The sequence below is a fragment of the Lactuca sativa genome, chromosome 4 (assembly GCF_002870075.4).
Source record: "Lactuca sativa cultivar Salinas chromosome 4, Lsat_Salinas_v11, whole genome shotgun sequence".
In the NCBI taxonomy this organism is placed as follows: Eukaryota; Viridiplantae; Streptophyta; class Magnoliopsida; order Asterales; family Asteraceae; genus Lactuca; species Lactuca sativa.
The window spans coordinates 342,125,947-342,198,035 of record NC_056626.2 but is presented as its reverse complement, the minus strand read 5'-3'; positions in this window follow the sequence as shown (position 1 = coordinate 342,198,035).

Genomic DNA, 72,089 nt, shown 5'->3' with positions numbered 1-72,089 from the left:
AATGAGAGTTCCTACCCTACAACGGTTGGAATCAAACATGACCTGCGAAATAGGGCTAGACCTAACCTTCTGAAATTATTTAGTCCTCGCAATATGTACCTTAATGTTTTCGTTTACTAGTTAGTTAAAGATAACTAGAACTCCTAAAACCACAAAGCAAGCAGCATGGGAGCATTGAGTAACAAAAAAATCATATCCTATCCAGGCCATCATATCATTGACTAATCAGTTCTAGCATGAAATTCAATAAGCACATATAGCAGGAACATAACGCATCTTCCTAGATCCTTAGCCCTGATCTAGCATGCAGTTCTCATTCATATAACATATATATAAGGCATCCTTCCAAGATCATCAACCCTAATCTAGCATGCAGTTCTCATAATCATATCATATATCATAACAAACATGTATGGGTATCTTGGGGAAAACCTACTTGAGGTCGGCCGATTGCACGCATCACACACCTTGTTCTTTCTCAAAACTCTTTATTTTAAGTTTTAGAAAAACTATTTTCTTGTAAAAAACTTTCAAACCCTCGATTTGAGTCCAGAAACCCCCGGAGGGGTTTCCGAATCCTTCAAACCAAGGCTCTGATACCAACTTGTAACATCCTAAAATTCTAGACCAAAAATTTCATTTTTGATATAAAGATTCATAAAAAAATTTATATTAAACATCATCAAGTTATTTCATTTCATAAAACCATTGATCATATGTCTCAAAAGCATGTCATAAGATACTAATAATGTCAGAGTACAAATCCCAAGAATCTCATATGCCAAAAATTGTGCGTGTGATGCACTACTATCATGACGACTGCTTTCCCTTCGAAGAAGAAGGACCTGAAACAAAAAATTAAAATCGTAAGCACATAGATTAGTGTGTTCCCCCGTCATACCACATACCATACAACATATATATTGTCTAACATATCCGGATCCTGGACTACCCCTTCGGGCTCTTTCAATTGGTAACTGCCTAGCATATCAGGGTGTTGGCCTAACCCTTCGGTCCTATCGACCGGTACCTAGCCTAGCATATCAGTGTGCTGGCCTACCCCTTCAGTCCTTTCGATCGGTACCTCGCCTAGCATATCAGGGTGCTGTCCTAACCCTTCGGTCCTTTCAACTGGTACCGGGGACTATTTCACCCCTACTCTACCACATAGCATCCTAGTGCATACACATAGAAATCATATACTGCCTAGCTTATCCGGGTGCTAGCATACCCCTTTGGCCCTATCGATCTGTAGTAGGGTCTATCCTAGCCCTCCTACCACTATCACATAACATCTAAGCATACTAGAACATAAAGCATAACAAATAGTGACATACCAGATAATTATCACCAAGACAATCATCACTACTATAACTCTTACTAGTGGGTCAACATTGGTGCCTTCGACCCACTTATACTGGAAGGTAACTCACCTCAATGACGCTCACTAGCTGAACTGTCCTCAACTCTAGTTTCAACTCCTCTCAAACTCCTACACATAACAATCTCCTTTAATTACTCTTTCATACTCATAACCCTATTAATTGTCAACTCTAGTCAAACGTAATAGTCAAAGTCAACATCCTGGTTGACTCAACTCGTCGAGTTGGTCCACCAACTCGTTGAGTTCCATGATCCATAAAACCCTAAAATCTCGATCCCACTTGCCGAGTTTCATTATTCATAAAACTTTGGAAACCTCAATCCTACTCGTCGAGTTCTTTCATGAACTCGTCGAGTTCTTCCTCGTAACGTAGTCGGGACCTTTTACTTACAACTTGCACAGTTCCTCCTTGAACTCGTCGAGTTCTCCTTCATACATAATCAGGACATTTTGCTCAATATTCTCCGAGTTCTTCCTTGAACTCGTCGATTTCTTTAATCTTCATAACATAGTCAGGACCTTTCACTCACAACTTGTCGAGTCCTTCCTTGGACTCGTCGAGCTCCTCAATTTTCATAACCAAAAACCATGGCCAACTCGTCGAGTCATCTCCTAGACTCAACTAGTTTACTCTGTAACAAAAAAGGTTGGGGGACCACGACCCAACTCGCCGAGTCGTATGAAGAACTCATTGACTCCCCCATAGCCTATATCTATTAAGTTACTTTCTGTTGGGCTTAATGCATCCAAGTCATAGATATGGTTCCCTAGGGTCGATATATCACGTAAAGTTTCTAACTTTACGTCCATGCATGGGTTTTTTTAGCTCAAAAGGCCCTAAAAACTGGTTCACAAGTTGTATGGGACTCCCATGACCATAAAGTTGGCACCTATATGCCATGGAGTCGCTCAAGGGCTCTAAAAAAACATGCTTGCATCCATGAATGATTCCATAATAGGCTCCTTAAGGCCCTAAACTGCTCCATAAAGAGATCTAGTAAATGAATAGTCAAGGTATAGACTTTATACCTCAATAAGGCTGCTTTGACAACGAAATCTCAACATCCAAGGCTTCTTCCTTCAGCCAAGCACTTCTAGCTTCCACTCCTTGAAGGAAATACCAAAGAATCACTCACTTTTCACTCTCACACACTCAAAAGGCTCAAGATCACAAATTAGGGTTTTGCTGGATTAAGGGAGGCGATGAGGGAGGCCACAATGAAGTGTTAAGTTGCTTAAATAGGCTGGAAATCTTGAAAATTGAGTTGAGGCTTCTTAACTCGTCGAGTAGTTGATATGTGCATAGTTAGCTATATATTTCGATTATAGTTTTATCATTTTCTAGCTAATTTATTGCAAGTTATGGACAAAAGGTACTTAGTTATGTTTAAATTGTATTTTGAGTCTAAAAGATGAGATTGGAAGCAAAAGGAAGCAGGAAATGCAATCGGGAACTTGGGAATTGAAGAAAGAAGAAAAAAAGAAGAAAAGATTCAAAATCCTGAAGGACACAACAAGTTGCATCGACTACTTGACGAGTCCCGATGAATGTTCGCGAAGCAAAATACAAAGTCCTTGCCTTATACGGATTCTTAAAGGGGACTCAGCGAGTTGGTTATCTACTAGGCGAGTAGCCCCTATTTTCTGTAGACTATAAATAGAAGCCAAATTGTCGAATTAAAACCTCTCTCTCGAACCCTTGGGGATTACTCTATGATTAAGTTGCTGCTGGAGCTTTGGAGTTTGTGAAGACAACCCTTCAGTTTTAAGGAGATTAAAGGCAAATTTAGTGTACTCTTTACTTTATCTTTTATTTGAACCATGTTAGAGCTATTAGACATTGTTTGTGAGCTATTATTTGCTGTGATTATGAGCTAAACTTTTCATCTTCTGTTTAGGGTAGATAAATTTACAACTATGGATTGATTTATGGTTGGATTAATTGTTTATTGGTGAATTATTTGTTATTAAGCTTGTTAAAGAACCTTATGCATTAACCACAACCATTTTCTGTTAATTAGCAAGTAATTAAGCTGCATGAACATCTCTTAATTGCTTATCTCATATGATTTGTGTGAAAACATTGTTATGTGCCTAGGAATAGTGAATGTGAAACTAGGATTAACTATAAAATGGGTAAATTAATGTATGAGCTTGTGTGATAAACCATCAACAAGAACTTAATTGAATTAGTAATTTGATTAGCTAATTACAAGTCTTATTTAACCCGAACAAATTAACTAGGAAATTCATTAGCTTAATCAGTTGATCACTACTTAAATTAATTTGTTTTCTAAGGATTTTGTAATAGCGAATGTGAACCAAATCACTTTAATCGGTAGCCAATAACAATTAATCCATTGCACTTGCCATAAAATCAACCATAGGAGTAAATGAATCGAACCTAAATAGAAGTCTTCTTATCATTAAATTTAGTTGGTCTTTACTTGCTTGAGCTGTTAGTTATTTAATTAGCATATTAGTTAGTTGTGTAAGTTTCTAGTCTTGAAAAACTAGAGAAAACCTTTACTTTTATTACTTGTTTTAGTTAATTCTAGTTATTAGTTTAATTACCGTTCCCTATGTTCGATACGCTGCTTATTCAACTAAACCACCAATTAACAGGTCCACTGTATTTGTGTGTCTAAATTATATCTTAAAAGTAGGAATAAAACTAGTGCATTTATATACACATTAGTAGAATTCAAGTCCCGCGTCTAAATATCCGTTTCTACTCGATGAGTTTGGGGCTTCTAACTCATCGAGTCCCTTTGCAAAAATGAATAGTTTGGGTTAAAATACATACCAGGATCCGAGCATTACAGGCATACTCGATGAATCCATATCGTGACCAAAAGTAGGTACGTTGGGCGTATGTCCAGTTACGCGGGGCGTAACCTGGCTTATTCTAAAACTTATTTTCTGGATAAACCACTTAAGTACTTTACACCTAAACTTCATAGAACCTTAAAATGAAGCTATTAATGCATAAAGTCAGCACCTTTATGCATTTTCATGACTTAATGGGACCCAACAACCATCTTAATCCATTAAGACACATTCTAACCCAACTAAAACATGCATGGACTAAAAGCAATGATCAAGATACCATTTTTTACGAACTTATAAACTCAGAAAGGGGAAGATCTAGCAATCTTAGCTCCTGGAGTGGCTCAAACTCACAACGAGGACTCAATACTCATAAATAATCAAAAATCTATCCCTAAACCCATAAAACATAACAAGAAGCCAATGTATGAACTTGATACCTTAAATGAGCTGGAAATGAAGCCAATAGTCTGGATCTATAAGTTTTCCTTTGAACCCCAAGCTAGCACCAAACACCTTTTCCTTGAAAATGAGCAAATGCATACCAAAATGCACACTTAGATCTCTCAAACACTCAATGAGAGGTTAGGGTTTCCGAAATGAGGCTAGAAGTCGATGGAGGCCGATAAATGAAAGAGCCCTGAGCTTATAAGGATGCTTAAATAGTGCCTAAACCCTAAAAATTAGGGTTTGGTACTATGCTCATTACAATGGGTGTACTCAGCCAGGCATGTACCACTTACCATGCATACGTGGGAATGATTTGCCATTCTTTTCCATTAGGGGTCATTTCTGCCAATAATTTCAAATTGCCATAACTTCCTCATCTTAGGTCTGTTTCCAATGAACCTTATATCCACGGAAAGGTGACAAGAAGCCCTACGATTCTAACAACTCACCATCACCTTAAAACTTCCCGAACTAAAACCCAAAATTCATAAAATATATAGTTATCAAATTACAATTATACCCTTGGCCTCCGAAGGTACCATCAAACACTTGGATCACCTAAACCATAACATCGACATCTGAAAAGGGCCAAATCCTTTCTTCCCCAAGGCCCTAATCCTCATGACAACTGATGATTGGGTCGCAACTCCGAATAATGAAGCAAATCCAAAACTAAGTGTTAAAACTCTCCCCCACTTAAATTAGATTTTGTCCTCGAAATCGCTCCTTACTAACACTCAAATCATACCAAACAACCCGAGGAACGCAACTAAAAATTATACCCATAAAACGACCTTCCTAAGACAACCGAACCCAAAAAAAACTTCCAACCTGAAGAAGAATAAACCCTTAGCCCCTGTAGAAAACCACTTCTACCTTTCCGAAACCGAAAATCTACATTGGTCTAACTCCCCGACTGACCGCCCATGCTGAATCATCACCATGCCAATTCCTCTTCGAATAATAGACCAAACAAAACACTTCCAACACAAATTATCTTGATGCGACAAATGGAAACAAAGTCACTGACCATAAACAACTGTAGAATACTTATGCTTCAAAGAAGGCTTAGATAATCCTTCGAGTAGAAGATTCATCCCTGGAACGGTTAGACTCAAATGAGAGCTGTGCAACAGGGTCAAATCACTTACTCTGAGATTATTTAATCCAAACTGCATGTGACTTAGCATTTCCCGAACAACAAGCTACTCTGCACACACGAATCCCAAATCACTAATACTGCCCAAAACATCATGCTACCTCCTAGCTGCTTTCCAAAAGCAGCCGAGACCTCCTTAGTCCCAACTTGTTTACCAAATAACTGAGATACCGGATTCCTGCCCAGTTGCTGAGCCAAAGGACACTCACACAGTCGCCCCACGTGACTTCAGAAAGAAAGCCTCAACTGGAAATAATTACCCGAACCATGTCATCACCAAACCCAATGCTAAACTGAACACTACAAGACCAACTGCAATCTTACATCATACTTGGTCTCCCATGACCTACCATTTCTTGATTTCAAACATGTTGTGGCCCTCCCACAGCCTTGCGAACAGACCCACCCTGGCCTAAACCATCTGAAGAAATCAGTGAGCAAATCATAGATGTGCGACAATCTCATTGCTATACATGGATAGGTGAATGCTACAGGCCACCTCGCAGTCTTACAACACTTCCACACTAAATGCCCACTAGTGAATGCTACGGGCCACCCCACAATTTTACAACACTTCTACACAATTTGCTAACTACTAAATCCTATGAGCAACCCCACAGTCTTACAACACTTCCACTTTGCCACACCGCCGCCCATTGTCTTACCGCTAATCTATCAATCCAAACACATCTAGAGTCGAGCATGCACTTGACCAAACGCCCAAGCTGAACTCAGGTCATGACTGGAAGTGCATTTTAGGTGCACCAAGGCCTTTTATCTGGCACCAAGAAGGCACAAACCAAATGCTGGGAAGTTTTCCGAACTCCCAACTCACATAATCCTCAATCTAGACGGCTATTAGGGTCGCGTTCCTCCCCGATGGGGATGCGAAGCTCATCCTATTTTCACACCTGCTTCTGTTCCTAAATACCCGAATAATTCTCCCCCACTTTGATTCGAATCAACTCTTACAACACACCAGATTTGAAGGATTCCCAATCCTTCTTACCCTCTAATGATCGAACTGCTGACAACCTGTTTACCAATTCTAGTGATCCATTAGTAGCCAAACCCAAAAGACTGCACAACCCTTGAAGACCAGATTAAAACTTCCCAAATCCTAGCCAAACTAATAACCCCAAAAGTTATAATTGATACAACAATCAAATCTTGAAGTCGAAATATCAGATGCTTAGACCAAAACCTCAACAATAGACCACTTCCCTTGGCACCCCCAAGAGCCAACCAAGCACCATTGCTAAAACCACCGGATCCTGACGATACAAGAGCACTAACTCGATGAATCCTAACTATAAACCTTCCATACAATTCCCCTGAAATGGTCTCGACCAAAAACCAGAATAGCAACCGAACACTTTGGAATCCACTACACAAGATACAACCCCTTAGTAACCCACTAACTATTCATGGCATGAAAATGACATATAACAATTCTTGAAGATATAACCTAATCATAAACAGAGAATTAAACCAGAGATAACTCTTACCCAAAATGATGCAAGATTCTAAACAACATAAATATAGATAAAAGCCAAAAAGAAAGCAAAAGATAACATACCCGCAATGTCGCCTGTTGGAGTCCTGACCTCCCCTGTTTGAAACTACAATGCTCGGCTCCTCTCTGCTGGGGCTCCTGACCTAACCTCTCATCCATCAGTGATCCTCAATGTAGCCGGAGTAGGCGCACTCAATGTTCTTCCCCTCAACATCAGACAATCGGCCTTCTTGTTGGCCACCTGGTCGCAATGAAAACATAACGGGCCTGACTCCTGAGGACAATCCCTGCTGACGTGACCAACCCTTCTACACTTGTAGCAACCCATACCCCTAGTTCGACAAACTCCAATTTGCAATTTTCCACACATGATGCACTAACTCCGGCCCTGTTGGCCTCTCAAACGTTGATCAGAAGTCTTCGGTCTCTTCCTGGGACCCTCCATTATATACACCTGACCTGGCCCCCTCTTCCCAAGGTGCTCCAAATCGACCTCCTGCTCTCGGGCTCTAGAAATCATAACATTAAGTGTCTTGCACACTGAAATACTCATAAGCTCCCTAATATCATCCTGTATCATATCATGATATCTCACCTTCTTCATTTCCTCATATGATGCATACTCTAAAACCAATAAAGCCCTCACCTAGATCTTGGCAGTGATCTCTGCCACAGTCTTAGTAGTCTGGCGGAGACCTAGAAACTCTCACGCCAACTGTTGGACCTCAATCACCGGTGCAAACTCAGCTTGGAACCTAATCGAGAAGTAATCCCATACATAGCATTAGCAACATCATCACCCATCTCACTACCAACCTCTTTCCACTAATCTCGTGCCCTATCCCTTAATAGGTAGGAAGCATATCGCTTCCTTAGGGCAGAAGCTCGTCCTGAATGCGATATCCATATCCACTAACCACCTCCTACTAGAAATGAGGTCCCTCTTTCCATAGAACGCAGGAGCTCTACATGCACGAAACTCGCGGAAAGAAAGAGTGCGAGCTCCAATGATAGCCATAACCTCATCACAGAACGCACCCAGGTGCTCATCCAAGATCTCCAATATCCCCTCCTTGACCAAACCAAAGATCACAGGAGTCTGCTCCAAAATACCATGAGTAATCTCCAATGAGATGAAATCCTGCATCTGCTCGCTAATCGGCTCAATACCTGCACCTGATTCGGAACAAGAAACAAAAACAAAACCAAAACCTCCTCCCTGAGTGCTGATCACCAAAATTAAATACAACATGTCAAAGATCAGGACATACCCAAAAATCCTCCTTCCTCAAGCTTCTTAGATTCTCCAAGACTCTCCCTGATTTAAGTATGCCCAATACTACCTTCTACACCTATCCATACTTTCCTCAAGGATCATCCCGAATCCTCCAAATCACCTACTCAACTGATGCACAAAAGACTCGCTAAACCGCACCACCAAACCCACTGCAACATATCTGAGGCTCTCCTGGGTTCCCTACCTCACCCAACCCTCAACTACTGAAAGACTCCCACCAATGTCAAATAGCTTCCTCATGAATATAGTCACATGAAACAGAGATCAGATAATCCTTCGAGTGAAATACTCAACCCTAGAACGGTTGGACTCAAACAAGAGCTGCGCAATAGGGTTAAATTCATTACTCTAAGATTATTCAACCTGTGTCAGATGTGACTTACCATATTCACTTAGCAGTCAATTCACATCACTAAGATTCCCATAAAGCACAAAGCAAGCAACATTCAGGCAACATAAAATCTAACCAACATACACTAATCAAGCCATTCTATCCACTTATCTGGAATCTGTACTAGCATGCAATTCTAAAGCTCATACAATCAGACATATAAAGGCATCTCTCCTACCATATAATACTAAACAGATCCTTAGCCCTAATCTAGCATGCAATTCTCATAATCATATCATATATGATAATAAACATGTATTGGTATTCTGGGAGCCACTTACTTGAGCTCGATCGATTGCATGCATCACACTCTTTTCTTTGATTAGAAATTCCTTTTTAATTAAATTTATATTTTATAAAAAATTTCACCAAACCCTCAGTTTGAGTTCAGGAACACTCGAGAGTATGCCCGAATCCCTCAAACCACGGCTCTGATACCAACTTGTTGTTGGATTAGTGTCTAAGCCGGTAACTATATTTGGTAAGTACTTGATCCGGTTGTGCATGGTCCTTTTGGGTTGCCTTTACCAAAGCAACATGATAGGATGATTTATAAAGTGAGATGTTATTATGGTTTATTAATATATTATATGAATAATATATTAAAGGAGAAATCATATAGTTTAATTAATATTAGGCAAGAATTAATTAAGAATTAATTATGTGGCTAAAAGACATTAATTAAATAAAGGGGACTTAAACCGTCAAATGTGTGATAGTTGAGTATTGGGCTGGGCAGGCTTATGAACTAGGCTTGGACGAAATTAGGGATATGTCCATCCTAATTTTGGCCAAGAGGCCCTATTCCAGAAGCTTCCTTGGACTGCTTAAGGGCTAAGTTGTCCATTAGGGTTTTGATTGAAACCCTTGCATCACCAGTATAAATAGGACCCTATGGCATCCAATTTTCGGCCACTTGAACCCTAAGAGTCTTTAGGACCCAAAATTGTGCCATCCACTCTCTCTTAATTAGCATCCTCTTGTTTGTGGTGTTTGTAAGCCATTAGAGTGACACTGGTGACTCTAAGCTCCAAGGACAAGAAGATTCAAGCTTTGAAGAAGAGGTAATCATCCATATCTGATTTCTTATATTAATTTCGAAATATCTACACTAGATCTAGGGTTTGTAAGTCTTGGATGAATTGCATGTACAATAGAGAAACCTAGATCTAAGCATTAGGGTTTAAATGAGCACATAGGATGTTCTTTTGGCTAAAACTCATCAGTGGTATCAGACCCTTGTTTGGTTTCAATTGTATTGATGCTTTGTATGTTCATTCATGCTTTAAAATTCCTTTTTGGGCTCTCTGTCTGATTAACTCGACGAGTTCCACTAAGAACTCGACGAGTTGGTTGAACTTGACGAGTTTAGCTGTCAGACAGAGGATGTCTCAGGATTTCTTGTTGTTTTGCTGAAGGATAGTTACCAAAACTGTTTTTGACTAATAAAATTGGATTTTTATTGTTTTTTTGTGATTATCCTTTACCAAAACAAAAGATAATTACCATTTAATTGAATAATAAATTCCTTATGTGATAAAATTTGATTATTTGATTTAATTGATGTATTATCTTGAAATTAAAATAGAAGAGATCAAATCTAGATAATCATTAAATTAAATGTTTAATTTAAATTATTTTCTATTTGATCTTATGTGTTTTGAAAAGTTCAAAACTTGCCCTCATGTTTTGAAATTTAAATTTTTGCTTAAAAGTTTAATTTGAACAATTTAAATTTCAAACCCTAGAATTTTACAAGTTTAAAATCCAACCTTATACTTTATAATATTCTAAGATTAATATATATATATATATATATATATATATATATATATATATATATATATGTATATATATACATATATGTATATGTATAACTTAAATGCTAGTCATACCGTTAGTAGGCCTCATTCACGAAGCTAATCTATAAGGGGGGTATAAGGTTATTGCCTATAAAATGGCCGTTTAATGGGTGTCCACTCCCACCCACCGCTTCCTTGATTGGTGGAGGGTCGTTAACCGAACGGGTAGGATAGGGCAACCCTTTCCTCATTAAAAGTATAATGAATCTATAAAAGTAACTAAATGTTTTTACGAAATTCCCAATCTTAGTTACTTTAGGCAAAAGTGAATTGATGCAATTCCATGAAATTACACTTTGTACCCTTGCTAAGATGTTTGTGGAGCGTGTGTGGTTAACCGGCACACTAAATGGGTTCTAAAAAAAGGTGGCAAAAGGTGACTCATTGTTTGTCATAGTTTGATGGAACATGTGTGGTTAATCGACAGATCAAATAGGCGACTGTAACAATGAGGGCACCATGTACATTTTCATGGTTATTCACACCCGCTTTGTGATCCTCGGCATCCCAGTCACAAACTTTATGGGAATATCGAGATTTAAACATGCCATTGAAAAGTTCAATGAATCTCAAAAGATATAGATGTTTTTAGTACATTTAAAACTTAATCTCTATTTCGTTCTTCATGGTGGAAAATTATTGAATCGTCATTCACTTACCTTCAAATTATTTACTTGTTAGATTATGGCATATCTGTTCTAGTTTGTAAATAATGTTGTTGGATCCTAGCCCTAATTTCTCATTTAGATGTTTAATTGGGGATTCATTTCTAATCAAACTTTGTTCTTTTTCCTTTTCAAATGTCGAACGTCAACTACAACGCCTCCAGTTCAAATTCCACTAGCTTGTTCCCACTCATGAACTTGTGTGGGAGAGTGATCTTTGACGGGTCCAATTTCAATGATTGGATCCGTAACATCCGAATGGTCACTCGTTACGAGGACAAAGAGTATGTCCTCGATGAGAAGCTGAAGGAAATCAACATCAACACTGCCTCTGCTGAAGTGATCGCGGCCTTTGAGGCCCATGAACGTGATGCTACAAAAGTCCATTGCATCATGCTGGTGACTATGACTACAGAACTCCAGAAGTCCTATGAGGACATGTATCCCTATGTGATGCATAAAGATATGCTGGACCGGTACCACCAGAGCGCTAGGCAAGAAAGGTACGAGATCATCACTTCGATGATCATTGCTACAATGGGTAATGGAGAGTCCCTTACCGCCCATCTACAAATGATGCAGAGATATGTCGATCGCATGCTAAAGTTGAATGTGAACTTTGATGAAGAGCTGACAATTGACATCATCCTTCACTCCTTGCCTCCCTGCTACTACCAGTTCTGCATGAACTACCACATGAATAAGAAAGAGGTCACTTTGAGCAAGCTTCAAGGCTTACTAAGGACTGCTGAGAGCAATCTCAAAGATAAGTATGTTGCATCAACTCCTACTCCCACTACTTCCCCAGTCTTGGCAATTGGGAAGGGAAGGGTAAGAAGAGGAAGGCTCTCTTAAAGAGCAACCACAAGGGAAAGTCCCAAGATGGTACCTCTTCTAGTGGAACCAAGGTTAGTTCTGCTAAACCCAACTCCAACCCCAAGGAGGCAGAGTGCCACCATTTCCACAAGATAGGGCATTGGAAACGATGATGCCCAGAGTATCTGCAAGAAATCAAGGATGCGAAGATCAAGGCATCCTACGTAGGTATTTACACTATTAAATCTAATGACTCATCACATGCTATTTCTGTTGGGTTTTGAGCATTCTAACACTCCTATGGTGTACATGCAACCCTATAAACCTTGGATATATGTTTTCTCTATTATACATGCAAATAAGAACTTTCCAAGGCTTTAATCCTAACTAGCATATTATGAAGCTATTATACTACAAAGTACTAGTTAGATGACATACCTTTTGATGTAGCTTGATGTCTTCAAGCTTTAAGAGCTTAGCCCCAATAGTGTGGAAGCCTCAAGTGGAATCACAAATCACCAAAAACACCTTGGAAGACATTAGAGAATATGAATACTTGGTTCTCTCTAGTGAAATCGGCTAGCATTCTTAGTGTAACCACACTAGTGCCAATTTCACCAACCAAGGAAATCTTTATATAGTGTGGAGGATTAGGGTTAAACCCTAATACCCATGACATTTCATTTCTTAGGATCCATGGGTTAAACACTCCATGGACTATCCATGAAAGCTTAGCCCAACTTACATGAACCTGGCCCATTCCATATATATAAGAGTCCATATTTAATTAGTTCATTTTGATCACTTAATTAATTCTAAATTAGTTCTTGATCAATACTAATTAAATAATATGATTCCATATTAATATATTAGAACTTATAATATATTAATATTAATCATAAATATACTATTCTCAAAAGATTATCCATATAAATTATGTCGGTGAAGTGTAACCCAAATGGACCATGCCGGGTCGGGTCAAGTACATACCAAATATAGTTATGGACTTAGACATTAATCCAATAGTCTCCCACTTGGATAAGCCTAAAACTATTATTACGTATGACTTCAAAACCTAACTGGCAATCGTAGCTCTTAAAACCACTGTCGAACTCTGATCTTGTTAACGAACTTGTCCATTAGATAAGGGATCATATATTCCTCCATTCTAGATATCATATGGACTGATACATGGATGATAATTATTCTCTCTGTCCATTTGTTGTTTCCCGATTTCCGATTCATGACGACTGACTGATTGAACAAATCAAATCAATCCTGGCTTGGCCAAGCACTCACATGTTTCATCATTAAATCATCGAGGGGCCCACATATATTGCTTTTATCCCGAAGGTAAAAGGAATGGATAAACTTCGACTCATACGGCTTGTTCTACTACTTGTTGAATCATACACAAAGGCACGTTTTATAACACCGAGTTACCGAATGCGTTTTCGTGCAATCAATGTACAACCAACTCATAGTAACAACTCATATCTCTAGGTTTGAAGAATATAAGATATTATCATCTCATGATCACTCGTGATAAAATCCATGAAGTGATTCCAATGAGCGCGGGTTGAATCCAATACTCAGAACTTATGAGTACTCATGAGTGTTGTAGCCCTTTGTCCAACACCTTAGACCTCTACAAGCCAACCCATGACAGTCGTTATTCATATCTACTTCCAACATATGACCGACTGTGGATGGTTTGAATAACTTAGTCATTCCAGAAGAATAACCTAGATTATTCTGGAAGTCAAAACATGCAAAATGAAACACAAGAATAATTGAATCCAATATGGTCTCAGAACTTATGAATATAAATAAAACACCTTTTATTTATCACCATATGATTACACATTATTCATTGTATACTGTTTCAACTATCAACTTTATTCTTGAATTTAAAACAATAGTTGTCCCATGCTCCAAGCATGTACACTATGTTTTCTTAAACAATAGCTTTGCCATACACCAAGTATGCACTCTATGTTTGTCTATGATCTTTACTTTGTGACTTAGATCGATTGAACATAACTCCAATGATCATCTTTTCACAGTCCCAAACCCTTACTGCAAATGCAAGAATTCCAAATTCATGCCATTTACTGAAATCTGTTCGATTCTAAACTTATATGCATTGATCCTCTTGTAATGATTATGCGCAAATTCAGAAAGACTTGTCAACAATCATTACAGAGTATTCCAAAGAAGATCAACTCCTTGGAAACATCCTTCTTGCATTAAGTTTCCTAATCTTACAGATTGAATACTTTCTAACCTTGAACCATTTCCATATTCCATTTTGACTATCACTTCCGAACAAGAGTTGCCTCTTTTCAGACTATGTCAATATGGTCCTTCCAAAGTCAACACTATACTTCCAACTGTCCTTGAGCAACCAATCCTTGGTAAACCTTAGATTGTCCTCGAAAATTGCTTAATCCTTTTAGTCATATCCAGTTCTAAAACTTTTCCCTTCTAAATGCCCCAGGCATTTGGAAAATTTTAGAAAGGATGAATATAGCACATGTAATCGATCCTATATCCGAAGCATATGGAACACGATTCATGATGTCTCACATAAAGACTAAACCAGTCTTTTGCTATAATATTTCCATTTCTATTTGCCAAGTTCTCATAATTCAGATTATGAAAAGGGATGCCGTAATCATAATCGAGTTTTAGAACGCAAATAATGGACCCATATATAGAATTTCCTTATGTTGAGCCATTCCAACATGAAATTCATATATATTCTTTACTAAATACGATTAAAACCTCAATCTAGGCTTTTGGATTTGAGATGAAGTATAATTTCCTCTCCCTTAATTATAGCAAAACAACTTTTTCCCAATTGAAACCTTTTTGTTTTCTATAATTAACATTGCTAATTTGCAACCTTTATCATAATTATCATGCTCCCACTAACATGATGATTAATAACATAACACTTATGCTCCCACTAGCTTTGACATGTATCCAGAAATCAACTGGACTTCTAGAAATCAATACTTTATTGACTTTCTTACCAAAGTTCAGATTTCTGATACTAGATTGCCTTGATAAGACTTTATCAATATCATAAACCTCTCTTAGATAGCTCACATGTGTGTCTAAACAATTTCAGAACTATGAAAAGGGATGCCGTAATCATAGTCTAAATTGTTTAGACCTTTTGCCCTTTCTCATAAGTCATTGTTAGTGTGCCGGTTAACCACGCACGCTCCACTAACGACTTTGAGAACTGCAAATATCACAATTGCTATCTACTTAAAATCTACTTAGTGAAAGAGTTTCCTTACCATCATTTTCATGAATCGAAGAGAAACCTTATAACACTTAGATTTTATGGTGTAAGCGTTCCTATCCATGTCAATTTGTCAAAAATATAGTCACAAGACAAAGATAATGACAAATCCAATCTCATATGGACTGAACTCAATCTTAATTTCTTGCCACCTGGCAGCTCAAGGGCCAGCCATTGCTTCCAAGTTGTTGTGCAACCAATTGAGAACTCTTAAGAACTCATATGCAAAACCAACTTTAACTGGAATGGGCACAGAATATGTCAACACGATAGATTATAAACCTAAAGTCGTGTGCAAGTGAAGAACTTCAGGTTTTATTCTTGATTAGTTCTTGAGACTTTCAAGACCTTTAAGACTCCCACTGTCCTCTTGACATATAATACTTTCTTGTCAGATATTCAAGAGATAGTGTGGGTTCTATCAAGACAAACAGTTTCACAAAATTGGCCAAAGTTGGTCTTTGTTTTATTCAAAACATCACAACTTACCAATTTCAAATGTACAAGAGTAGGAAACTTGTACTCTTACATTTGACAAGTGTTTTAAACCTTCTTTAAGACATATCACTCAAATTACAATCTTGGAGTATGACTCTAAGACTTATATTGGAAAGAAGTATGACTCATCTTCTTGATTTAACCATTTCAACAATTCAAGATTCCTCTCTTAGTCATAAGAGGTTCCCTTAGAGAAATAATTGTGCTATGGTTTCTTAATCATTAAGATGATCACAAAACTGATACTAAAGTACTCTCCCATCTTTTCAGATTTGAGAAACTTTTATCTTTCTGCCAAAGTTGATTCTTCTTATTCGCTCTGCCTTACATTGGAACCTTTTCCAATGTCTCAGAGTTACACTTAAGCTTGTAAGTATAACCATATTTACTGAGCTTTAGTAAACTATGACGAATAGTCTTATCAATCTTTTGTGGTGGACTTGACCAGTGCACAAGAATGTGTACTCGATCCCTTAGTCCTTCACTTGACTCACACATCCATGTGAATAAGTAATTAGTCTTAATTTTCCAATACTTGAAAGTTCTCATTCATCATGCTATACAACTTGCATGATTCCAAGTTCCGGTCCAATTGAAACTTGGGTGATGAGAATCTTTCCTTATTTGGTAAATTTAGACATTACCACAAATGAAAGAATCAATTTCATATTTCCACTCTTGCTATTAATGTAATCATTTAAGCAACAATTTTTCCTCAAATGCCATTGTAAGGATATTTTAAAATAAATAAAATCAAAAAATTTCTTTTATTTTAAAATTTTGTGGAAGAACTTGTCCTTACAATCCATATGAAAACTTTTTGTTATCTATTCCTAAGCAATATCTCATAACTCCTAAGAAGTAGCTCAAGAATCCGATCTTCAAACTATGCGATAGAAATCCATCTACGCGATCAGATTTAGCATATTCTTTCTTTAAGTTTCTTCACTTTTCTTTGATTCTTAAAACACCACCATGTGACCCAGTCACATCATGTATCAAGAATCTCAGAATAGAAACTTAGCAGAGTTAGATAGTGGACTTTACCTGAAGTAGAGTCAAACTTATTGACTTCAACATCCTTAGGTAAATTTGGCAACTTCGCAACTAATGCCCCTTTCTTAGGCAATATAAACATATGAACCCTTTGGTAATGGTACACGGGACTATCACATACTTAGCTTTTCTCTTTACCATTTGGTCAACCGAGTTGAATATGGCCGATCCCTTTCCATTGGGAAGATAATGCTTATCTGGATTTCTTGTGTCACTATTGTCAATGTCCATCAAGTTTTTAGGAAGTTGATCTTAGCAAATAGATAAGATCATTAAGGGTCTTGTCATAGTCTGTTTCATAGGTGTCCCAAAGGAACTCACTATGTGACTTAGAAAGTGATTGAACCACCAACTTTATCAAGACTTTGACACCAACTCTCCCGGCTTGTCAATATGTGACTACATCTCCAAGATGTGACCACACATAGACCTTTACTTGCCAATAAGGCTTGAGTGACCTTAAACTTTTCAAGAACTTGTGGGTTAGGGAGAATAATTGGAGGAGGTGAATGAAGTATGATTTCCATGGGACATCATCTTCATTTAGGAAAGCTTGTTTCAAGAGATTTGGGAAGATCATAAATGTCTAAACCAGACATATTTTGGGAGATATTCAAGATAGTTGATCTAAAGTCCTTAATATAACACCCAATATGAAATATTAAGGCTAGGACCCAACAAACTATTTTATAACTTAGAAGAGGGATGCCGTAATCCAAGCTATAAAATATTTGAAGGTAGGTGAATGACGATTCACCAATTTCCAGCAAGATAAACGAAATGTATTATTAGGTTTTAATTGGATTTGAAACTCCTAGATCTTTGAGATTCATTGAACTGTTCAATAGCATGTTTCAATCTCGAGTGTGCCCTTCAGGTTTTGTGACTGGGATGCCGAGGATCACAAAACAAGGTGTGAAGTAACCATGCAAATTACTAGGTACCCTTAAGTGTTTACCCCTCAATCGATGTGCCGGTTAACCACACACGCTCCATCGATACTATGATAAACATTAAGTTACCCTTTGCCTACCTTGTTAAATACGAGTTAGTGTGCCGGTTACCCACACACGCTCCACTAACCGACTTAAACAAAGTGCAAAGTGTAATTTCATGGATTAGCACCTTATTCACATTTTCCTAAGTAACTAAGATTGGGTATTATTAAGAGTTTAGTTACTTAGTATTTATCATTAATACTTTTAATGAAGGGAGAATTATAGTCCTGTCACACCTGTTCGGCTAATGACCCTCCACCAGTCAAGAAATCGGTGGGTGAGAGTGGACACCCATTAAGTTGCCATTTTATAGGCAACAACCTTATACACACCTTATAGACCGGCTTCGTGAATGAGGCGTACTAGCGGTAAGACTGACTTTACTCTTATACACACACACACACATATATATACATATATATATATATATATATATATATATATATATATATTATTAACTTATAATATTATAAAGTATAAGGGTTGAATTTTAACTTTTAAAATTCCAAGGGCTAACTTGGAATTAAAGTATTCCTAAGAGAAAACTTTTCAAATTCCAAAACTTGAGGGAAAGTTTTGAAACTATTCAAAACTAATTAATTCCATAACTTATGTGTTTAAAGTAGTTTTAATCCAAAAACTCTTCAAGTTCCATAACTTGAGTACAAGTTATGGAAGACTTTAAATTATTAAAGAATTAACTTTTCTTTATTTTATAACTTATGGAATTAATTAAGGTTACACTTTTTATTTATTTATTATTTAATGAAGAGACTCTTGGTTCTCCATAACTTGAGGACAAGTTATGGAGTCATAAAACCATTTAATTAGAACTAGACTCTTCATTTTGTAACCTTTGCCAACTTTTATGAATTTTATGAAACTTAAATGTGACTTTTCATATAACTTGAGGACAAGTTACAAAAACACATTTTAGAATCAACTCTTAGATTAATTTGGATTGAAAACAACTATTTCACTCAACTTTTCTATTAATCTAAGCAACTCATAAGAACAAGATAATTCAAATCAAACTTTTTCATGTAATTAGTCTAAACCTTAAACTAATACAAAACATGAATCTATTGACAATTATCTTTGAAATTGGATTAGCATGAACATCACCACATCAAAAACAAGTTTATAAGTCCAAAAACATCTTAGGGTAATGTTCTTAGTCCAATTCCAGCCAAAAAAGTCGATTTTATGCTGTCTGGGGTTCCAACTCGTCGAGTGCACGAACCAACTCGGCGAGTTGGATGCATTTTGTCTTGGACTCGGCGAGTCCATTCATGGACTCGGCTGCTGGGCAGACAGCATCAAAACTCGATTTTTCAGCTTCTATTGCAAGTATAACAAGAAAACAAGCCTAGGCTCTGATACCACTGTTGGGTTTTGAGCATTCTAACACTCCTATGGTGTACATGCAACCCTATAAACCTTGGATCTATGTTTTCTCTATTATACATGCAAATAAGAACTTTCCATGGCTTTAATCCTAACTAGCATATTATGAAGCTATTATACTACAAAGTACTAGTTAGATGACATACCTTTTGATGTAGCTTGATGTCTTCAAGCTTTAAGAGCTTAGCCCCAATAGTGTGGAAGCCTCAAGTGGAATCACAAATCACCAAAAACACCTTGGAAGACTTTAGAGAATATGAATACTTGGTTCTCTCTAGTGAAATCGGCTAGCTCTCTTAGTGTAACCACACTAGTACCAATTTCACCAACCTAGGACATCTTTATATAGTGTGGAGGATTAGGGTTAAACCCTAATACCCATGACCTTTCATTTATTAGGATCCATGGGTTAAACACTCCATGGACTATCCATGAAAGCTTAGCCCAACCTAAATGAACCTGGCCCATTCCATATATATAAGAGTCCATATTTAATTAGTTCATTTTGATCACTTAATTAATTCTAAATTAATTCTTGATCAACACTAATTAAATAATATGATTCCATATTAATATATTAGAACTTATAATATATTAATATTAATCATAAATATACTATTCTCAAAAGAGTATCCATATAAATTGTGTCGGTGAAGTGCAACCCAAATGGACTATGCCGGGTCGGGTCAAGTACATACCAAATATAGTTATGGACTTAGACATTAATCCAACAATTTCTTGGGTACTTAATACAAGATGTGGTATTCACATTTGTTCTGATTTGTAGGGCCTAAGAAGAGATAGGGATATGAAGCACGGGAAGATAAATTTGATCATGGGGAACAGTCGCCTGTCACCAAGATCGACTCTTTAGTGCTTAGTAGTCGATTAGGATTAGATTTAAATAATTGTTGCTATTCGCCAGATATGGCAAGAAACATCATTTCATTTCATGGTTTTTATAGAAAAAGTTTTAGATATTCATTTGATAATGAAAAGGGTTCTATTAATGATTATCTTAATGGTGTGTTCTATTTTGAAGCATTGCCTTGTAATGGAATATATGAAACTGTGATGGTTGTAGACAATTTAGGAAATGATGTGTTGTGTATTGATTCTTCCAATGGTTTGGATAAAGCATGCTTGTGGCATTGTCGTCTAAGACATGTTAGCAAGAAACACATAGCCCAACTCCAAAAGGATGGAGTGTTGGAGTCATTCGCACTTAGGGAAGATGACATCTGCCAGTCTTGTTTACTTGGAAAGATGACCAAGTGACCCTTCACTGGCACTTGTGTTAGGGGTAAGGGTTTATTGGATCTCATACACACCAATGTGTGTGGGCCCTTTAGATGCACCACAAGGGATGCAAGTTGCTTCTATGTGACTTTCACCGATGATTCTAGCAGATATGGGTATATCTACTTAATCAAGCACAAGTCAGAAACCTTTGAAAAGTTCACAGAGTTTAAACAAGAAGTGGAGAATCAGTTGGGTAGGAAAATCAAGATGCTTCGATCCGATCGAGGTGGAGAATGCCTAAGTCTTGAATTCCACAACTACCTCAAGGAATGCAGACTCGTTTCACAAATGACGCCACCTAAGACACCACAGTTGAACAGTGTGGCTGAGACGCGTAATCAAACCTTGCTAGACATGGTTCGTTCAATGATGAGTCGTGCTTCGCTACCTATCTCATTCTGGGGGTATGCTTTAGAGACTGCCACCCATATCCTTTAACTTAGTCCCTACGAAGAAGGATGCAAAAACACCTCACAAGATGTGGACAGGGAAAGCTCCTTGTTAACACATATCAAGGTTTAGGGTTGCGATGCTTTCGTAAGATGAGAGACTCACGACAAGCTCGAGCCTCGTAGTGAGCGGTGTATTTTCATCAGCTACCCGCAGAAATCCTTTGGATATCTCTTTTATAGACCGAGTGACAATGTTGTCTTAGTTGCGAGGAGAGGGGTTTTCCGAGAGTGAGAACTCATAAGCCAAGGGGGCAGTGGGAGGAAAATCGATCTTAAAGAGATTCAGGAGTCGAGCGATGAAGGAACCTCTAACGTTGGCGCTCAACCCGAGGAGGAAACTCCGGTTGAATTGATTGACAAATCCTTACCTCTTATACGTTCCGAAAGAGTTAGAGTTCAACCCTAGTTTTATGGTTTTCATATTACTACAGAAGGGGATACGTTCATTAGTGATTGTACACTAGTGAATTTGTACGAACCTAACAACTATAAGGAAGCCATGGCAGGCCCGGAATCTACAAAATGGAAACAGGCTATGGACATCGAGATTCTGTCCATGTATGACATCCATGTTTGGAATTTGGTTGACAATGTACCAGGTCGTAAGATGGTCGGGTGCAAGTGGATCTTCAAGAAGAAGACCGACATAGATGGGAATGTACACACCTATAAGGCGCAATTGGTTACGAAGGGTTTCACTCAAACTCCCGGAGTTAACTATGATGAAACATTCTCACCAGGTTCGAAGATAAAGTCTATTAGGGTGATGCTAGCCATTGTTGCATTTCATGACTATGAGATATGGCAGATGGATGTCAAAACAGCTTTTCTTAACGTGAAGTTGTCTGATGATGTTTACATGGTTCATCTAGAGGGTTTTGTCGATGTGAAGCACCCTAATAGGGTGTGCAAGCTTGAGAAGTCCATTTATGGACTAAAACAAGAATCTCGCAGATGCAATCTTTGTTTCGATGAGAAAGTCAAAGAGTTTGGTTTTCTACGAAGCAAGGATGAATCATGTGTATATGTCAAACCCAGTGGGAGTATAGTTAGCTTCCTCGTATTGTATGTCGATGACATATACTACTCATAGGAACCGATGCTGCAGGAAGTGAAGTCCTGGCTTGGGAAGTGCTTCGCTATGAAGGACCTTGGAGAGGCTGCCAATATTTTGGGAATAAGGATAATGAGAAACAGAAGAAAAAGACTAATAGGACTTAGTTAGAATACTTGCTTGGACAAGGTACTAAAGCGTTTTAGTATGGAGGACTCAAAGTAAGGGGATTTACCGATCCAAAGTAATGCCAAGTTGAGTAAGACTCAAAGCCCAACTACCGAAGTCGAGATAGTAGAAATGAGCCGAGTACCATATGCTTACATAGTTGGCTCGATTATGTATGCTATGACTTGCACTCGCCCTGATGTGGCCTTCGCTTTGAGCTTGGTCAGCAGATATCAAGGGAACCCTGGCAAAGCACATTAGACCACAGTCAAAAATATTCTTAAGTACCTTTGGGGGACCAAGGAATGGTTTCTAGTCCTCGGTGGAAGTGATGACTTAAGGGTGTGAGGGTATAGGGACGCCAGTTTTCAGACCGATAGGGACAACTACCTTTCGTAGTCGGGCTGGGTCTTTACCCTAAATGGAGGAGCAGTGACTTGGAAAAGTTCCAAGCATGAGACCGTAGCTGATTCAACGTGTGAATCAGAGTACATTGCGGCGAGCGAGGCATCAAAGGAGGTGATATGGTTGAAGAACTTCATTGGAGACCTTGGAATTGTGCCAGCCATAAAGGAGCTCATGGAAATTTTCTGTGATAATGAAGGAGCGGTTGCCTTGACCAAGGAACCGAGGGGTCATGATAGATCTCGACATATTGATAAAAAATATCACTTTTTCGACATCAAGTGGAAGAAGGACTCCTCGTAGTAAAGATGGTATCGTCGGAGGATAACCCAACAGATCCTCTTATGAAAGGATTGTGTAGGGTTAAGCACTTGCAACATGCTAGGAGAATCGGGCTGAAGGAGGATATTAGTTTAGATTAGTAAGTTTCGAAATGTGTAATAGATAAATGTAATTGACATTTGATGATTAAATAAAATAGTATTATTTATGAGTAAAGTTTACTGTCTTATGTTGATTATTTACCTATTGTTTCACTTTGCATGTTTTGACTTCCTGAATAATAAGATTATTCGAATGATCCATAGTCACTCATACTTTAGGAGTAGGTATGAAAGAAGATTGTCATGAATTGGTTTGTAGATTGTCTAAAGTGTATTAGACATAGCAGAGGTTTGCTACAACGTTCATGAGTGCTTATGAACTTTATTTGAGCATTGGAATAAACCCGTGCTTGCTGGAATCACTTCATGGAATTTATCTCGAGTGATCGCAAGACGATAATATCATATGGTTTTAAAACCTAGATATATGGTTTATTGTTTCCTAATTAGTTGTGCATTGATAATGCGTAAACACATCAGTAACCTAATGTTATAAAACACATTGTTTTGTATGATTTGATTAGTGGATAGTAAATGCATATAAGTCGAAGTTTATATGTTCCTTTTATCCTAAGAGGGTATAAGCGATATTAGGGCCCCTCGATGATTTGGTTTGACTTATGTGTCTGGCCCGATCAGGACTGAATTGATGTGTTCAATTAAGTTCTATGTCAGACGAATTAGAGATCGAGAAACAACTGATGGACAGTTAGTATGACTATGTTCCATGTAATTGTCCGCACGATATCTAGAATGGAGAACTATACGATCCCTTCTCTAAAGGACAGGTTACTGATAAGATCAGAGTTCGACAACGTCTTTGAGAGCTACGATTGCTAATAGGATTGTACTTAAATTTGTAGTTACTACACTTATCCAAGTAGGAGACTGTTGGATTAGTGTCTAATCCCATAACTATATTTGGTAAGTACTTGACCCGGTTGTGCATGGTCCTTGTGGGTTGCCTTCACCAAAGCAACATGATAGGATGATTTATCAAGTGAGGGGTTATTATGGTTTATTAATATATTATATGAATAATATATTAAAGGAGAAATCATATAGTTTAATTAATATTAGAAAAGAATTAATTAAGAATAAATTATATGGCTAAAAGACATTAATTAAATAAAGGGGACTTAAACTGTCAAATGTGTGATAGTTGAGTATTGGGCTGGGAAAGCTTACGAACTAGGGTTGGAAGAAATTAGGGATGTGTACATCCTAATTTCGGCCAAAAGGCCCTATTCTAGAAGCTTCCTCGGACTACTTAAGGCCTATGTTGTCCATTAGGGTTTTGACTGAAACCCTAGCAGCACCAGTATAAATTTGACCCCATGGCTTACAATTTTCGGCAACTTGAACCCTAAGAGTCTTCAGAAGCTGAAATTGTGCCATCCCCTCTCTCTCAATTAGCATCCTCTTGCTTGTAGTGTTTGTAAGCCATTAGAGGAGTGACACTTGTGACTCTAAGCTCCAAGGACAAAAAGATTCAAGCTTTGAAGAAGAGCTAATCATCTAGATCTGATTTATTGTATCAATTTCGAAATATATACACTAGATCTAGGGTTTGTAAGTCTTGGATGAATTGCATGTACAATACAGAAACCTAGATCCAAGCATTAGGGTTTGCATGAGCACATAGAATGCTCTTTTGGCTAAAACCCATCACTTGTAACATCGCCAAAATCATAGGGTAAAAATTTCATTTTTATTATAAACAAAACACTCATTTAAATTTTATTCAAACATTCAAAGCATTAAAAAAACTATTTTCATTGTACATTCCAAAAATCACGTAATACGGAAAACACAGGTGTATGCGATGCGATCAAGCCATGCCATTCTCTTTCGAACCTAGAAGTACCTGAAACCATACACCACAAACTGTAAGCACAAAGCTTAGTGAGTTCCCCAAATACCACATATTATACATATCAAACGAGGTGTACATATCATACATATCCAACAATCAAGAAAAGTGTTATGTGCCAACCATAGTGTTGCCATTATACCACGAGCCGTATCATGGTCTTCCTTGCCAGGCCGGGGGCCAAAACCCTAGGTCTTATAGATAAGTGCCATGAGCCACCTCGTGGTCATCCATGCAAGAATCACTAATACAAATAACATACAATCTACACTACTTAAGTAATTAACTGCCAGAGTTCAGACTCTGGTCTTGTATACAGTTTGCCAGGAGGCGCCTCCTAGTCTTTCATACAAAATTCCAAGGGCTAACCCTAGTTCTGCCTATAATACATAAACCAAATGGGTTGGCATTGGTGCCTTCGACCCATAGAACAGTGAGGAGACTCACCTTGAATGCTGACGCTCACTGAAAGAAATCCCTAGCTGCCGCCCTGACAACTCCCCGAGCCATCAATAGAAAATAACACCCAATTTACAATTGGGTTCCAATCTAAGGTCTATAATCCATTCTTAGGGTGAAATGACCATTTTACCCCTGGCCCAACTTGAACCAAAACTGAGGCCCAAATCCAAAAGATCCATAAAGGCCCACTAATGGCTAAATTGTTCAAATTGGGCCCAACCCATATGGGCCTTATGCTAAGCCCAATAATTTCCTTAGTCCAAAAGTCGATCTTAGATGGCCCAAACAACCTAAGGCAACAAGTCTAAAGAAGTTGCCTAAAGATATGAAGCCCAAAAACATAACAAGCCCAAAGCCCAGCTTAACACCGTACACGGGGTGTACACTCAGCTACGTAGGGCGTACTCGATGAATCCAGATCGAGACCAAAACTAGGCATGCTGTGCGTATGTCCAGTTACGCGGGGCGTAACTGGCCTTATTCTCAAACTTACTTTTTGGCTTAACCACTTAAGTACTTTGCACCCAAACTTTAGAGAACCTTAAAATAAAGCTATTAATGCATAAAGTCGACACCTTTATGCATTTGCATGACTTAATGGTACCCAACAACCATCCTAATCCATTAAGAACCATTATAAACCAACTAGAACATGCATGGACAAAAACCAATGATCAAGATACCATTTTTACGAACTTATAAACTCAGAAAGGGGAAGATCTAGCAATCTTAGGTCCTGGAGTGTCTCAAACTCACAAGGAGGACTCAAAACTCATAAATAAGCACAAATCTATCCCTAAACTCATAAAAAACAAGAGCCAATGTATGAACTTGCTACCTTAAATGAGATGGAAATCAAGCCAAGAGTCTGGATCTATAAGTCTTCCTTTGAACCACAAGCTAGCACCAAGCACCCTTTCCTTGAAAATAAGAAAAAGCACACCAAAATGCACACTTAGATCTCTCAAACACTCAATGAGAGGTTAGGGTTTCCGAAATGAGGCTAGAAGTCAATGGAGGCTGAGAAATGAAAGAGCCTTAAGCTTATAATGATGCTTAAATAGTGCCTAAACCCTAAAAATTAGGGTTTGCAACTCTGCTCATTACATTGGACGTACTCACCCAAGCACATGCCATTTACCTTGCATGCATGGGGCTGATTTGCCATTCTATTCCATTAGGGGCCATTTCTGCCAATAATTTCAAATTACCATAACTTCCTTATCTAAGGTGGCAAGAAGCCCTACGCTTCTAACAACTCACAATCGCCTTAAAACTTCCCGAACAAAAACCCAAAATTCATAAAAAGATCAAATTATCAAATCGAAATTATACCCTTGGCCTTCGAAGGCACCATTGAACATTTGGATCACTTAAACCACAACAACCACGTCCGAAAAGGGCCAAATCCTTTATTCCCCAAGGCCCTAAGCCTCATGACAACTGATGATTGGGCCGTAGTCCCGAATAATTATGCAAATCCGAAACCGATTGTCACATTGTTCATCTTACAAATTTCTGGAATCCATAGAAGCCGATCTAATATAAAATTCAAAATCTGACAAATAACCTTGTAGTTCTTAAAGGTGTTGGAAATCTATTTGTGTGTATGTGTGAAGCTAAGTATATTTTCAAATATGGGATATTTAGTAATGAGTGGGATGTACACTAGGATCAAATTTATGTTTAATGGGAAATAGCGGACGGTGGGGATGGCGGGGGCGATTTTGGCCGCAGTGGTTGTGGTGATGGTGGTGGTAAGGGTTTGGTAGGGGTGAAGGAGGCCATTTCTAATTTAATAATAAAGAACTTAATAAAATAAAATTCTAAAAAACAAAAAATATGAAAAAGAAAAAAGATAAGGTAAAAAAGATCATTTTATTAGGAATTTAACAGCTCTATTGTTATGTTTAATGGCTTAAGGACGATTCATGTAATATCGAAAAAGAAAAAGGACCGAGTTTATCTATTTTTTTGAAGTTGGACTATAATTGACTCTTTCACCAAGCCAGAGAGACTATTTATGTAATTTTGTCAAGAAAAATTACAACAAATAAGTCATACACCATTTTTATGAAAACAAGATATATGTCATAAAAAGTATGTCATATTTTGTAAGAGTTTTAAAATTTTCGACGGACATAAATGTTCGTCGTAAAATAATGTCATATTTTATCAATATCCATGACATTCATAAACACATGTATTTGTTTTATTGTCATTGAAATTAAAAAATAGAAAATAGGGATACACTTTCGTATATCGTCTTGAAATAATACATCGTTCGTCTTTATTTACCGCTCACATGGTTTTAATTCAGAGCTACAAAACTACTACCTTCACATATGTTCTTCTTCCTCGAGCTCAAGCGTGAGTTTTTGGCATACAAGAAATCGACTCCTCTTCACACACCAACGATTCATGGCAGACACCAAGGGATTCATTCCCGCCCTAAGTAAGGATATTGAAGAAGACAATGCTTCAACTTCCTAGACGTCGAAGATACAAATGATTTAAGCCCTAAATCACAAATGGATCTTCTCACTCTCCTTTTTTCATCAATGCACCTTCAAAGGTTGTTCTCATGGATCTCAGTGTTAAGGGTCACGTACTCCATATTTCATCATTTCAACAAAAATCCCCACATATCACGATATGGAAACCCTAACACCATTGGTACAACTACCGAAGCAACCCTGGTTCTCCAATATCGCATCCATCCAAAATCTTTGTTTGACCTTTATTTTCTGCATTTCTCGTATATTTTGGTAAGTATCTTTCATTTCAATTAAGATTATTTGATTGATGCCTGCAAATGTATCATTTTCAAGTTATACTTTGTTTTGAAAAGTAACTGGATGATTTATCATCTATTGTTCACATTATGTGTCACATGCCTTCATTATATATTTTACCCATAAAATTTGATAGCAAAAAGATCTTTCTAGCTGCATATTTTCCTAGTGGGGTTGTTAGACTTGGTGTGTTTAGTTGATGTATATGATGAAATTAGGATGATTAGTTGTTACATTTGTTCCGTCCACTACCTGTTGGATGAAATGCTAAAGATAAATTGATTAAACTTTCATATGTTATTGTTGTTACTCTTAATTTCATCAAATTTACTATTGTTGATTGTTGATGAAATACCTAACTAGACATAGAAGAAACCAAATATACTCACTAACTTGTACAATTTAAATGCCTATCGGTAAATATAAATATCAAATATTTTTCTTTTGTGTATAGAAAAAGACCTAAAACCAAAAGCTAAAAATAAAAACACCTGGTGATTGTCATGTCCAATCTTTCCACTCGGATAAATGAGAAGACAAAGCTTTATATTTCACCTTTAGTGCTTTATATGGTGTGGGTAAGATAAGAAAAAAGTCTTAATGGACAAAACACCATTTTATAATTCATTAACACATAAGAATCTGCTAGACCACCTTTGAAGTATGCATTTGCAAGGAAAGGAAAAAAAAAAAGAAAATGTTGGTGATTTTATATCACTAATGTGATTCAAGTGTAATGTGGTTAATTTGTTGATCCATGTCACTTTGATAATATTAAACAAATCTGTTGTTGGTACACTTGTTCTTCATAACATCTTGAACATTCTCTTTTCTGTATTCTCAATTCTGAGTGTTATCCGATTAAAGATTGCAAGTACCATCCAAATACTTTAATAGTGAAAAACCACAATTCTCAGAATTTCCAAGCATTTTCTATACCTCAATTCTTACAGGAAATACACACCACATGCTTTGACATTTTGTTGAAACAGAGGCAATTCATGTATTTTCTAATCTTAGTTTGTTGCAAGATGCCTTTACAGTGGAAAGGTGAGGTTAGATTTTATTGTCGTTCATTTGGAATCTTTTTTTTCTAAGGAGAACCTAGCATCTCAAACGCTAGTAAATTATTTTCGTTTATTTATTTATTTATTATTATTTTTTTTTGAGAATTGAATCCAAGAAGTTGCCATGTTCTTTGGTATTGGTTGACTATTATTCGCTTGTTTTTAACTTTGTTTAGATTAATATTACTTAATTCTAGTATTGCTACAAGAAAATCTCCACCATGTTGAATTCGTACTTTGGTGGTAACTCCCTGTTTGAGACACACTTCTCTTAAAATAACTATTATTACTGTTTTGTTCTTTTAACATAATGAAAATTAAACACAAAAGGGAAATGAAAACCATGACCCATTGATAATATGTTATTATAATTTTATCAACACCATGATTAATTAATCGTCATAGTAAAATGTTACTATACCCATATGAGCAATATATATATATATATATATATATATATATATATATATATATATATATATATATATATATATATATATATATATATATATATATATATATATATATATATATATAAGGTTAGGTTCATATGAGACGGTCTAATTTTGTAAAACCGTGAGACCATTGTTTTCTGATGAAATATTCTAATATTCTAGTGTTCATAAAAATTAAATATGTGTAATATTCTAATATTCTAAAATAATAATTTTAACATAGTTTACATTGAAAAATTCTAAAACATATAATGTTAAAATACATTGCATATTCTATTTTTACGAACCATACAAACAGGATCGGGTGAGGAGTTTTTTTTCCGTAAGGACTCGAGAGGACAGCTTAAAAAAATTGAAAAAAAAAATAAAAATTATAAAATCGAGCATAGTACTATATATTAGAGACAAAAAAGTTAGAAAGAAAATTAGATCATTATAATTTAATCATGGATCATTTTTCTTATCCATGATTCACTTTTTGTGATCCATTATTCAATTTTAATGATTGAAATTTTTTTTCCAATTTTTTTTCTCGCTGATATAGTACTATACTCGATTTTATGATTTGTATTTTTCTTTTAATTTTTTTAAGATGTCCTTACCGAAAAACGAGTCCACACCGGAACCAGACTATTAAACTATAAATATCCAAACAGTTCTAATGAATATTAAAATATTCTAACAAATCTTACAATTATAGTAGAATATTAAAATATTTTAGCATATCTAACAATTTTAGAAAAATATTCTAACAATCTAAAAATTAAATTTAAATATTTATTTTGTAATATTTTATTAGAATATTTCACGTATATTTCGAAAAAAATGGTAATTTTTTTATTTTTCTTATTTATTTATTTATTTTTGGGCAAATTAAATGACGAAAGTAATCTTTCAAGAAATAATTTTCGGAAATTTCTTTTATTTTACATTTTACAATTATTTGTTTATTTTTTGATATCAAAGATGAGTGGCTTGGATCGCGTGTCCATGTTTCACAGAATTAGCATTGGTTTAAAATGAAACTCTCTCTCTCTCTCTCTCTCTATATATATATATATATATATATATATATATATATATATATATATATATATATATATATATATATATATAGAGAGAGAGAGAGAGAGAGAGATAGAGAGAGAGAGCTCATGTCAAATAAGAAGGAAAATTTAAGTAGGAAGGTAAGAAATTTTTTATATGCATCCTTTCTTAGCAAAAAAATAAAAAGAATCATTAGATGATTCAAAAGTAAGATGATTCACAAGAAAAAATTCCGAAAAAAACACTTTTATGATTTATTTTTAGGTAAATCAAGAAAAAAAATTCATTTCCATGACAATTTTAGTGAATATTAAGAAAATCATCATAAAAATGATTTATCAAAATGTTTTTTCGGGATTTTTTTTGGTGAATCATGTTATTATTGATTCATTTGTTTTGTTCGCAAAAAAAAAAAAATAAGTCGAAAAAAATTTCTTACCTTCCTACCAAACAAAATTTCTTACCGGGTCTATATATATATATATATATATATATATATATATATATATATATATATATATATATATATATATATATATATATATATATATATATATATATATACACACACACACCTTTAACCATCATAGTAATATGTTATTATAGGTAAAAAAGCATTTATAAATATTTATGTGACTCATTTTTTTTTCAAAAAAAAAAAAAATAACATAACCAACTTTAAAGGGGAAAGTTGCATATTAAGTATCTAAAAAGTAACTTAAGTTAGATGTTAACTTCACATGGAGGTGTCTTGAAATTAGACAACACTTGCATTGATATTAAAGCACTCAATTGTTAAATACCATAACAAAAACATTATAATGCATTCATTTCAATCTATTGGATAAGCATCATCTTTAATTATAATTACTCTCCCTTCATCCTGCCAACTTTACATCTAAGTTACAATTAATGAGGTTTCTTCCAACAATGGTTGTATCTCACTTTCAGTATGACTATGAGATAAATAAGAAGTAGACCTTTTCTATTGCAATATTTGGAAATCATTACATATTTTTTGAATTCAAATATACGGTGTTATTACATTCGAAAAGATCTCATATAATTCAGATTGTTGAAAAAATTCAAGGTTTCACTTCACTTGGGATATTAGAGAATCTAGCTTTATGTGCCTACTTGAAAGTTCCATATAACGAGGATTTCTTGTCCTTTGTGTTTGAATCCACTTCCGGTGCCATCAATATATATATATATATATATATATATATATATATATATATATATATATATATATATATATATATATATTTGAATTCATTAAAAAGAAAACCAAGGATGTGATTATTAGTTCTTACATATTTTATTACTTGCTAGGGAGATGTAGTTGATGTTGAGTTTTATTCAAACATTCATATTCAAAAACTCAAAGATGGCAAATAAAGCATTTAAGATTTGAATAACAATAAAACTAGTTTATACCCACTAAATGATCATATTACATGAACATGAAAATACTAACACAATCGTAGGAAGAAAATAGTAACAATCTTTGAAGACTTTGGGTCCTCAAGGGAAGGTCAAATTGTTGGGAAGAATGCAAGAGCATGAAGGAGAGCTCCTCTAAATATTGACACAAAAAATTACCATGTTGACTTGAACGCTAGTTCGTAACTCTTAAGCTTTTAAACAAAAGAGCGAGTTTGTCTTAAAAAAGACAATGCAAGTATCATTCTACATTATTTTAACAATTAAGAGAGAAAAGAAGAAAAAGTATGAAGTTGACGGTCGTGAGAAGTGAGAAGTGAGAATTGGAAAACCATGCAAGCCTCTTAAGCTTGAATATTTACCAATTAGATCTTTAACATTTTAATGTTGGGGCATGAAGTCTTGTCCAACATTTGGAGCACTTGAAACTCAATGGAGCATGTGAAAAGGAAAAATCATCTGATAAGAGAATGGTTCATGTGACAAAGGAACAAATCATGTGACAAAAGAACATATCATCTTATAGACAAGGTGTGCCACTTTGGACCATCTTGAAGGAGGATGCGACAACATATAGGACCATGCACCACTCTAGTGTGACATTGTAACAACCGAAATTTCCAGTAAAATTTTTTCATTTTTAATCAACCAAATAATTATTATAAGATATAATATCCCAATCACATTCATTTTCAAAGATCCATAACATCAGTTAAATTATTAATAATATAAGAGTGTCCCAAATAAAACATCAGAGAGTGCATGCCACGCCATCATGTTGGGCTCTTACCCTTAGGATCCTAAAGTACTTGAAACAGCCAACAAAATGTAAGTTAATGCTTAGTGAGTTCCCCAGAGCATACCCCACATAATCCACATAATCATATAATCCAAATCAATCATATAAGCCATGCATATAATCATATAAGGATGTCGTGGGCTCCTCCCAGAGTCTTACTCCAGGATTTCGTGGGCTCCCCCTAAGGTCTTACACCTATGTGCCATGGGCTCCCCCATGGTCTTTACTTGGAAAGCTATAGGCTCCCTTACATGGTCTTTACCTGGAAAGCCATGGGCTCCCCCATGGTCTGAAACCCAAGTGCCACAGACTCCCCCATGGTCTTTCATGCAAATATCACATAAACAACTAGCATACCACACAACATATAACCAACTAGTGTGACATCCCCAATTTCACGGCTAGAAAAGACCGATTTGTTTATGCTTTGTTTTATAATTAGAGTATTCGTTTAAAGAAAATGGTTGCAGAATTTGTTCCCAAAACAAGATATGATAATAACTTATCAAAACATTTCTGAAAGAGAATATATTTTTATTTAATAATAAAACCTCGGGATGTCATGTTCCGATACAGACCAAAAGCATAAACAATATAAAATCGACCGTACAACAGTTATTTATAACTACTGATCTATAATCCAAAATCTCTGATCAAGTCCATCAAAGTATAGCCTTGTGCCATTACCTTTAATGCAAAGAAAACTGAGTGGGTCAGGCTTGGGAGCCTGGTGAGCATATAGGGTTTTTAACCCACAAACATACATAATATATTATATTCAATCATCAAACAATCAACCCAAATACCCATCCCTATTATCTCCTTTATTTCTTAAGGTTTACCCTAAGAACCAATTCTCATTCATTCATTCATTCCTAAGGATATACCTAAGGAATTGGAACGATGTCACACCCCCAAACCAAGGATCGCGGAAACGTCCGGGGGTGGAGGACTTCATGTATAGCATCATAACAACAATTGCAATAGTTCTTAAAGCAAACACAACCATCATATATATATATATATATATATATATATATATATATATATATATATATAACTGAAAGAGATACATCATTGTATGAATTACATGTTTCCAAATCAATTACAATATGTTGACAAAATGTGAAATGTTTGACGCTTTAACGTCCCATCCTCAAAAGCACTTGGTTACCTGTTTAGTGATTTCCTAAGAATACAAGTTGTTTGAAAAAGTGTCAACACAAAGGTTGGTGAGTTCATAAGCTTTTTTTTTGAACTGATACAGGCCTTGTTCACTGTAAAAGTATTGTTTGTTCCAGAAATGTAGTCTTATATCCAAAGACCGAAATGTATAAGTGACTTTCCTTACTTATAGTAAATAATGCAAGTTTAAATCCACATAAAATCGGTTGATTTCAAGGAAATCCCAGTAAATCCTATGTTTACTAATACTTAATGTGAGTTATTATAACCATGCTATGACCTAGATAGCCTGAAATGACGTTCTTCAAGCGTCGGAAATGTTATGAAATTTGTCACGCCAGACCTACCGGTCTAGCTGTTTCATGCAGCTAAGGTGTGGGTTTGTCAAACCTAATATAGATCTATATACAACTATCATGCTCTCCCTCCAGGAGACTCTGGTTACATTGCAAGACTTATTGGTAAAGTGAAGCGAATGTCTCACAAAAGTCATTAACAAATTTACGTGTAATATAATGAAAATCCCGTTTGTATAAATGTACCCTTTTTGTAATGAGTGGGTTATGTAATGTATCATAAACTATATGTATTATAGTTTATCAAAACATGGGTAGTAGCAATAATATACATAAACTATACTTAACATAGTTTATCCAAATGTTTGTATGAAATGGATGTACTTTGATTATAACAATTTGTTATTTTCTATGCTTTATATAGTAAAAATCCATTTGTTAACTGATGTATGTCTGTATACTAAGACAAAATGTCATATGTTGCAATAAAAATTAATCACATAAAGATATACACCTTGCTCAACATTTTACAAGGTGAAATAAAATTGATAGCATTTTTCTGTTGTTAACATTTTCTATTACTGTTCTTAGAAAATTTGTAGAAAAATCATCAAAAGTCCAAATCAGAATCCGTAAATTCTGAGATTTGGAAAATGATTCTAGTTTGTTCATAAATTTTCTCATGATTTATAGTGACATCCAACTTAGGTGAAAAAGTCCATGTTCACAGAGTGGTCCGGATTGGCCCTTGAAATGATAGACAGTTTTGTAAAAATCACCATAAATTGTAGAAAAATCGTATGATGATGTGAAAGTAGCCATTTTAAAGCTAAGAGCTTTAACTACTTTAACCTAATACAGTTTTGAAAACTAAAATGTTTAGGTTGACCAAAAAATTCCGTGAATGGAGTTAAACGTTTCTGATGAAAGCTGTTGGATAAGTTTAGTTATGTTCTTGGTGTTTTAACTTGTATCCCCCCGTTAAAACTTAAGAAAACATGATAATGTAGGGGTATGAACTCACCTTATGTGATTTCAGTGGATGATTATCGAAGAAAAGAAGTGTTCCACTCAAGAACACTAAGAAGATGCCTTGATGATTCGAGAATCTAACACAAAGATGATGGAGTTTGTGTAAGAAATCAATGATTTGAGTAGGAGGATGTGAACCAATCATAGGAATGAACTCACCTTATGTGATTTCAATGGATGATTGTCGAAGAAAAAAAGTGTTCCACTCAAGAACACTAAGAAGATGCCTTGATGATTCGAGAATCTAACACAAAGATGATGGAGTTTGTGTAAAAAATCAATGATTTGAGTAGGAGGATGTGAAACAATCATAGGAATGATGAAGATACTTACCAAATGGAGAAGGAAAGTCTTGGAAAGTTCCTTGGAAATCTTGAACTTGAGAGAGGAGAGTTGAGAGAAAAGAGTTTGATCTTTTGGTGGAATGAGAGGAAATGAATGAAGTGAGGAGAGAGGTGGGTTTTTCCCAGCCTCTAGAACGTGCTTATGGATAGAGTATGATGGAAAAAGTACAATGAAGTGACTAGGGATGGTGGGGAGGTGTGGTTGGTCATGGAGTGGGTGTGTGTGTGGGGGCGGGGGTTGTTTGTGTCATAAATAAAAGAAAAGTCAACACTCCGCCCTTTTGTACTTCACCCACTAATTTCTTGGATAATATTTGCATTAAAAACATGGGAATTAGTGAATTATGAGGCTTTAATTGATAAAATAAAGTTTTGGGTGAAAATCCCGTGTTAAAATGATGAAAAACAAAGCCAAATCGAAGTCGTAGTCGAAAATCGAGAAGTATTGGGCTTCCTACGAGACCTCTCGGTTCTGGGCCGGAGGTTTGGTCCTTGATGCTGCTGGGCTCGAAGGTAAAGGTAGGCTAGGAAGAGAAACGGGGCGAAGGTGAAATGGACCGAAGGTATGAGAGTTCGGCCCGAAGGTGGCTTCGGTTCTTCATGCGAGGTTCGGGCCCGAAGGCTTCGGGTTCAGTCCTGAGGCTTTGGGTTTGGACCTGGGGTTTCACTTCTCAGCAGTTCGGTCCTTAAGGGGACTTTCGGCTCTAAGAGGGTTCAACCCTATAGAGTAGGTTTCGGGTCCTTAAGCCTATTTTATTCGTATTTACCCCGTTTTCACGCTGTTTTTGACTCGGTTAAGGGTCGGGATGGCCCAAATGATTACGAAAAGTTACGGGAACTTTTGAGAGAAATTTGGGAGAGATTTAGAATAGAGAGGGTTAGAGTAAAAGAGATTTGCAGAGGTTCCATTTATGACACTTTTGAGCTTTAGGCTTCGCAACGCAAGGTCCGTAAACCCCGTTAAGCTATGTTTTAGTGTCCTGCACACTCCCGATGAGTGTGCAATAGTGTTTTATCTCTTGGGTTCATTGTTCAACACTATCAAGGCTAAGGAAAATTAAACACACGGATTTTCCAAATGATGTTTTCTTATTAAAATAGCGAGTTGTACAGTAATTACATAACGTAAACCCTAATATACAAGGGTTAATTGAGTCGTCCGGTTTGACTCGTTGACTTTGTTTGACTTTGACTTGACCCGAAATTGACTATTGTCACATCAACCCCCCGTTAGAGGGAATTTTGTCCCGAAATTTATCTTCTGACTGGGACTTCAAGAGTTTGGGAAAAGATGCGGGTATTTTTTTTCATTTGATCTTCGTGTTCCCAGGTGAACTCGGGTCCTCGTTTATCGTTCCAACGAACCTTCACTATGGGAATATGACTTCGTTTTGGTCATTTGACCTCCCGATCCATAATCTCAACTGGTTCTTCCACGAAACGGAGACTCTAAGGGGAAACTTTCAGTAGTACCCGATCTCCGGCGTGGAATTCCAAGGGTTTGCTTCGTTAATCCGCGTAACTCTTTTGCTGATCTCGGGATGCCTTCAGTCTTTCCCGAATTGGAACAATCTTCTTGGTGGTCTCCCTTATAATTTCAGGACCACTGAGGGTGGTATTAGGGACTTGCCCCCTAGGTAGCTGAGTGTCCCCCACTTCTGCCCAACACAGGGGTGATCGGCACTTGCGACCATAAAGAGATTCGAATGGAGCAACTTTGATGCTAGTCTGATAGTTGTTATTGTAGGAGAATTCGATAAGTGGTAAATGGGTATCCCATGCTTTACCAAAATCAATCACACAGGCTCTCAACATGTCTTCTAGCGTTTGTATGGTTCGCTCGATCTGTCCATCGGTTTGTGGGTAATAAGCTATACTCATGTCCAATCTAGTTCCCAAGGATTTCTGAAGTGATTGCCAGAATCGTGAGGTAAATCGACTATCCCAGTCTGAGATAATGGATTTTGGTACCCTATGCAATCTCACGATTTCCTTGATGTACAACTTTGTCAGTTTCTCCATCTTGTCGGTCTCTTTCATTGGTAGAAAGTGGGTTGACTTGGTCAGTCTGTCGACGATTACCCATATGGTATCAAGTCCGCCTGATGTCTTAGGCAGCTTGGTTATAAATTCCATGGTTATTTGTTCCCACTTCCATTCCGATATATCAGGCTGTTGTAGTAGTCCTGAGGGTTTCTGGTATTCTACTTTCACCTTGGCGTAAGTCAAACACTTGCCCACATAGGTAGCAATCTCAACTTTCATGTTCGGCCACCAGTATAACTTATTGAGGTCTAGATACATGTTATCTGACCCAGGATGGATGGATTATCGAGTCTTGTGTGATTCGTTCATGACCACATCTTGGAACCCACCGAACTTTGGTGTCCAGATCCAGTTCATGAGGTAACGTGCTCCATCATCCTTGACTTCTTAGTTTTTATCCCTCCCTCTTAACGCCTCACCTGTTACATTTTCTGGTTTCAAGGCTTCTAGTTGTACTTCCTTGATTTGAGTGGCCAGGTGGGAATGGATTGTCATGGTTAAGGATTTTACTCGGCGGCCCAAATATTCCTTCCTGCTTAGGGCATCGGTCACTACATTAGCCTTGCCCGGGTGGTAGCAAACTCTACCCATCTTCTCTGCTGCATGTTGAGTTTTTTTGATTGAGGATGTGCTAAAGACTTTTGTGATCGGTGAAGATGGTGCACTTTGTGCCGTAGAGGTAGTGCCTCCAGATCTTTAAGGCGAACACAACTGCTCCCAATTCAAGGTCATGGGTAGTATAATTAACGTCGTGTGTCTTAAGTTGTCTTGACGCGTAAGCGATAACCTTCCCTTTTTGCATGAGCACACATCCGAGACCTTGATTTGAAGCATCGCAATATACCACGAAGTCATCGGTTCCTTCTGAAAGAGACAAGATCGGCGCGCTGCATAGAGCTTGTTTTAATGTTTGGAAGGCGGTTTCTTGTTTATCTTCCCACTTGAACACCATACCCTTCTGAGTTAAAGTGGTGAGCGGTTTGGCAATCTTGGAGAAGTTCTGTATGAATCTTCGGTAGTAGTCGGCGAGCCCTAAAAATTGTTGGATTTCTGTCGGCATTGTAGGTGCTGACCAGTTTTTGATTGCTTTGATTTTTGAGGGATCCATGTGTATCCCTTTCTTGCTAACCACGTGGCCATGGAATCCCACTTCTCGGAGCCAAAATTCTCACTTTGAAAACTTAGCATAAAGCTTCTCGACTCTTAGAGTCTCCAATACTATTCGCAGATGTTGGCTGTGCTCTTCTTCGCTTCTCGAATAGACGAAGATATCGTCGATGAACACGATCACAAATTTGTCTAGGAAGGGTCGACAGACTCAGTTCATCAGATCCATGAACACCGCAGGCGCGTTTGTTAATCCGAATGGCATCACTACAAACTCGTAGTGTCCATAGCGAGCTCTTAATGCCGTCTTGGGGATATCTTCTTCTTGAAATCGCAGCTGATGCTAACCCGACCTCAAGTAGATTTTTGAAAAGTAGCTTGCTCCCTGAAGTTGGTCGAAGAGGTCGTCGATTCGGGGTAGGGGATATCGAATCTTGATGGTAAGTTTGTTTAACTCCCGATAGTCGATGCACATGCGAAAGGATCCGTCCTTCTTCTTTACAAAAAGGATGGGTGCTCCCCAAAGTGAAAAGCTCGGTCTGATGAACCCTTTGCTCAACAGTTCATTCAACTGGTTGGACAATTCTTACATTTCTGCTGGTGCTAGGCGGTATGGAGCTTTGGCGACGGGGGTAGCTCCGGGAATTAAGTCGATTCGGAATTCGACTTGTCGCGCGAGCAGTACACCTGGGAGATCTTCTAGGAATATATCGGGGAAGTTGCACACCTCATAAATGTCTTTGATGTCCTTCACCTCCTGTTTCTTATCTACTATGTGGGCCAAGAAAGCGCGGTATTCATTTCGGAGATACTTTTGAGCCTTGACGCAAGAAATGATTTGTAGATTTGTACTGGGTTTATCATCGTAGACGAGAAGGGTTTCACCATTTGGCAGATTAAGGTGGACGACCCTTTCGTAACATAAAATGTCGGAACGATTTGGACTTAACCAATCCATACTAATGATGATGTCAAAACTTTTTATTGTGACCGGTATTAGATCAATTTTGAACGAATGGTTATCTAGAGTGAGGGTACACCCTATGTATATATCATTAGTGCGCTCAACCTTTCTGTTTTCCATTTCTACTACGTATGAATCTTTTAATGACTGGGGATTTTGTTTAAGTAAATGTTTGAATTGGTGGCTCACAAAAATCCTTTCTGCCCCACAATTGAAAAGTACACACGCATAAGAGTTATTGAGGAGGAACGTACCGGTAACCACTGTAGGATCCATGACTGCTTCCCCATGTCCTATTGCCAAGACTCTCCCTACACGACCAGAATTAGGAGCTTGTGCTTTAGGGCAGTTTCTCCTGAAGTGTCCTGCTTCACCACAACCATAGCAAGTTCGTCTTGCCCGTGCATTGGCAACTTGGTTGTTTAGTCGTGCTGGCGCTTTACAGAAATGAGCGGTATGCCCTTTCCTGTCGCAGTTTTTGCAGTGTGTTTCCCAACAAGCACGATTGTAGTGGAAGTTGCACTTGTTGCACTTAGGGAGATTTCCAGCATATTGCTTCGGTGGTGCTGGAGTGGTAGCAGTAGTGGCAGCACGGACAGCAACATTCTGTTGCTTCTTGGCGGGGTCCTGTGCTGGTTGTTTCTTTTTATTGTTTCAGAACTTTCTCTTGTTGTTCCCTCCCTTTGCTTGATCGGAGGTGGTTGGCACCATGACATGGCTGGCCCGATGATCAATGAGTTGCTGTGCCAGCTCCTTGGCACTGTCAAAAGTGGTTGGCTTTGAGGCCAACACGCTATCTTGAATCTGGGGTGATAGGCCCCAGAGATATCGTTCCACTTTCTTGTTATCCGGTATAACCATTGCCGGACAGAGGAGTGCTAGATCATTGAATCGGGTAGTGTAAGCTGCAAGGTCAGAGCCCGTCATCTTGAGATTCCACAGTTCTTGTTCTAATTTTTGCACCTCACCCCTTGGGCAATATTCGTTCAGCATCATAGTTTTCAAGTCTTCCTAACTTAACGAATTAGCCCTAGAAAGTGTCAACGATTTTACGTGGCCGTTCCACCAAGTGAGGGCCCTGCCGGAGAAAGTGCAAGCTGCGAATTTGACTTTCTCTGTTTCGGGGCATGCGCAAATCTCGTAGATGGATTCAGTCTTCTCGAACTACTGCATCAATGCGATGACGCCCCCGCTTCCATTGAAATAATCAGGTTTTCCATTTGTGAAGTATTTATAGGAACATTCTGTCGAACGCCCTTGGCTATCCCCTTGAGTAGAGATGTTAATACCGCTCCCTGTCCTCCTGGAACCATCAGTGCTGATTTGGGATATGGCAGCTGCCACTGCGGCTGTAACCGCAACTTGGAACATAACAGGATCATACTGGGGAGGCGGCGGGGGTGAATTTGTTTGCATTCTCTCAGTGCGTCTAGTAGATCTACGGGGTGGCATTTTTCTGTCATATAATTTCAAAGATGAAATGGGTATAAGTCTTTTAGTAATTGATATAAGTCGAGTGTCATGAGATTAGTTCATTATTTTTTGAGTATAGTATTTCCCGACTTCCACATGTTTGCAAACAAATTCATAGTAGAGATCTATCTAATAAACTTATGAATTCAGTAGTAATGACTTCAAATGGAGTTTTTTAATTTTGTTTCATATCAGACCCACTCCTGAGATTCCCTTGTGGTGCCCCAATTGTGTGTAATTAAAATTTTAATAAACTGTTGAACCTAATGAGTCTGCCCTAAGTGCATAACCAAACAAGGAACAGGTCCTAAGGCGGACTCACCATTTCTAGGCCGATCACTTCTTAATTACACATGACTTCGGGGTACACCTTAAGAATCTTCGAGTTATTAGTTGTAAGTTGTTTGTAATAGTAAGTAGTGAGGTCTAGTGCTAAACATCCAATGAAAATAAAATGCATGCCAAATTCATTGACAAACTTTTAGTGCATATTGTTTTGAGGAAAATTTGACCTCATAGGGGTCCACATTACATCATTGTAAAAGATAGTTTTTGGCAGCACAAAAGCCCTTCGACTAGTGTAATCACTTAGTCGCGGGGTCAACCTATTCGCAAGAAAGAGTAGCACCAACGCATACTCGAAATCCTAGTTTTATAACAAAACATGAGCAGTGCAAACACTACTCGCGGCGGGTGGCATCTGGTCCATGGTGGCCCTGAGATGAGGTCGAGGCTCCCTGAAGCTCCGCAATCCGACGTTCGTGTAACACCCCGGATTCCCAGGTATTATTTTATTCTTTTATTTTTCGGTGATTTTTGGAGACTCGGCGAGTTGGAATCTAAACTCGCCGAGTAGGATCGCGGATTTTGCACGTGGGTTCGCGTCTGGACTCGGCGAGTCCATGCTGTTTAATGAAACCCTAATTTCTAGGGTTTGAGACCTATTTAAAGGGGCTTATGGCCGTCATTTGTGGCCACCAACCCCAGAGAGAAACCCTAAAGAGATTTTGAGCGTTTTGGGAGAGAGAAGCGGCCATTGTTAACCTTTGATGCTTTGATTGGCAAGGGAAAGGAGTTTCTAGCCAAGAGGAGGCAGGGGATGTGGACATCTTTCGAATTTGGAGCTCAGAGCATCATTTTGGAGGTATATTTTGGCTCCCTTTTTCTGTTGTTATGATGAACATGGGGGTTTAGGGTTTCTTGACCCCTTTGTTGGTTAGATTTGATGTCCATTTCGTCCCTATTTGTGATGAGGCTTGTAATGGGATCCATAGAGGTCCAGAGAAGCTTTATTCGTTAAGCTTTATGAGGATTCATGGGAGTTTTGACCAAGGGTTATGAGATATGGGGCTAAAACATCATATAGGAGCAAATAGTTGTTGTTTGAGCACCAAGGTTTGGACTTTACGTGATTATCATACTTGGGGAGGCCAGATCTATGATTGTATGGAACGGATGTGATCTCAGAAGTGAGTTTGAGTTTATGCATGGCATGAACTCGTCGAGTCTAAAGAACAGACTCGGCGAGTAGCATGAAGTTTGCCCGTAACCACTCAGCGAATGGTCTTGCCGAGTTGAGGGGTCGACTCAGTGAGTCAAGGAGAGTCAGGGGGACTGAGTCAAGACGGAACTCGCCGAGTTGTTCTTGAGACTCGGCGAGTTGAGTCGTGGTGGCCCCGCGATTCATTCCAGGTGAAACTCGTCAAGTCAGAGAAGTACTCGGCGTGTCAAGATAGGATCCAAGAGAGTCAGTGGACACGTATAGACTCGCCGAGTCGCCCTAGTGCACTCGCTGAGTCCGGTCAAAGTTCACCGTTGACCTTGTTGACTTTTAGGGTTGAGTGCAGTTGTATTTATGAGTGTATTACTTTGTGTGATTAGGCGGAGGCTGGATCACATTTATTCAGAGACAGATATTTACCGAGTCATCGAGGTGAGTCTTCTCACTATACATTACCTAGAGTGGTATATCGTGTAGACCAGAGGGTCTTATGTGTTATGTATGAGATTATGTGCTTTGCGTTATGTGTATGTTGTATGTTGATATAGACCGGACCGAAGGGTCGAACGAGCTATGACCGGACCAGAGGGTCCAACGAGCTACGGGACTGGAGGGTCCCGCTGAGACATATCGATCGGAGGGTCATATTATAGCCTTGAGTGGCATATGTGTTGTATGCGGTATATTTGGGGAACTAACTAAGCATTTATGCTTACAGTTGTTGTGTGATGTGTTTCAGGTACCAGTGATGAGCGTGGGAAGGCGCCGACATGATTCGTACACACTTGAGGATTTTATGTTTTTGGATTTTGGGGAAATGTCTTTGTGATAAATACATTTGAAACAGTATGTTTATGTTATTTTGTGAAAAATGATGGTTTGAAAATGAAAATTTTGTCTTGAAAATTTACGTTGTTACAAGTTGGTATCAGAGCCTTGGTTTGAGGGATTCGGATGCATCTTCGGGCGTATCTGAACTCAAACTGAGGAATTGAGGACAATTTTTATAATAAAATAAAATTTTTGAAAAAAAATAATAACAGAGTTTTGAGACAAACAGAGCAGAGCCGTGTGTACGATCAGCCAGCGCCCGAATGACGAATTCCCCAAAAGTACCCTTACTCTATGTGTTATGAGATATGTTATATTATGCATGCTATAGTAGGCTAAGTATACATATTAGAACTAGAGTGGCCTGATTTGTGATGCCCTAGCCTAGGAGTTTTCTGCTGCTTAGATGCTTTGAGGGCGAGTGATAGCAGTTAGGAGCTCATGAGAATAGAGTACTTGTAATCTAAGATCCAAGGAGGAGGACTTAAAGTGAATGCTGGTGCGGTGTGGTTAATAGTATTGGGCCTGTACTACTGAAGACCCCGGATCAGTAGGCATTTCAAGTAAGAATCTTTTGGATGACAGAGGACAAGTAGGGTTGCGTCATCGAGTATGAGCAAGTTTGATCGAATCTCTGATAATTTTTGTTGTATTTCAGAGACCAGTGGTGTCAGCGACGAGGAGATCCGTCGGATGATTCATGAGGAGGTGGCTGCTGCCATCCGGGCTGAGATCCCTGATATGTTCGGAGACATCAAGACCTCGTTGATCGAGACTTATGATGAGCGGTACGCCGCGTTGACTGAGGCTGCTGCAGCTGCAGCTACTGCTGCCAGACCTCAGGGAGGTGACTCGTTGTTGTTCCGGGAGTTTAGCAACACGAAGCCACCAGAGTTCGACGGGACGCAGGACCCGATTGCCGCTATGAGGTGGATATCTGACATCGAGGGATGTTTCTATATGTGCTCTTGTCCAGAGCACTTGAGGGTTCAAGTCGCCTTGAACCAGCTCCGCCTGGGAGTGAAGGATTGGTGGAAGTTCATGACGGCAAACTTTACTTTGGCTGAGATTTCTGAGGTGAACTGGGAGAGGTTCACCGCTATGTTCCGAGAGGAGTATGTTCCCCCGGTAGAGAGGGAACGGTTGATCCAGGAGTTCTTGACCCTTAAGCAGGGTACTGATTCAGTGACAGTCATCACCAGGAAGTTCCATGAGAGGGCGATGTTTTTCCCTGAGCAGGTGTCAACTGAGCAGGCTCGTATGAGCCGTTATCGGGGTATTCTAAGGAGAGATATATGGGAGTTCATGGCAAACTCGAATTACCGGACATTTGCTGAGCTCCAGGCAAATGCCCGGAAGAGGGAGATCGAGCTAGAGACTCAGGCCAGGGAGGAGGCCGAGTCTCAGAGGATGGATCGGCGGTCGGCCCAGTCTCAGACAGTAGCCAAGCGGGCTAGACCCGCTGATTCGAGATCTGGGGGCACGAAGGGCCGCACTTGTGGGAAGTGCGGTAAGAGTCATGAGGGGTCATGCAGGGCTGGAGTATGTTACAAGTGTGGGAAAGAGGGGCATATCGCGAGGGAATGCCCCAAGGGATTCTCGGTTTGCTTTCATTGCAACCAGACCGGCCATCAGAAGGCCGAGTGCCCGCAGCTTCTTCAGGGATCAGCGCAGGGATCTGCGCCTGCTGCTAGGGTTACCGAGACTCGGCCGGTGAAGGCCGAGGCCCCGAGGGCTCGTGGGAGAGCGTTTCAGTTGACCACGGAGGAGGTGCGCGCAACGCCTCATGTTGTGGCTGGTATGCATTTCCTTTTCATCTTTTATTTGAGTTGAGATTTTATGCTTATATGATCATATGCGTAGGTACTTTTCTTGTGAATTCTGTGCCTGCACTGGTGTTATTTGACTCGGGTGCAAGTCGGTCGTTTGTTTCCATAGCATTTAGTCAGCGTATTAGTACCCGTCGAGAGGCATTGGATCGGCCTCTGCGAGTGTCCATAGCTGATGAGCAAGCTGTGTGTGCTTCGGATGTGATTAGAGGATGTGTCCTTGAGATCTTCGGTGTGGAGTTACTGATAGTTTTTGTCCCGATCGCGATGGGGGACGTGTGTGTGATAGTGGGTATGGATTGGCTGAGCCGTTATGGAGTTGTGATAGACTGCAAGTGTCAATTTGTGTCAATTCAAGACCCTAGTGGGAAAGTTCTTTCGGTGTATGGCGAGGGTACGCGTTCGGGGTCAGCATTTTGTTCGGCCGCCAGAGCGAGACAGAGTCTACAGCAGGGCTGTAGGGGTTTTTTGGCATATGTGATGGATGCGAGGGCTGATATTGAGAGACCGAAGTCAGTTGATGAGGTTCCGATAGTGCATGAGTTTCCGGATGTGTTTCCAGAGGACTTGTCGGGTGTGCCTCCGGAGAGGCAGGTAGAGTTTGGTATTGAGTTGGTTCCAGGAGTTGCGCCTATTGCTAAGGCACTGTATCGCCTTGCGCCTCCGGAGATGCAAGAGTTGTCCTCGCAGCTTCAAGAACTGCTGGGGAAGGGGTTTATTAGGCCGAGCAGTTCGCCTTGGGGAGAGCCTATCCTTTTTGTCAAGAAGAAGGATGGCTCGCTTCGTATGTGCATCGATTATCGTGAGCTGAATAAACTAACGGTGAAGAACCGTTACCCGTTGCCAAGGATCGATGATTTGTTTGATCAGTTGCAGGGAGCATCTTGGTTCTCCATATCGATTTGAGGTCTGGGTATCATCAGGTGAGGGTGCGGGAGGAGGACGTACAAAAGATGGCCTTCCAGACTCGTTATGGGCATTATGAATTCGTGGTGATGCCTTTCGGACTCACCAATGCACCAGCAGTGTTCATGGATCTCATGAACAGGGTGTGCAGACCAATGTTGGATCGCTCGGTGATCGTGTTTATCGACGACATTCTGGTGTATTCGAGATCCAGAGAGCAGCATGAGGAGCATTTGAGGGAGATCCTCGGAGTTCTGAGATCGGAGAGGCTTTATGCCAAGTTCTCCAAATGTGAGTTCTGGTTACGAGAGGTCCAATTTTTGGGGCACCTCGTTAACCAGAAGGGGATTTTAGTCGACTCGGCCAAAATTGAGGCAGTTATGAGGTGGGAGGTGCCGAGATCACCCACTGAGATCAGGAGTTTTTTGGGTTTGGCCAACTATTATCGAAGATTTATTAAGGATTTCTCCAAGATCGTTGTGCTCCTCACCAAGTTGACCCGGAAGGGTGTTGCATTTTCTTGGGGTCCGGAGCAGCAGACCTTGGTCGAGACCCTTCGCAGGAAGTTATGCGAAGCCCCAATGTTAGCCCTTCCAGAAGGGATGGAGGACTTTGTTGTTTATTGTGATGCATCGATATCCGGATTAGGAGCGGTGCTTATGCAGCGGGGGCATGTGATAGCATATGCATCGAGGCAGATTAAGCCTCATGAGTCGAGATATCCCACTCATGATTTGGAGCTGGGAGCGGTGGTGTTTGCTCTCAAGATCTGGCGACACTACCTGTACGGGGTTCGATGTACGATATACACGAACCACAAGAGCTGGAAGTATTTGATGGATCAGCCCAACCTAAATATGCGTCAGAGGAGGTGGTTGGACGTGGTCAAGGATTATGATTGTGAGATCCTGTACCACCTGGGCAAGGCTAATGTTGTAGCCGATGCACTAAGCCGTCGGGCGGAGAGCGCCCCATTGCGAGATGTATGTTTGGGATTGACGGTGATGACCCCGGTTTTGGATGCTATTCGAGGGGCCCAAGCTGAGGCTATGCAGCCTGAGAGCCAAAAGAGGGAATGAGTTGTCGGATTGGTATCAGAGTTCGTTACTGATAGCCGGGGGCTTATGACATTTCAGGGTCGGATTTGGGTACCGTCCGTGGGCGGGATGCATACCATTTTGATGGAGGAGGCTCATCGATCGAAATTCACGATCCATCCCGGGGCGACTAAGATGTTTTTGGACCTGAAAAAGGATTATTGGTGGCCCTGTATGAAGAGGGATGTCGCATGGTTTGTAGAGAGATGCTTGACCTGTCGTCGGGTTAAGGCCGAGCATCAGCGTCCGCATGGTAAGTTGCAGCCTTTAGAGATTCCCGAGTGGAAATGGGAACAGATTGCCATGGATTTCATCACCAAATTGCCAAGAACCGTGAGGGGTGTCGATGCAATTTGGGTGATCGTGGATAGGTTGACAAAGAGTGCTCACTTCCTGGCCATCAGTGAGAGCTCTTCAGCGGAGAAGTTGGCGGAGATGTACGTGAGAGAGGTGGTATCGCGGCATAGAGTGCCGATTTCGATTGTCTGAAATCAAGATGTACGTTTCACTTCCAGATTCTAGAAGAAGTTTCATGAGGAATTGGGTACGAAACTGCATTTTAGTACAGCATACCACCCCCAGACCGACGGGCAGATTGAGCGGACGATTCAGACGCTCGAGGACATGCTCCAAGCATGTGTGTTGGATTTCGACAGAAGCTGGGACACGTTTTTTTTCCCTTGGTGGAGTTCTCCTACAACAACAACCATCATTCGAGCATTGGCATGCCGCCCTTTGAGCTGTTGTATGGGAGGAGGTGTCGGACCCCTATCTGTTGGGGAGAAGTAGGGCAGCGCGTGATGGGTAGTACCGAGATCGTGCTTCAGATGACAGAGCAGATCCATCAGGTCAGACAGAGGTTGTTGACCGCTCAGAGTCGTCATAAGAGTTATGCGGACAGACGCTGGTCCGAACTTGAGTTTCAGTTCGACGACTTTGTGCTCCTTAAGGTCTCTCCTTGGAAAGGAGTGATTCGATTCAGGAAGAGGGGCAAGTTGGGGCCCCGATATATTGGTCCTTTTAGGGTGGTCGCGAGGGTAGGCAGGGTAGCCTATCGTTTGGAGTTGCCAGCAGAGTTGGGTCAGATTCACAACGCTTTCCACGTGTCGCAGTAGTGAAAGTGTGTAGACGACGAGTCGGCAGTAGTGCCACTAGAGGATATTCAGGTGGATGCGAGCCTGAATTATGCTGAGACACCAATGGCGATCAGAGATCGGAAGATTAAGGTCCTGAGGAATAAGGAGGTGCCACTGGTGCAGGTCTAGTGGCAGCATCGGAAAGGGTCGAAGTTAACTTAGGAGCCGGAGCATGAGATGCGTGAGCACCATCCGGAGTTGTTTGCATAGTGAGACTTCGAGGGCGAAGTCTGATTCTAGTGGGCGAGAATTGTAACACCCCAGATTCCCAGGTATTATTTTATCCTTTTATTTTTGGGGGATGTGAGGAGACTCGGTGAGTTAGAGTCTAAACTCGCCGAGTAGGATCGTGGTTTTTGCACGCGGGTTCGCGTCTGGACTTGGCGAGTCCAAAAGTGGACTCGGCGAGTCCATGCGGTTTAATGAAACCCTAATTTATAGGGTTTGAGACCTATTTAAAGGGGCTTATGGCCGTCATTTGCAGCCACCAACCCCAGAGAGAAACCCTAAAGAGATTTTGAGTGTTTTGGGAGAGAAAAGAGCCCATTGTTAACCTTTAAAGCTTTGTTTGGCAAGGGAAAGGAGTTTCTAGCCAAGAGGAGGCAGGGGAGGTGGATATCTTTCGAATTTGGAGCTCAGAGCATCATTTTGGAGGTATATTTTGGCTCCCTTTTTCTGTTGTTATGATGAACATGGGGGTTTAGGGTTTCTTGACCCCTTTGTTGGTTAGATTTGATGTCCATTTCGTCCCTATTTGTGATGAGGCTTGTAATGGGATCCATAGAGGTCCAGAGAAGCTTTATTCCTTAAGATTTATGAGGATTCATGGGAGTTTTGACCAAGGGTTATGAGATATGGGGCTAAAACATCATATAGGAGCAAATAGTTGTTGTTTGAGCACCAAGGTTTGGACTTTACGTGATTATCATGCTTGGGGAGGCCTGATCTATGATTGTATGGAATAGATATGACCTCAGAAGTGAGTTTGAGTTTATGCATGGCATGAACTCGTCGAGTCTAAAGAACAGACTCGGCGAGTAGCATGAAGTTTGCCCGTAACCACTCAGCGAATGGTCTTGCCGAGTTGAGGGGTCGACTCAGTGAGTCAAGGAGAGTCAGGGGGACTGAGTCAAGACGGAACTCGCCGAGTTGTTCTTGAGACTCGGCGAGTTGAGTCGTGGTGGCCCCGCGATTCATTCCAGGTGAAACTCGTCAAGTCAGAGAAGTACTCGGCGTGTCAAGATAGGATCCAAGAGAGTCAGTGGACACGTATAGACTCGCCGAGTCGCCCTAGTGCACTCGCTGAGTCCGGTCAAAGTTCACCGTTGACCTTGTTGACTTTTAGGGTTGAGTGCAGTTGTATTTATGAGTGTATTACTTTGTGTGATTAGGCGGAGGCTAGATCACATTTATTCCGAGACAGATATTTACCGAATGATCGAGGTGAGTCTTCTCACTATACATTACCTAGAGTGGTATATCGTGTAAACCAGAGGGTCTTCTGTGTTATGTATGAGATTATGTGTTATGTGTTATGTGTATGTTGTATGTTGATATAGACCGGACCGAAGGGTCCAACGATACAGACCGGGCCGGAGGGCCCAACGAGCTATGACCGAAACAGAGGGTCCAACGAGCTACGGGACTGGAGGGTCCCGCTGAGACATATCAATCGGAGGGTCGTATTATAGCCTTGAGTGGCGTATGTGTTGTATGCGGTATATTTGGGGAACTCACTAAGCATTTATTCTTACAATTGTTGTGTGATGTGTTTCAGGTACCAGTGATGAGCGCGGGAAGGCGCCGACATGATTCGTACACACTTGAGGAGTTTATGTTTTTGGATTCTGGGGAAATGTCTTTGTGATAAATACATTTGAAATAATATGTTGATGTTATTTTGTGAAAAATGATGTTTTGAAAATGAAAAATTTGTCTTGAAAATTTACGTTGTTACAGTTCGGCCGCGATCACTCTCTCCTCGAGATTTGTGTGCCTCTCCTGGTACTCCCTTACCTCCGCTCGAGCGGTGGTAAGGTCCTCGATAAGTTGGTCCACTGGATAGAAGTCCCTCTCCAAATCCCTGGTGCATGCATCGGTGGTTGTTGTGTCAGCGTTGAGATTCCGAACATGACCTGTCGTTTCCCTGCTCTGGCTCCCCAAATTCGTGATATGCTGGACCATGACGGGGAGGGCTCTGTCAGCTGGTCCCCCGTGGCTGAGGTCGTAGTAACCACGTTGGTCGCCATATGGTGACCGTTGGAATTGTTGTTGGCTCCACCTCTCGATCATTGTTGCCCAACGGGGCTCAGGCCTGTTGTGGCCAAAGCGGTTTGCAGGCACCCTGGCGATGTAAGGAGGGTTGAAGACTTCCTCCTCTGGTTCCTCTTCTTCTTCTTCCTCTTCCGATTATTCTTCTTCATCCTCCATTTCATCTTCCTCCTCAGGTTCTTCTTCTTCGTCAATCTCCTCCGGGGGTCCTCGTTAGCATCCTCCTCAACCAGTTCTTCTGGCTCTTCTTCAATCCAGCCGACATTTCCCTGATTGGGAAAGTATGGGTCTCCTGGTAGATGAAATCCTGCCATATCGTCTATACGAGAATAGAGGTGTAAGAAGCATGTAACGGATAATAATAATATTGCTCTATTGCAACATAAAATACTCCTATAGTATTTTAAGTGTTTAGATTTGATTCTTAGAGTGTTCTATATAGGGTGTAGTTAGGTGGTTAGATTTGTTGACCACTATGACTATCACCCGGTATGTGTAAGTCACTTCGCGGAAAGATATAGTTGATCAGGCTATATCCCTCCCAGACTTGATTCACATATACTAAGGCATACTCATAGTTTACAACTCCTCTTCTTTTACTTTATGTTCTCATAGTTATTACACTATGTGAGTATGTAATCCATGTATGTATACTTCAATCAAGAAAACTATTTATTTTCAAAAAGTATAACCAATTGAAAAATGTTTCAAATCAGAGACTTTTAGTCCCAAATGTGTTTATAGTTTGTATATCTTATGCAGTTTGATATACTTGATTCATTATAAACCATGCTCTGATACCAATCAATCACACCCCCAAACCATGGATGAGGGAAACGTCCGGGGGTGGAGGACTTCATGTATAGCATCATAACAACAACTGCAATAGTGATTAATGCAGACACAACCAACATATATATATATATATATATATATATATATATATATATATATATATATATATATATATATATATAATTGAAAGAGTTACATCATTGTATGAATTACATGTTTCCAAATCAATTACAATATGTTGACAAAATGTGAAATGTTTGACGCTTGAACGTCCCATCCTCAAAAGCACTTGGTTACCTGTGTAGTGATTTCCTGAGAATAAAAGTTGTTTGAAAAAGTGTCAACACAAAGGTTGGTGAGTTCATAAGCTTTTATTTTGAACTGATAAAGGCCTTGTTCCTTGTAAAAGTATTGTTTGTTCCAGAAAAATCCAATATTTTCCATAAAATGTGAAATGTAGTCTTATATCTAAAGACCAAAATGTATAAGTGACTTTCGTTACTTATAGTAAATAATGCAAGTTTAAATCGACATAAACTTAGTTGATTTCAAGGAAATCCCCGTAAATCCTATGTTTATTAATACATAATGTGAGTTATTATAACCATGTTATGACCTAGATGGCCTGAAACGAAGTGCTTCAGGCGTCGGAAATGTTATGACAGTTGTCACCCTAGACCTGCCGGTCTAGCTATTGCATGCAAATAAGGCGTGGGTTTATCAAATAGGCTCTAACTCCATAGTCACCAAGGTTTATCAAATAGGCGCTAACTCCATAGTCACCAAGGTTTATACAATAGGCACTACGTGTCATATTTGCCACTATTTCATCTACCCATGTTCTACCCAACATATTTTGTAGATATAAAGTACATATATAGTTTGAATCATTTAACACCCGTATAAAAACATCAATTCCAGACCCATCTCAAATAGACAAATAATATATAACACAGAACACGTATTTCATAGCTAATACTTTATATTTATGTGTTAAAAGAAAGTAACCATACACTCACTTGATCAGAAGATGATCAGACAACTCTAAGGCTTGTAGAAGTAGTATTCTTCGGTAGATCTGGAAGATCTTCTCAAAAATTGGCTTCTCGCGGGCAGACCTTTGGCTCGGGATTTTCAGTTCTCGGGATCTTCGGGGCTTCAGGACTTGCTTCGGGTCTCGGGAATGATACCGGGGCTTCGGGATATTTCTTACATGAAAAACGAGTTATAACAGGTGAGAGAGAAGAGAAAATGAGCAAGAAGGCCGACTGTCCTCGCAAGGTATTTATACGGCTGAACCCTTGCATTACGCTGGGCATAATGCTTAGCTACGCGGAGCGTAGTGCCAAAAAACGTCATCACTTACATATGCGAGGCACTCGAGTCCGAGGGGTTCATGCATCGGGGTACGCTGGGCGTTCGCCCGTACACTGGGCATACTTCGGATAAGATCAATGACTCCTTCCGATATACATCCGAATTAAATATCAAATATATATTTTTATTATTTAATAAACTTCAAAAATTCATATCTTCCTCATAAGAACTCTGTTTTCGACGTTCTTTACATCCACGCGTAGGTGAGACTATGCTCTACAACTTTCGTTTACTCTTTGTCGGCTAATTTGGAATTTATTTTGAGTAGGCCGGGACAATAAAACTCCATTATAAATTCATAACTTCTTCATCCGAGGTACGTTTTTGTCTCTCTTTTTATCGTTGCACTACTAATGATGAGATCTTTAATTCTCGTTTAGATTGTTTCGTATAAAAACCGCTTGATCCCAAATCGAGTCTTCGGGCTGCATACCGCTAAGTCGAAACTTAGAAAAACCATAACTTACTCATACAAAGTAAGATTTGGACGTTATTTTTATGCACGCTCACGGTTTAACGAAGTTTACGACTTTCGTTTAGATCGCTAAGGCTAAGTATCGCTCTAACGTAAATTCACTTTTTACGTTATTCAACATCGTGTCGGTTCTGTCGCGAAACTTCGACGGGTCATAACTTCTTCGTTATAACTCGGATTTCAGCCTTCTTTATATGTACGGAATCCTTGTAACATATACTACGACTTAGTTAAGATTATTCCTTCAAAATAATCTTCCATCAAAAAGTCATTTTTGACGCTTATTGTCCTTAAATTGACTAACCCTAATGTACGGGCGTTACAATTATCTCCCCCTTATGATGATTACGTCCCGTAATCATCAACAAAATAGGATTCCTATATTGACTCCATACGTTATCTCTCCATCCTAAGTAATAACCATGATGCTCAATCTTTCATCTGCTCTTCATACTATGTTGGACTTTCAATCGTAACCTACAAGTTACAAAATTAAATCCTTATCGTGGACTCCTTCTTCTCAGGATAAATACATTACTTTATCTATTGTAATAGACCGATGGGTCGTGTCCCGATGACCTCTCATTGTAGTCGAACTCAATTTGATATGACCACTAGGGTCGGAATAACAACTATCTTACTAGTCATTATCGAAACAATGGTAATGACATGCTTGAATAAAACGGAAACAATTGCTAGCTTCTTGGTAACCTTGTCACTTTCCCTGATCCAAGTGCGAGTCCTGTGCTTCCGGAAGTATAGATCTCTACTACCATTAACACATACTCATACTCGTCCCACGTATTGTCTCGCAGTTAACCAAGTCACCATACATAAATCATATAATCATTCAACACATCAGATAACAAAACCAGGGTTTATATTATTTCTTGAAATATTACACAAAAGTTCAAGTTCACCCTATACTATGCCTCTAAAAGGCTATGTTTCCTGATACAGTGTAACAACCCGTCTTTTCAGGTCCTTGAAATTCGAGTCTTGTAACCTCTTTGAAAAAGTAATTAGAATATCATCGAAAAATGAAGTATTCAAAGGCTCTGTTTGGAGTACGCTATGTAGTACATATCGTCTTAAGGTTTCCAAGCATATAAAGAACACTAAAATCCGAGTTATAACGAAGAAGTTATGACCATTCTAAGTTTTCCGACAAAAACCGGCAATACGAAGTTACGTAAAAACGCAAAGTTTCAATAAAATAGTTTTTGACCTTAGGTGTCTAAATGAAAGTCATAGATATCGTTAAACTGCAAACGCACATAAAAAGAACGCCCAAAACGGACATCATATGAAAAAGTTAGGAATTATTAACGAATTTTCATACCCCGGCCTTTTAAAAATAAATAATAAAAAAAAATAATTTTGGAATTTGCCGACGGAATCTAAACGAAAGTTGTAGAACTTAGTCTCACCTACGCGGGGATATAAAGAACGTCAAAAACGGAGTTCGTATGAAGGAGATACTAATTTTAGAAGTTTATTTAAAATAAATATAAATTTAAATATAAACTCTTGGTAATATCCGAAGAGGAGTCAGCAGATAGGACCGAGGTACGCCCTACGTACCCTCGTACGCCCCGCGTACTCAAATCAAGGGCCCCTGTTCGTCCACGTCGCCCCTACTCCTCTATGCCCTCCCATCTGAAGTACGAAAGCAATGAGGCCCTAATACGCCCCGCGTACCCTCGTACGCCCAGCGTACCGAGGCGGTTCAGCACCCCTATAAAAGGAATGCGAGGGTTCCGGGGAAACTTGCTCATTTTCTCTCGTTTTTCTTGCGTTTTGCCTCGTTTTCCGTGCAATAATTATCCCGAAGCCCCGGTTCCCATACTCGAGCCCCGAAGGAAGTTTTACGCTCCCGAGATTCCCGAGAATCCCGAGAAAATCCGCTTTTTCAAGTCAAAGTTCTGCTCGGTTTTCGTCACACCTTCTTCAATCTCTCAGGTGAGTTCATACCCCTACAAACACACTTTAAATACATTTTAAATGCTTTTATACTCTTTTAGGGGGGGGGGGGGGATACAAGTAAACATACGGTTATTATCGTGTATTTTATAAAGTTTCACTTCACTTGCTTTAGTCGAATAACTCACTTAGAATTCCTTACTACTATGAAAACTCTTGTCATACTTTGCATGCACTAGATTTATACAAAGTATTTAGTAATTCCAAAGTATCCTTCGTTGCTAAACCGTTTAATACATTTTAAAAACTTATGATTTACGCATTGTCAAAACTTTGTGAGAAAGGATGATCTTTGCATGCAAAACTATTACTTTAATACAGACTTAGTTGAGAATCCGTGAGACATGTACATCTTCAAATCATACCTTTTTGTTAGAAGGTGTCACTACAAGTCCTGTCTATAACCAGAGTCTCCCGTTCGGAGAACGTGTCAAATGTGTATAGATCTATACGGGAAGTCATGATCCCGCGCCCTGACTGTTAGCTACAGCCTGTCCTTTGGGGTGACAGTTTGTCATAACGCTACGACGCCTGAAGAACGTCGCTACAGGCATATGATGTTTAGTATGGTTATAAAACTCACAGGATATACAATTATTATGGTATTATGCTTTTATGAACGATTAGCTATTAAAACTATTCTTCATCTAACAAGTGCGATCTTCGTATAGCTTTATTATATAAAACTATGCTACAACTTTTAAGCATGTCAGTTGCTTGCCATTTTCGGTCTTAGAGACTGCCAGTTCTGTTAGGAAAATAAGAGTTTTTCCTTCATCTAAAACAAACAACTAATAGGAAAATAAAGGATTTTCTTGGTGCAACTATTTACAACTTATAACACGAACATTCATATGCATTTCATACTTTTATAAGAAAATAAGGGTTTTTCTTAGAAAACACAACAAATCATATCTCAACTATTAGGGAAAATATGGGATTTTCCGGATCTAATACATTCATTTTCAACCCAGCGAATCATAACTCTTTTCATCTGAAAATACCGCGTTTTCTGGAAAACATACATGAACTTTCGAATGGCGTACATTTTCTCAAAACACTACTTATGAACTCACCAACTTGATTGTTGACACTTTCTCTTTGAAATAACTTGTATTCTCAGGGAACCGCTAAGCAGATTTGGAAATCAACTTTTGGGGATTAACGTGCTGTCGTTAATTACTTCTTTTGAAAGATGTTTATGTATTTAACTTTTGAACATGTAACGAATACAATTATGTAAACATTTTGGAAACTTTAATATATATGGTGGTGTGTACTTTCCTTTCTATGAACTGTTATGATACTGAATATGACGTCCTCCGCCCCCGAACGTTTCCGCCGTTCTGGTTTGGGGGTGTGACAGATTGGTATCAGAGTATTGTTTATAGTGAGTTAATTATATCAAAACCATTTTGGTATACAACTATAAACACAACTGGGCAAAAACACTCTGAGTAAGAGTCGTACTTTTAAAATTAAATTTATTTAGTTTTTGTAAAGTAGGCATGCATTCATTTCATATTAATAACATGGTCAGTATCATAATTAAAACAATATAGAAGTATTATAAATAAGTTGTGCAGTGCAGGTATGCCTTGGGACATGTAATCAGAACTGGGAAGAATGTAGCCTGATCAACTATATTTGTCCAAGGGTCGACTAACGTATGCCAAGGAGTGTCTGCAATGGACAACAAATTTAAAACTTACCAAAAGCATTTCGTTAAAGAATACTAAGGGAGTATTCGAGTGTCTTCAACCCTTAAACTTAAGAGTAAATTCCATGTGCTTTAGCTTATAGTCAATTCTTAACCCTATTCTCGTATAGACTCAAATGGCTGGATTCCATCACCCCGGTGACCCCTACTACCCTAACCAAGGTAATAGAGATGGGATAGAGAATGATCCTGAAGAAGGAATGCAAGAAGAATCAGACTCAGATCTAGAGAACAATAACCTACCCTTAACGGCTCCAATTCAAAATCCTAATCCTCGACCGGAATTTCGTGGCTCAACGCCCCTTTGGGCAACTAACCTGGATAGGTGGAGCCGCGAACAGGATCAACCCCTTCCATTCAACGGAGACCGAAGCTTCTACAACCTAAGCGAGGGAGGCTCATCAGACAGAGCCCTTCCTATATTGGTTCGTCGGATTTCTCGCATTGGTGAGCAAGGACGGACGACCATCCATCGAACTGAGGAAAATGATGCGAACACTGGAGTCAACACAGTTCACATCCGACAGATAGGATTATCTCACGGGAGAATCGTAAATCAAAATGAAGCGTTTCAGAGAGAGCTAACAGCAACTCAAACCGAAGTGATAGAACTTCGGGCACGCCAGGCAAGACATGAACTATGTATGCTCGAGATGGAGCGTCAGTTGGCAGAATCTAAGGCCCATGTAGCCAGCACACGTAACAAATAATACCTGTCTGACTTCCAAAATTTTGTCATAGCATAAGACCTCGGATAAAGTCCTTACTTTTCTTAACCTTGTAATCGGAAACCTTTAGATAGGTCAAATTTTCCTAAGTACAAAATGTAATGCACCATGTTTTATAATATATGATGTATTTCCTTTATTAAACCCTTTGCACACCCTTCCAATTCATGAGTTTATCTACTCTCCTTAGGAGTCGAACTCAAAACCCTATTCAGGGGTAAAACCAAACTTCTGATATAACAAATCACTAATGCGCGACTTTCGAATCATTAAAACTTATAGTTTTTCTTGTTATTTCCTTATCAGAACAATGTCTCCTCGTAGATCAGCCTGTAGAAACGCAACCCCACCACCACCTCCCCGATATGACCCCAACATAGTGTGATCTGCTATCACTGCGGCAGTAACAGCTGCACTGTCTCAAGCAAACTTTAGTGGCGCAGCAAGGGCCGGAAATAATTAACTTACCAACGCAACCCCATTCCTACAATTGGACACCGCCACTTTGGAAGCTATAGTTATAGCCACAGTGGCAGCCATTATAACATACAATAACTCTGTCAACTCAAGCAGGGAAGGAAACGATATCAAATATCCTAATCAAAGAAACAATCGAAACCACCTACCAGTAGATACCTATAAGAATACCGCAAGGTGCGAACACAAGAACATGAAACGAAAACCCTGGAGCAAGAAGGGAGGCAAATCAACTCAAAGAAACACCAAAAAGCAATCAACAAACCATACCCCTACACCCAAAAGGTCGTACAACGGCAACCAGCCTAAGTGCAACCGATGCAACTTTCATCATCACGGACCCTGCCGTGAAATGCATTCTGTTAGGTGCAATAGAAAGGGACACACCATCCGCGACTGCAGAGAACTAGCCCAACCAACTGCTCCAGCTACAAATGTGGGAGTAGACCGTGCTTGTTATGAGTGCGGAGTAACAGGACACTTCCGAAGGGACTGCCCGGAGTCAAACGTCATGAATGCTGGTGAAGGAGGCCGAGTATTCGCAATGGGCAAAGGGCAGGCTATTGCAGACCCCACGGTTATTCTGGGTACATTTCTCCTCGATAACTTATTTGCATACATTCCATTTGATAGTAGGGACGCAGAGGAGTTCCGTGAGTCACAAGCTTAAAAATCTACTCGAACAAACACCCCAATCATTCAACAAAACTTTCATACCAGTAATAATAGAGATAGACTAAAAAGCACTAAAAACACATATGTATATTTCACTATCCCACTAACAAGCGTCTTACAATGAGAAGTACCGACATCGGCATTCGACGTGGATTGGTGTGGCCCTACCGATACCAGTTCAATGTGTTATAAAAGACCCTTTCACTTTAACCATCGACTAATGAAACACGATCGATTCATAATGACAAACCCGACACAAACCCCAATTGGTTTCTAGTTTCAAAACCCCGAAGTACTCATATGAGGAATCTTTACAACCTTCCCGTAGTATCCCCCAACAGATCATTTAGAAATACCACGCATACAACAAGTCAAATCCAAGCTCAGAAACTAGTAGTGAATTCAACCATGAACTTCAAAACGTAGCTGCCCTAATGCATCGAGTGAATATGCTAACATTTAGAAGAACATAAGTAATTAAACCCAAAACCACACGATCCCAATCAGTCGAAGTGATAGGCGGAGTAATGAAGGTCCGCTGAAACACGCACATTAGGATCTAGATTCATAAAGGAACAAGAGGAGCAAATGGACCAGAAGCACTGACTCCGGAAACAATCAGCCAAGCAACGAAACCCCCATCCTCCATATCGACGCCGCTACATTACAAGCTGTAGTAGCAGCTGCTGTGACAACTTTCCTTACACACATCAACTCAGGCAACACAAGCAAGACCGACAAAGGAGTCGAGAGTTCCGATGGTAGTACCAAACCGGGAAACCAACAAATGGCAACAGTCATAGACTTGCGAAGCCATAAGACCGAAAGGAAGTGACGATGTCGTCAAGCCCTAAAGGAGCGCAAGAGATCCCAAAGACTTGCCATGCCACGACAGGTGGCAACTCCTGCAGAACGCTTTAAGAAGCAATTTCCAAGGTGGGGTAATGAGGAAGGCACTCGTGTCCACATAACACTGGCTAAACACCTCACTCACGCCACTAAGGCTAGCACTAGCCAGTCATGCCACCAATGCAAGGAGACAAGGGCACCTCAAGAAGGATTGCCCTATCACAAAGAATTATGGCATAGACGGTAGGATTCTCAAGACCACAGTTGCAGGAGAACCTACTCCGAACCCACATTAATGTAATTTAGGCGTTTCGTTGTAACAGACTTATAAACCATCCAAAACTAGTGCAACCAGAGCCTTGTCTTTTGCGGGATCCCGTCGGTATGGGGATGCTCATGCTGCGTATACTTGCCGTTGTAGTATACCTTATTCGCAGCAATAGTCTTGTAGTAGTCTAAAGTACTGTAACTCTGTTGATGGTTGCACGGTTGTGTTTTGTCGGTAAACCTCTTATGTTCAAATCTAATGTCTTTAAGTTTCCTTATGATTCCGACGTTATCATACGACTTGATTCAATTTGATTCTCACAAAAACAGTTTCATACGTACATCTCTTTCTTCGAAATCGCCTTTCCAGCGAAGCCGTCATATCAGAACACCAATTACTCATGAATGGAGTACCTCATAATTCTTTTCCTTTCCGAAGAAATCCCTGAAGTGCCACTCGTACAGTACGTCAAGTTCAAATCCAAAGATCCATACGGTTGATCTGTCACTGATGAATGTATACGTAGGGGTGATATATAATCAAGGTTCTACAGACTTAGAATTGACGATTCCACTTTAACTTCTTTTTCCTCGATGGGATGTGAGCTTAAAGAAGAATCAGTTATTCGACTACCTTTTCAATCTTAATTATATACAACTCGTATACACGAGATTATGATCGTTGAACCATGTATGAATTTCTAATATGAACTTCAGGACGGAGACTGCCTAAGACTACGAGTGATCGTGCTACCATACAAATAAACTTAGAAGCGCAACACATGCCCCTTTCTGTCGATTGGTACAAGAGATACAGATAGAACAAAAATACCCATCCTTTTTCCTTAATTCGGGAGTAATCATACTTTCTTTTAGATCTTCATGACATCTAATCCACTTCCAAGATTTTGACATCATAATCGGTATGAATTGGTTGTGTTCTCATAAAAAAAGGAAAGGTCACTGCCTATACCTCAAGACAGCTTAAGACACAGGAAGTTAACTATACAACACATGATCTTGAGTCAGGAGCATCGGTAATTACTTCGAAGATCTGGAGACACTACTTGTAGGGTACAAGATGTACTACTCTCATAGTCCACAAAAACATTCAACATAAGTTCGACCAAGAAGAGTTATCATGCCAGGGAAGTCAAACGAAGGAAGCAAAGTCGTATCCCGATAGTGAAAGGTTCGTTGGAATGCCAAGCGAGGAACCGAGTTCAATTAAGAACATGAGGAGCAAATAAAACTTCTATCCGTAGCATGAACTCTAATTTCGGGACGAAATTCCCTCTAACGGGGGGATGATGTAACAACCCGTCATTTCAGGTCCTTGAAATTCGAGTCTTGTAACCTCTTTAAAAAAGTAATTAGAATATCATCGAAAAATGAAGTATTCAAAGGCTCTGTTTGGAGTACGCTATGTCGTAGATATCGTCTTAAGGTTTCCAAGCATATAAAGAACACTAAAATCCGAGTTATAACGAAGAAGTTATGACCATTCTATGTTTTCCGACAAAAACCGGCAATACGAAGTTACGTAAAAACGCAAAGTTTCAATAAAATAGTTTTTGACCTTAGGTGTCTAAATGAAAGTCATAGATATCGTTAAACTGCAAACGCACATAAAAAGAACGCCCAAAACGGACATCGTATGAAAAAGTTAGGAATTATTAACGAATTTTCTTACCCCGACCTTTTAAAAATAAATAATAAAAAAAAATAATTTCGGAATTTGCCGACGGAATCTAAACGAAAGTTGTAGAACGTAGTCTCACCTACGCGGGGATATAAAGAACGTCAAAAACGGAGTTCGTATGAAGGAGATATGAATTTTAGAAGTTTATTTAAAATAAATATAAATTTAAAGATAAACTCTTGGTAATATCCGAAGAGGAGTCAGCAGATAGGACCGAGGTACGCCTTGCGTACCCTCGTACTCCCCGCGTACTCAAATCAAGGGCCCCGGTTCGTCCACGTCGCCCCTACTCCTCTATACCCTCCCATCCGAAGTACGTAAGTGATGACGCCCCAGTACGCCCCGCGTACCCTCGTACGCCCAGCATACCGAGGCGGTTCAGCACCCCTATAAAAGGAATGCGAGGGTTCCGGGGAAACTTGCTCATTTTCTCTCGTTTTTCTTGCGTTTTGCCCCGTTTTCCGTGTAATAATTATCCCGAAGCCCCGGTTCCCATACTCGAGCCCCGAAGGAAGTTTTACGCTCTCGAGATTCCCGAGAATCCCGAGAAAATCCGCTTTTTCAAGTCAAAGTTCTGCTCGGTTTTCGTCACACCTTCTTCAATCTATCAGGTGAGTTCATACCCATACAAACACACTTTAAATACATTTTAAATGCTTTTATACTCTTTTAGGGGGGGGGATACAAGTAAACATACGGTTATTATCGTGTATTTTATAAAGTTTCACTTCACTTGCTTTTATCGAATGACTCACTTAGAAGTCCTTACTACTATGAAAACTCTTGTCATACTTTTCATGCACTAGATTTATACAAAGTGTTTAGTAATTCCAAAGTATTTGCTAAACCGTTTTAATACATTTTAAAAACTTATGATTTACGCATTGTCAAAACTTTGTGGGAAAGGATGATCTTTGCATGCAAAACTATTACTTTAATACAGACTTAGTTGAGAATCAGTGAGACATGTACATCTTCAAATCATACCTTTTTGTTAGAAGGTATCGCTACAAGTCCTGTCTATAACTAGAGTCTCCCGTTCGGAGAACGTGTCAAATGTGTATAGATCTGTACGGGAAGTCATGATCCTGTGCACTGACTGTTAGCTACAGTCCGTCCTTTGGGGTGACAGTTTGTCATAACGCTACGACGCCTGAAGAACGTCGCTACAGGCATATTATGTTTAGTATGGTTATAAAACTCACCGGATATACAATTATTATGGTATTATGCTTTTATGAACGAGTAGCTATTAAAACTATTCTTCATCTAACAAGTGCGATCTTCGTATAGCTTTATTATATAAAACTATGCTACAACTTTTAAGCATGTCAGTTGCTTGCGATTTTCGGTCTTAGAGACTGCCAGTTCTGTTAGGAAAATAAGGGTTTTTCCTTCATCTAAAACAAACAACTAATAGGAAAATAAGGGATTTTCTTGGAGCAACTATTTACAACTTATAACACGAACATTCATATGCATTTCATACTTTTATAAGAAAATAAGGGTTTTTCTGGGAAAACACAACAAATCATATCTCAACTATTAGGGAAAATATGGGATTTTCTGGATCTAATACATTCATTTTCAACCCAGGGAATCATAACTCTTTTCATCTGAAAATACCGCGTTTTCTGGAAAACATACATGAACTTTCGAATGGCGTACATTTTCTCAAAACGCTACTTATGAACTCACCAACTTGATTGTTGACACTTTCTCTTTGAAATAACTTGTATTCTCAGGGAACCGCTAAGCAGATTTGGAAATCAACTTTTGGGGATTAACGTGCTGTCGGTAATTACTTCTTTTGAAAGATGTTTATGTATTTAACTTTGGAACATGTAACGAATACAATTATGTAAACATTTTGGAAACTTTAATACATATGGTGGTGTGTACTTTCCTTTCTATGAACTGTTATGATACTGAATATGACGTCCTCCGCCCCCGAACGTTTCCGCCGTTTTGGTTTGGGGGTGTGACATACAGACTTTATATATTAATATGATGTCTTCATCTTTTAATCCTCCCATCATTTTCTGCTTCGTCGAGGAGCATGTGGAATGCCCTTGGCTGTGGCGGTGTGTCTTTCTTTGGGCAGTCTTTAGAAATATTCCCTTCTTCATTACAATTGTATCACCTTCTTGATAGGCGCACACTTATTGGCGTAATGCCCTGTCTTCTAGATTTGTAGCAAGTCATCTCCTCATTATATTTCCCGAAGTGTTTCTTTTTACACTTCTCACACCACTTAGCTTCATCTCTTCCCCCAGATTTTGAGAACATGCTTTCTTTGTTGATCATTGAAGATCCTTCATGTTTCCTTTTCTCTCAAACTTCAGATCTTTCCAGACCCTTTTCCCTTATTCGGGTCTCAACATTCTTGGCTGCCCAGATGGCGGCTTTTCAGAGTGGTTGCTTGGTTGACTATCCGACCAAAGTCCGCTGGTAATCCATTGGCAAACTTGTTGACTTTCGAAAGTTCAGTTGGAATTAGGTATGGAATAAGCTTCATCTTCTCTGTAAAGCTTGTAGCGTATTCAGTGACGCTCAATTTTCCCTTCTTTAGATTTTGGAACTCATTGTTTATTTCCAGAATATCCTGCTCAGAGCAGTATTGCATTTTTATTTGCACCACCAACTCTTCCCAAGGCATCTTGTTAGCTTCCCCCTTGGGCATCGAACCGGCCAGTAAATTCCACTAGCTCAGTAGTCCAGATTTTAACAGAGGAGTTGCAAGAGCGGTCTTCTGTCTGTTGCTACACTCGCAACTTTCAAACATTGTCTCCAGAAAGACACGGTGGTTTGGATGCCATGAAATCCTTTTACTTGCATCCACGTCCATCATTTCCTCCATCCTGGTTGTTTTGTCGAACTATTGGTGGGTTGACTTGACCAACGGTCCCACTATAGTTCCCTTCTTCTGACTGCCCCTCATTCAGGTCAGGCTGTTCAACCAGTATTGAGGGTTTACTCCTGTTGTTCAGCAACAATTATCTCATTTCCTCCTTTTGTTCAGCCATCATGGCTTGAATCATGGTTTGCACTCCAACCATTGTGATTGGTTCAGGTGTTGCTGCCACCACAGGCACTCGCTCAACCACAGGTGGTTGATTCCTGTTTTCGTTCATGTTTCCAGATCCACTCCTGGTTCTTGTCATTTTTGATCTATACACCGAATAAGGTGATTTTACATCTTTATTCACGATAGATATTCAAATCATCCTTATAACTCCGAAACGTTTATATGCGAGTTCTAATACCGTAGTCGTACGCTTAGAATCCTAAACACATAAGGTTCCCGATCCGGTTGGCAACAAACCATATATCTGAACAAATAATATAATATATGGCAACATATAACATTTAGCACATAAAAGAATTTTAGGCAACTTTCCTAAAATATACTAGTGCTCGTGTCTTAAAATATGGTAGACACTCATCTCAAAGTCATCGCTTAGCATTCTAAGTTTAAGTCTAGAAATCCTACAAATTCCTAGTTCGCTTAAACTAATGCTCTGATACCAACTGTGACATCCCCAATTTCACGGCCAGAAAAGACCGATTTGTTTATGCTTTGTTTTATAAATCAGAGTAATCTTTTAAAGAAAACGTTTGCGGAAATTTGTTCCCAAAACAAGATATGATAATAACTTATCAACACATTTCTCAAAGAGAATGTATTTTTATTTAATAATAAAACCTCGGGGTGTCATGTTCTGATACATACCAAAAGCATATACAATATAAAATAGACTTTACAACAATTATTTATTACTACTGATCTATAATCCAAAATCACTCGTAAGGTCCATCAACTTATACCCTTGTGCCATTACCTGTAATGCAAACAAAACTGACTGGGTCAGGCTTGGAAGCCTGGTGAGCATATAAGATTTTCAACCCACAAATATACATAATATATTATATTCAATCATCAAACAATCACCCCAAATACCCATCCCCATTATCTCCTTTATTTCTTAAGGTTTACCCTAAGAACCAATTATCATTCATTCATTCATTCCTAAGGATTTAACTAAGGAATTGGCACAAAGTCCATCACTGCCAAGGTTTACTCAACAGGAACGAAGTCACATCGCCACCAAGGTTTATCAAATAGGCGCTAACTCCATAGTCACCAAGGTTTGTCAAATAGGCGCTAACTCCATAGTCACTAAGGTTTATCAAATAGGAGCTAACTCCATAGTCACCAAGTTTTATACAACAGGCACTACGTCTCCTAGTTGCCACTATTTCATCTACCCATTTTATACCCAACATATTTTGTAGATATAAAATACATATATACTTTGAATCATTTAACACCCATATAAAAACATCAATTTCAGGCCCATCTCAAATAGACAAATAATATATAACACATAGCACGTATTTCATAGCTAATACTTTATATTTATGTGTTAAAAGAAAGTAACCACACACTCACTTGATTAGAAGATGATCGGACAGCTCTAAGGCTTGTAGAAGTAGTATTCTTGGTAGATCTGGAAGATTTTCACAAAAATTGGCTTCTCGCAGGCAGAGCTTCGACTCGGGAATTTCACTTCTCGGGATCTTCGGGGCTTCGGGACTTGCTTCGGGTCTCGGGAATGATACCGGGGCTTTGGGATATTTCTTACATGAAAAATGAGGTAAAAAGGGAGAGAGAGAAGAGAAAATGAGCAAGAAGGCCGACTGCCCTCGCAAGGTATTTATAGGGCTGAACCCTCGCATTACACTCGGCGTAATGCATAGCTACGCAGGGCGTAGTGCCAAAAAACATCATCGCTTACGTATGCGAGGCACTCGAGTCCGAGGGGTTCATGCACCGGGGTACGCTGGGCGTAATTCGGATAAGATCAATGATTCCTTCGGATATACATCCGAATTAAAGATTAAATATATATGTTTATTATTTAATAAAATTCAAAAATTCATATCTTCCTCATACGAACTCCGTTTTCGACGTTCTTTATTTCCACGCATAGGTGAGACTACGCTCTACAACTTTTATTTAGATTCAGTCTGCTAATTTTTAATTTATTTTTAGTAGGCCGGGACAGGAAAACTCCGTTATAAGTTCATAACTTCTTCATCCGATGTCCGTTTTCGTCTGTCTTTTTATCGTTGCACGTCTTCGATTCTCGTTTAGATTGTTTCGGCTAAAACCGCTCGATCACAAATTGAGTATTCGGGCTGCATACCGCTAAGTCGAAACTTAGAAAAATCATAACTTCCTCATACGAAGTTAGATTTCGACGTTATTTTTATGCACGCTCACGGTTTAACAAACTCTACGACTTTCGTTTAGATCGGTAAGGCTAAATATTGCTCTAACGTAAATTCACTTTTTACGTCATTCAGCGTCGTGTCGGTTTTGTCACGAAACTTCGACGGGTCATAACTTCTTCATTATAACTCGGATTTCAATGTTCTTTATATGTACGGAATCCTTGTAACATATACTACAACTTTGTTATGACTATTCCTTCAAAATCATCTTCCATCAAAAAGTTATTTTTGACACTTATTGTCCTTAAATTGACTAGCCCTAATCTATCGGCGTTACAACTAGTGTACCACATATCACTACATCAACTAGTGTAGCACTTATCACAAAATGGGTCAGCATTAGTGCCTTCGACCCATTGGTATGGTGAGGAGACTCACCTCTCAAGAAATGTTGAACTATTAAGATCAATACCAACTCATAACTCCGAACTCAACCGCGTACAACCACCTCGCAACCAACTTCCACAAAACCTCGAATTAACAAACATACCCTTAAAGTCAAACTTGGTCAACCCTGATCCAAGTCAAATTCAACAGTCTGTGTTGACCCAACTTGTCGAGTGCACTTACTAACTCGTTGAGCTCCTTTAGTTTTCAGAGAACCGGGAAAAACCCTAGCCAACTCGCCGAGTTGACAGGACAACTCGTCATGTTCGCATAATGACCATAGGATCGGAGAAACCCAAGTTGATTCACCGAGTTGGTAGGGCAACTCGTCGAGCTTTCCGTGTCTTAACACATTCAGCCACTTTTTGAATGAGTCCAAAGCCCTAAACTATAGATCTGATCCCCTACGATGAAGATACTATGTAAGGTTGCTAAATTTACGTCCATGCATGGCAATAAGGGGGCTAAAACATAATATCATAGCTTCTTATGGGATTTAGGGAATGAAGGAAGGCTATAACATAATAAAGATTGCAAATTTAACTCAAAGGAGGCCCTGATATGTCCAAATTTGAAGTCATAGCTTCATGAGATACTCAAATCCATGAATGGTCCCGAAATGAGCAAATAATGACCATAAACTCCTATATGAAGAAATCTAGCAAATAAATGACCAAGATATTAACTTTATACCTCAATATGGCTGCCACAACAGTGAAAACTCCGGATCTACACCCACTCTCTCTTCAACTATACACCTCCTCCTTTAAGCCTTCTTCAAACAAGCACCAAAAATGCACTCTTTAAGATTTCACACGATCAAAATGGTAGGAAAAGCACGAACTAGGGTTTCTAGCATCTACTCGTCAAGTTGAGGCTCCCCAACTCGTCGAATTGAGTCCTTAAACCCATGTTAAAAAGAATTCCTACACAACGAGTTAGAGCTCCCCAACTCGTTGCGTTCCGCCCAAACCCCTAGAATATTGAGAAATAAATAATACTTGGACCAAGCGGTACAAATCTCCCCCACTTAAAGTAGACTTCGTCCTCGAAGTCTGCTCATGAAAAAAGTTCTGGGTAATTCTCTCGCATCTCATTCTCCGTCTCGAATGTCCATTCCAAGCCTTTCCGATGTTGCCATTGCACCTTCACTAGCTTCACCTCTTTGTTACAAAGAACCTTAATTTTCTTATCCAAAACTGCAACGTGCCTCTCAATGTAGTTCAGTCTCTCATCGACCTGGATGTCGTCCAAAGAAATAACCGTAGCCTTATCTATGACACACTTCCGCATATGAGACACATGGAAGGTGATATGAATCTAGCTAAGCTCGTGCAACAGATCCAAGTGGTAAGCCACCTTGCCCACCCGGGCGGAAATCCTGAACAATTTATTATATCGGGGCCCTAACTTGCCCCTCTTCCGAAACCTAATGACACCCTGTTGCACACTTACTTGATCAACTCGGTAGTCTTAAGCAACACCATGGTACTTACCATGACTCGGTGCCCAACATCACCCAACAAATTGGGATCCTACACCTCTAACCATACAACATTTCAAACAGGGGTCGGTCAATACTAGCATGATAACTATTGTTATATGAAAACTCTAGTAGTGGGAGGTATGTATCCCAATTCCCTCCAAAATTCAATATGCATGCCTGCAGCATATCCTCGAGCGTCTGGATCGTCTGCTCTCTCTAGCCATCTGTGTTGGGGTGGTATGCAGTGCTGAAGTGTAACTGTGCGCCTAGTTCCTCATGGAACTTCCTTCAAAACCTACATTTAAATGGACATCCCGGTAAGAGACCAGTGACATTGGCACCCCGTGCCTAACCACCACCTCTCGTACATAAATATCTACTAATTTCTCAGCAGAGATGCTCTCGGGGATCAGAATAAAATAAGCACTCTTCGTCAACCTGTCCATAATGACCCAAATGGAGTCCCCCTTGCAATTCTCGGTAACTTCGTGATGAAGTCCATGGTGATCTCTTCCCACTTTCACATAGGAATAGGTAGCAGCTGAACTTTATCGTGAGGCCTCTCATATTTGGCATTGACCTTCCTGCAGGTTAAGTACCGCTCCACGAACCATGCGATCTGCCGCTTCATAAAGGGATACCAATAACTCCACCTCAGATCTCTATACATCTTTGTGGCCTATGGGTGAATAGAGAACTTGGATTTGTGTGCCTCCTCCAAGATCTTTTGCTTCACACCCCCGGATACTGGTACCCACACCTAGCCACACTATGTCAAAAGACCTTGACCATCCCGAACAAATAAGGGAAGCTGAACCCGAATCTACTCTATCTTCCAGTTCTCTTTCTTGAAACCCTCCACCTGATCCTCCTTAATCATATCCAACAAGGGGGAAATCACCGTCACCCTCAAATAGACATCTCTAATCAGAGTACTCGCTTCCTTGTGGCTCAAGGAATCAGCCACCACATTGGCCTTCCCTGGGTGGTACAAAATCTCGCAATCGTAATCTTTTAGTACATCCAACCACCTCCTCTACCTCATGTTGAGGTTCTGTTGGTCCATCAAATACTTCAAAGTTTTGTGATCAGTAAAGATGGTGCACCGGACTCCGAACAAGTAATGCCTCTAGATTTTAAGGGCAAACACAACTGCCCCTAATTCCAGGTTGTGAGTAGGGTAGTTTTCCACATGAGGCTTCAACTGCCTTTAGGCGTACGCGATCACGTGCCCTATCTGTATCAAAACTGCTCCTAACCTGGAGATAGACACATTACAATACACCACAAAATCATTGAATCGCTCAGGTAGCGGTAAAATCGGGGCCTCACATAATCTCTATCTTAATGTATCCAAAGCCAACTGCTGGTCCGGGCCCCACCGAAAGGTCACATTCTTCTTGGTAAAGTGAGCAAAAGGTATGTCGATCTTGGAGAAATCCTGAATAAATCTCCGATAGTACCCTGCTAGACCCAAGAAGCTATGGATCTCAGATGCCTTCTTCGGTACTTCCCACCGCATCACTACCTCAACCTTGGCTGGATTGACCAAAATACCCTCTTGGTTGATGATGTGCCCTAAAACCTGCACCTCTCGTAACCATAAATCACACTTTGAGAACTTGGCATAATGCCTTTCCGTCCTCAGTGTCTCCAATACCTCCCTTAGATGCTACTGATGCTGCTCCTTGGTCTTAGAGTAGACCAAGATATCATTGATAAAAATGATCACAGACCGATCCAACATCGGCCTACACACCCTGTTCATGAGGCCCAGAACGCTTTTGGGGCATTGGTAAGCCCGAATGGCATCACCACAAACTCATGTGACCGTACCTAGTCCTGGAAGTTGTCTTTAGCATATCCTCATCCCTAATCCTCATCTGATGGTACCTCGAATGAAGATCTATCTTGGAAAACCAAGATCCACCGTGTAGCTGATCGAGAAAATTATTGATCCTCAGGAGCGGGTAACGGTTTTTCACCATCAACCTATTCAACTCCCGATAATCGATGCACATCCTGTGTGACCCATCCTTCTTCTTTACGGACAGGATCGATGCTCCCGACGAGGAACTGCTCGAATGGATAAACCCTCGGTCTAGCAGCTCCAGAAGCTGCATAGACAACTCCTGCATATCATGCGGAGCTAGCCAATACGGTGACTTAGCTATCAGAGCGGCATCCGGCACCACATCAATGCGAGACTCTACTTGCCTCTCTAGAGGCACCCCGGGCAATTATTCAGGAAAGACATCCCGAAAATCACGTACAACTAGTACATTGTCCAAATCTGCCGTGGTCTCAATCCTCGTATTTGGTATATATGCCAAAAATCCCAAACAACCCTGATGAAGAAGTCTCCTCGCCCTCGCAGCCGAACAGAGGATTGGCCCTTGCGAGGCCCTCTCCCCATGAATTTAGGGTTTTGAGCATTCTAACACTCCTAAGGTGTACATGCAGCCCTAGAAACCTTGGATCTAAGATTTACAAATATACA